At 40.7% G+C, this 72089-nt stretch overlaps 4 protein-coding genes across 4 annotated transcripts; 2 read left to right on the top strand and 2 right to left on the bottom strand.

Moving 5' to 3' along the window:
* Positions 1-22847: 22847 nt before the first annotated feature.
* LOC138900354 (uncharacterized) lies at positions 22848-23204 on the bottom strand. Its single transcript, XM_070187085.1, has one exon. It carries the CDS (start codon positions 23202-23204, stop codon positions 22848-22850), a length of 357 nt encoding a protein of 118 aa, XP_070043186.1.
* An 11306-nt stretch (positions 23205-34510) lies between these two features.
* Positions 34511-34981, top strand: LOC138900353 (secreted RxLR effector protein 78-like). Its single transcript, XM_070187084.1, has one exon. The coding sequence runs from the start codon at positions 34511-34513 to the stop codon at positions 34979-34981; it is 471 nt and encodes a 156-aa protein (XP_070043185.1).
* A 115-nt stretch (positions 34982-35096) lies between these two features.
* Positions 35097-36173, top strand: LOC138900352 (uncharacterized). The gene is made up of 2 exons (XM_070187083.1): positions 35097-35238; positions 35350-36173. Exons 1-2 carry the CDS (start codon positions 35097-35099, stop codon positions 36171-36173), a joined length of 966 nt encoding a protein of 321 aa, XP_070043184.1.
* A 13696-nt stretch (positions 36174-49869) lies between these two features.
* On the bottom strand, positions 49870-50593 carry LOC138900351 (uncharacterized). Its single transcript, XM_070187082.1, has 2 exons — positions 50269-50593; positions 49870-50120 (listed from the first exon to the last, which is right to left on the bottom strand). Exons 1-2 carry the CDS (start codon positions 50591-50593, stop codon positions 49870-49872), a joined length of 576 nt encoding a protein of 191 aa, XP_070043183.1.
* Between the last annotated feature and the right edge of the window lie 21496 nt (positions 50594-72089).

The raw sequence follows: 72089 nt of genomic DNA, 5'->3' as shown, positions 1-72089 counted from the left end.
GTGATTCAGACGTTGCGGGAACAAAAACTATATTCTAAGTTCTCCAAATATGAGTTCTGGCTAGAGTCTGTAGCATTTTTGGGGCATATTATATCGGGCGAATGTATTAAGGTTCATCCCAAAAAGATTGAGGCAGTTCAGAACTGGCATCGTCCCACTTCGTGACCGAGATCAGGAGTTTTCTGGGTTTAGCAGGTTATTATCGTCGGTTCGTGGAAGGTTTTTCATCTATTGCAGCACCTTTGACCAAATTAACCCAGAAGGGTGCTCCGTTCCAATGGTCCGATGTTTGTGAGGCAAGCTTTTAGAAGCTCAAGACAGCATTGACTACAACACCAGTGTTAGTGTTACCTTCCAGTTCAGGGATGTATACAGTGTATTGTGATGCTTCACACGTTGGTTTGGGTTGTGTAATAATGCAGGAAGGGCGAGTTATTGCATACGCTTCACGTCAGCTAAAGCCCCATGAGAAGAATTATCCGGTACATGATTTGGAGTTAGCTGTGATTGTTCACGCTCATAAGATTTAGAGGCATTATCTTTATGAGGTGTCTTGTGAAGTTTACACTAATCATCACAGTTTGCAGCATTTGTTTAAGTAGAGGGACCTAAATTTGAGGCAGCACAGATGGCTAGAATTACTGAAAGATTATGATATTACTATCCTATATCATCCGGGCAAAGCAAATGTTGTTGCAGACGCCTTGAGTAGAAAAGCGGAGAGTATGGGTAGTTTGGCTTTGATTTCAGCAGAAGAGAGGCCATTAGCTTTGGATATCCAGTCCTTGGCCAACAGACTTGTGTGACTGGATATTTCAGAGCCCAGCCGAGTTCTTGCATGTGTTGTAGCTTAGTATTCATTATTTGAACAGATCAAGGCTCTCCAGTATGATGATCCACACTTAATGGTTCTTCGAGAAATGGTACTACGGGGTGGTGCCAAGGAAGTTACTATTGGAGCGGATGGTGTTCTGTGACTCTAGGATCATCTATGTATTCCTAATGTGGATGGACAGAGGAACAAGATCCTAGAGGAAGCACACAGTTCTCGGTATTCTATTCATCTAGGTGCTACGAAAATGTATCCTGACTTGAGGCAGCATTATTGGTAGCGGTGAATAACAAAGGATATAGTTGAGTATGTAGCTAGGTGTCTGAATTGCCAGCAGGTTAAATATGAGCACCAGAGGCCAAGTGGCCTACTTCAGCAGATGACTGTACCAGAATGAAAATGGGAACGTATCACTATGGACTTTGTGGTTGGGTTGCCGCGGACCTTACGGAAGTTTTATGCAGTTTGGGTCATTGTTGACAGGTTGATCAAGTCGGCACATTTTATTCCTGTTGTGACTACGTATACTTCAGAGAGGTTGGCCCAGATTTATATTTAGGAGATAGTTTGGTTGCACGGTGTGATAACTTCCGTCATATCAGATAGAGGTCTTCAGTTTTACTTCACATTTCTGTAGAGCAGTACAGAGTGAGTTGGGGACCCGTGTAGAGCTTAGTACAACCTTTCATCCGCAGACCGACGAGCAGTCAGAGCGGACAATTCAAATTTTGGAGGATATGCTCAGGGCATGTGCTATTGACTTTAGAGGTCAGTGGGATTGTTTCTTTCCTTTAGCCAAGTTTTCTTATAATAACAGTTACCAATCTAGTATCGAGATGGCTCCATTTGAGGCTTTATATGTTCGGAGATGTCGTTCACCCATCGGATGGTATGAGCCTGGTAAGGCTAAGTTATATGGTACTGATTTGGGGAAGGATGCCTTGGAAAAGGTAAAGTTGATTCAGGAGCGACTTCGTACAACACAGTCTAGACAGAAGAGCTACGCACATCAGAAAGCACGTGATTTATCATTTATGGTAGGTGAAAAAGTTCTCTTGAAGGTTTTGCCGATGAAGCGAATTATGAGATTTGGGAAGAAGGGCAAGTTGAGCCCAAGATTTATAGGTCCATTTGAGATGCTGAGACGAGTTGGGGAGGTTGCTTAAGAGCTTGCATTGCCTCCTAGTCTATCGAGATTTCATCCGGTTTTCCATATATCTATGCTCTGGAAGTATCATGCCGACCTGTCACATGTATTGGACTTCAACACCGTTCACCTAGATAAGAGTTTGGGTTATGAAGAGCAGCCAGTTGCCATTGTTGATAAATAGGTTCGCCAGTTGAGATCCAAGAGGATTTTTGCAGTAAAAGTCAAGTTAAGGGGCCAACCAGTTGAGGAAGTGACTTGGGAGGCCGAGGAAGACATGCGGAGCAGATATCCACACTTATTCAGCACCCCAGGTACAAATCTAAACCCATTCGAGGACGAACATTTGTTTAAGAGGTGGAGAATGTAATGACCCAACCGATCATTTTAACTTTTAGAACCCCGTTCCCTAAAATAAAACTTCCCATATGTGATTTTAATGATTATTGACTTGCGGGGATGGTTGATTCTAAATTTGGAAGCGTTTGGGTTGAAATCGGAACACTTGGTTCCTTAACTTAGCGTTAAAAGGCTAAGTTTGACTTCGGTCAACATTTTGTGAAAACGACCCTGGAATCAGGATTTGTCGGTGCCAATAGCTCTGTATGGTGATTTTGGACTTAGGAGCGTGTTCGGAATTTTATTTGGAAGCCCGTAGTTAAATTAGGCTTGAAATGACTAAAATAAGAATTTAAGTTTGGAAATTTGACCGGGGAGTTGACTTTTTGATATCGGGGTCGGAATCCAGTTCCGAAAACTTTCAAGCTCCTTTATGTCATTTCTGACTTGTGTGCAAAATTTGATGTCAATAGGACTTGATTTAATAGATTTAGGTACCTAATGTGGAAGTTGGAAATCTTAAGTTTCATTAAGCTTGAATTGGAGGATGATTCGTAGTTTTAGCGTTGTTTGGTGTGATTTGAAGGTTCGATTAATTTCGTATGATGTACTGGGACTTATTGGTATATTTGGTTGAGGTCCCGAGGGGCTCAGGTGAGTTTCAGACGACTATCGGATCACTTTTGGCCTATAGGAGACTGATGATAACCGTTGGTATTTTTCTACTGATTTCCTTATACGCGATCGCGAAAGTTGGTCTGCGATCTCATAGAGTAATTTTGGCAGAGGTGAATTTGTTCTACGTGATCGCGTGAATGGGGTTGCGATTGTATAGGCTTAATTTGAGCAGCTGGAAATTTGTTCTATCCTATCGCGTGGTCATGTCCGCGATCGCATAGGTTAAGCCAGCTTGTGCATCGCGATTGCATGTCGTTGTTTGCGATCGCGTAAGGGAAACTGGGGAGGAGCCGGGCCACACACATAATGCTTCACGATCGCATGAGGAGGTTCGCGATCACGTAGGTTTGCAGAATCAGTGCTTCGCAATCGCATGGGACTGTATGCGATCGCGTAGGGTTATTTTCTGGGCAGAAAAATTTGTGCTACGCGATCGCATGAGGAAGTTCGCGATCGCGTAGAATGAATCACTGGGCAGAGAGTTTAAGTTCTAAAAATGAAACTTTGTCCCATTTTCCATTTTTAATGATTTGGAGCTCGGATTTGGACGATTTTGGGAGATTTTCAGAGAAATCAACGGGGTAAGTGTTCTTAACTCAATATTTGTTAAATTACCCGAATCCATCACTGTTATTATCATTTAATTGGTGAATAGATTTGGAAAAAGTTAAAAAAACCCTCTTGGATATATTTGAGGGTCAAATTGTTATCGGAATTTAGTAATTTTGGTATGGGTAGACTCGTGGTTGAGGGGGCATTCATATTTCATAACTTTTGCCGGATTCCGAGACGTAGGCCCCACATGCGATTTTAAAATTAATTTCAGACTTTTATTGAAAAATATAGTATTTTCTTATATAATTTACTTATATAATTTTTAGTGATTGTATCGAATTATTTTGGCTAGATTCGAGCCAGACATGGTTGGATAATCATGAAAAATGCCTTCTAGTGGATTAAATTGGAGCAAATTGAGGTAAGTCTCTTGTCTAATCTTGTGAGGGGGAAATTACCCCATAAGGAATTGAATTAATAATTGTTACTAATTGTGGGGGCTACGTACGCACGAGGTGACGAGAGTCCGTGTGTAGCAACTATTAATGCTAAAGTCGAGGTAGTTTAGGACACAAAGCATGAATTACTTATGCAAATTGTATTCTTTGTTTAATTAATATTATTTGATATATATATATATATATATATATATATAAATTGTGAATTGTTAGGTAAAAATATTAAAAGATGAAAATCTCATATGCTTAAATTTTCTGTTTAAATTAATTATTGTTAAGAGAAATTGTTCCTCCTCCCGAATTTATCTTATAATGAATATATTTTCCTTCCGGAGGTACATAAGAAAATGTCTTCCTTTCTTGTGAAGCGGGCCGAACGCTTCGGCAGGATAGATGCATCTATGGATCGTACCGCACGTCATTCGGCAGTGTACACGACACTCTGGATCGGGCCGTATGACCTCGGCAGAAATCGTACTTAATAATAATAATTACACAATAATTTAATAGTTTATTGCAGCTTGTGAAGCTAATTTATAAATTGAAAATCTTTGGAATTTAATGAATCAGTATCCCTACTTGTTAAGGAATTATTGTTATTCCTGTGAATGAAACTAATTGACAAATTAGAAATTTATTGGAATTGAAGGAATTTAATTATTTCTGTTAGTTAAATACATTATTGTTATATTCTGTGAATCATGCTGATTTAGATATTCTAGTTTTATTTCATTTTTTTATTATTGACCAGTAGTGAGTGTCAAAGTCGATCATCTCATCTCCACCACTTCGAGATTAGGCTTTATACTTATTGGGTACACATTGCTTACGTACTCATACTATACTTGCTGCACTTTTTGTACAAGACCTGAAGCAAGTACTTGTGGGGGACTTATCGTCTTACACCCACGTTATCCAAAATCATAGTGGTGAGCTGCCTTTCTGAGCCGTTCTGCAGCTACCAGTGTCTCTTCTTATATTTACATTCTGTCTATTTTATTTCAGACAATATTTGGTGATTTATAAAATCTAATAGATGCTCATACACTTGTGACACCAGGTCTTGGAACAAACACTAGTAAAAGATTTGGATTTAAATTTGCCTCTTGGTTGTTTTAATTTACTAAATTCCTGCAAGTAAGAAGAGTTTAATTACTCGGTTAATTTTAAAAGAATTGAATATGGGTTTAAATTACTAGTTGGCTTGCCTAGCTGTAGAGTTGGGTGCCATCACGACCTATAGGTGAGATTGGTTCATGACAATGTTGTAGGCGAGCTCGATTTTGACCGTCTACATATAGTCCCCTCATTTTTCGGAGAGTAGATGGCGAGAAACGACATGAGATCCCGATTCATACTTCGATATCTTGTGACAGAAATGATAAAATAAATGAAACGTCTCGCCAGTCAAGTCTTAATGGCATTAAATGCATGCCAGCCGTCGGTCGGCCATTACTGGGTGTGAACCGCCAGTGAAGAACTATAAATACCCCCTCATTTGTTTATTCAAACTTTACATTCAAACCTTATGTCCTCGTACTTCGAAATTTCAACACTTTCTAGCAGTTATACTTTGGTTATTTTGAGATCCCTTGGAAGAACCCATGTTCATTTCCATCTCAAGCCATCAAATGTCCTCCTTTAACTTCCTCTTTTTCCCTACATTTTCAAAGAAATGGCAAAGACCTTAAAAATCGTTTCCCAAAAAGAAACTCCATCTACTTCGCGGTCGACTACCGATGAGACCGTTCCACGTACTGCTGCCGAGGAACCAATACCGGAACCCCCCCACTAAAAATGTTCATTCCTGGAGGATGCTTGGTAACCGCTGATTTCATGTTTGAAAAACCCTCCCCCGTACAAGATCGGTGTAAGGAGGTCTCGAGATACGTATGCTCGATCACTAAAGACGTCCTCCCTATGGTAAAAAAAGGATTACCATTGGGTTGGAAAGTAGGTGGTGGTTCCCAGACCCGATGAAGACATCACCACCCACGTCGAGGGACACTTAAGTGCTTACACTTATCCATTTACACTGGACCCATCGGATCCGGTGATCATCAACTTCTACAAATGATACGAGGTATGCCTCGGTCAAATTCACCCTTAATTCTGGAGGATTGTGATCCTCCTTTGATTCTTCATGATCAATATCGAGGGATAATCGTTTACCGTCAACCACATCATGCGCCTATACAGTCCTCGAATCTTTTGGGGGGGGGGGGGGACTGATCAAGCTTGCGCGTCGGGCTAGTAAAGCCCCATTCTCGAGCATTGATGAAGATCGGGATCGAGGTTGACTAGGCCGTTTTGTCCGAGTGAGGACCTCGGACTTGATGCCAGCTGATCGTATGCCGTTCCCCGAGAAATGGATTATATCACGTAAGCAAAATCTTTCTTACAAAATTTTATGTCATGCTTTTTTCCTTCCTTCTTATTGGTGTTTTGTGGTTGTGCAGCTGCCACTCGAGTCCCGAATGCAGTCTCTCGACTCAAGGAGTGGGTAGAGGGTATCATGTTACAAAGGCCGTATTCTAAGTGTTCATGGCGCGAACTTTCAAAGGGTCGGTGGGACACCTATTCTCATGGTGGGATTCCTTTCCCGTGTAAGTAACATTTGAGTTCCTCTCATGTCGTTAAGTTTTCACTTGTTTCATTTCCTTTTGTAGGTTTATCTAAGGACGTCACACTGAGGCCTCCATCCGGTGGCAAGAACTTCCCCGTCGACTCCCCTGTTTCGAGACAGGGTGGTGAGAAGAAAAGAAAGAGGTCCCCGAGTTCTCCAAGCTCGGATAAAAAGAAACCAAGGCAAAAGTTGGTGCGCAAATCCAAAAAAAGCACGAGCGCTCGAGCTCCATCTTCGGATTCACTCTATTGGTTGAGCGATTAATATGAAGAAGAACAAGAAGAAGAAGCATTCAATCTGGTAGCCCGAGTGCCGTCACGACTCGAAGGGCAAGGGGCCTCCAAACCGGTGAGAGATGAGGCCGATCGGCCTAATGTTAGGGAGGTCATGACCGAATCTTCTCAGGATGTGGGTAACTCCCCGAAGGAGGCACTCGGTGTGATAGACATCACCGAGTTGCCTTCATTCACTGAGACCATGTACAATGAGGTTCATACGGTGAAAGAACGTCCCGACGAGGGGGCCCATAGAGTGGACGACCTCTTAGGCAACTTTTTTGATGGCGTGGATTCTACCGCCACGGAGGAAATCACCGGGTTGGGTGACTTGGAGGTACCGAAGAAGAGTCCATCTTCAGGAACAAGCGGTCCTTATTCAAGTCCTAAACTGGTCAAACGGTTCCTAGCTCTGAGTGTGGATCCCGACCAGAAGCGGTCAATCGTCTTCTTTGTTTAGGAGGATGCCAGGTTCCTTTCTGCCCCCATAGAAGTGGCCAGCCACCTTCAGCGTTTGGTGACTGAGGAATACCAAGCTAAGATGAACGAGGTGGACACTCCCTGCATGTTCAATGAAGCACAACAGGCGCTAAACTGGGTAACTTCAAATATCTCTTAATGACTTCACTTCATACTTAGACTAATTTATAGATAATCCTAACATTTTTCTTTGTGTCTGAAGACCTTGGTGCTTAATTATGAGACCTTTCTTGGATATCGGGATGAGCTGAACCAGCTTGAGGCCGAGGTCCGACGGCTCACTGAGAAGAGAAATACTTACAAACTTCTCAGTGAGCAACACAAAGGGGAGGCTAAAAACCTATGATCTGAGCTGGAGGTGGCTCGAAAGGAACATGCCAACCTGGTCGAGAAGGTAAAAATATTTGAGGTTAGTGACGACGATCTAGACACGGTGACTAATGGTTGCAAAGATCGATATACCTTAGCATGAACTAGTTAGGTTATGTTCGGCGGTTCGATCAGGCCTTGCCTTTGACATTAATTTTTTTAAGGCATCGTGGGGATTCGGTATGACCAGAACGTTTCTCCAAAGTACTTATAATTTTTTAGATTATAGTTTGCCGAGGGTAGCCTTTAGAACCGATTTAGTAATTTTTCAAGGCCTTGTTTTTTGTTACGGGTCTCGCACGTCTACGAGCCATTTTAATATGGCCATAGCCTTTTATTTGGGTATTGCCATGTGGTCTTAGCACCTTGAATTATCCGGACTTGCCTAAGATAATAGTCCCCGAATGGGGATGGCCGTAGCCTTTTAGTTCGGGCGCTGCCTAATAGGTCTTGTGCCTCCGGGCTTTGATAGCCCGGGTCGTCCGAGTTTATTTCTGTACGGCAGTCCCCAAGTGGGAGCGATCGTTTGAACCCGGATAAAGGCAGCCCTTGGGCTCGATACCTTTAGGGGATGGAATGTAGGAAATTCAGAAAGAATTTCTTTTTTAAGGGACAAGATATTTATCCGGAATGTAGAGACTTCCTTTTATTTCTGTGCGTAATATATACGATTACACATTCATACAAGCTTTATGTTAGGCCTCGAGTAGTCTATGTGGGCATGGTTCATTCTCATCCGAGTTGAGACCATTCAATCAAAAAGTTTCTTTCCTTGCTATAGTCGTTATCTGAGGGTGATGCCCCTAGTGTTCTGGACCGATCATAGAGAGGCCTCAAATACTATTGTCGAGATCTTCAATATTGGTTCTAAGTTTGCACAATTTACTGTTGCCTCGTTAAAAACCTTGCCGAAAAACCCATTTGGGACAAAACCGATTCAAGGGAAAAAGAGTGCAACATGTGCTTTCAGGCCTATAAATTGTGTCATTCTTTGATGGTCGCCTGCAAGTATTAGTTCAAAATGCAAATAAGTAAAATGAATGAATGGGGTTATACCTTAGCAATAATATCGCTTCAAGTGAATTACGTTCTAGTTGTTCGGTAGTTGCTCACCGTTCAATGTTTCGAGTTTGTACGATCCCTTACCGGTGATCTCGATTATTTGATTAGGACCCTCCCAGTTCGATCCTAACTTCCCTCCGTTCGGGTTCTGGGTACTTAGCATGACCTTCCTTAACACCACATCCTCGACATTAAAATATCGAAGGTTAGCTATTCGATTGTAATACCTCTCAATCCGCTGCTTTTGTGTGGCCAACCAAAAAAGGGCGGCTTCGCGCCTTTTATATAATAACTCCAGGCTTGTATTCATGGCCTCGTCATTCGATTCCTTAGTTGCATATCAGAACCTGAGACTTGGTTCTCTGACTTCAATCGGTATTAGAGCTTCAACGCCGTAAACCAGTAAGAATGGGGTAGACCCGGTACTGGACTTCAAGGTCATTCGATATGCCCATAGGACTTCGGGTAGGATTTCCTTCCATTTTCCTTTGGCGTCGGTAAACTCTTTTTGAGGTTTTGCAGTATGGTTTTGTTGGTTGATTCTGCTTATCCGTTCTCACTAGGGTGGTAGGGTGTTTATAGGATCCTTTTGATATTATAGTCTTTGAGAAACTTGCTCATAAACTGTTTCCCGTTGTCGCACACGATCTCGGTCGACATTCCGGGCCGACATATAATGTGATCCCAAATGAAGTCGAAGAGTTCTTTTTCTTTGACCTTTTCATATGCTTAGGAATCCACCTACATAGAAAATTAACCAGTCATAAATAATATAAATTGAGCCTTATCGGGTGCCCATGGAAGAGGGTTGACGATGTCCATTCCCCATTTTATGAATGGCCATGGCGACAAAATCGAATACAGCAGCTCCCCGGGTTGGTAAATCATCGGAGCATATCTTTGACATTCATCACATTTTTGTACAAACTCCTTTGCATCCTTTTCCATATCGATACAGTAGTAGCCGACTCTGATTATTTTTTAAACTAATGATTCGGCGCCCGAATGATTTCCACAGGTGCCTTTGTGTATTTCCCTCAGAACGTACTCGGTATGACCTAGTTTTAGACATATAGCGAGTGGGCTATCAAATGTTCTTCTGAACAGGGTTCTATTTCCGGACAAACTAAATCGGGCTGCCTTCGTACGTAGGGCCCTAAATTCCTTTGGATCCGAAGGCAGTTTTCAGGCTTTCAGATAATCTAAATATTTTTTTCTCTGGTCCCAAGTTAGGCTCGTTGAGTTAATCTCGACATGGCCTTCTTCCACTACCGATCTCATGAGTTGTACGACTGCCCCCAAGTTGAACTCGTCGTCGTCGACCGATGATCCTAAGTTAGCAAGAGCATCAGTCTCACTGTTTTGATCCCGAGATACGTTTTGCAAAGTTCACTCCCTGAACCAATGTAATGTTTCCTCCAACTTATCCAGGTACCTTTGCATTCATTCTTCTCTGACCTCGAATGTCTCATTAACTTGGTTAACCACTAGGAGGGAGTCGCATTTAGCTTCGATAACCTCCACCCCCAAGATTTTAACTAATTCGAGACCTGCAATCATGGCCTCATATTTGGCCTCGTTGTTAGTTAATTTCACAGTCCTAATAGATTGTCTAACTACATTGCCCGTTGGTGGCTTCAATACGATGCCAAGTTTGGACCCTTTTGCGTATAAGGCGACATCCGTAAAGAGGGTCCAGATCCCCGAGAACATCTCCGAGTTCACCAACAACTCACTTTTGACCTCGAGCATTAGGGCTAGCGTAAAGTCGGTCACAAAGTCCGCCAATATTTGAGATTTAATGACGGTCCGGGGTTGATATTCAATATTGTACCCACTGATCTCCACGGACCATTTGTCCAATCGTCCCGAGATCTCGAGTTTATGCATTATATTTGGCAATGGGTAAGTAGTCACAACACATATTGGATTACATTGAAAATATGGTTTCAGCTTCCTAGAGGCACTTAGCAAAGCGAGCGCCAATTTTTCTAGGTTAGGGTACCTAGTTTCGGGCTCACCTAGAGTCCTGATAACATAGTAAATTGGAAATTGCGTACCTTGCTCTTCCCGGACTTGGACTCCACTTACTGCTATCTTCGATACAGCCAAGTATATGTATAGTTGTTCATCTGTCTTCGGCGTGTGAAGCAACGGGGGGCTCGATAGATACCGATTGAGTTCCTCCAAGACCCATTAGTACTCTGAGGTCAATGAGAAGTTATTCTTCTTCTTTAATAATGCGAGGAATCGGTGGCTCTTATTGGAGGACGTCGAGATGAATCGCCCTAGGGCGGCTATGCGTCTGGTTAATCTTTGCACGTCCTTCACGTTGTCCACAACCGTGATATCTTCGATAGCTTTGATCTTGTTGGGGTTGATCTCGATTCCCCGGTTGGATACCATAAATCCGAGGAATTTACCTTATCCAACTCCAAACGCATATTTCTCCGGGTTCAGCTTCATATTGTATTTCTTCAATATTCAGAAGGTTTCCTGCAAATTTTTTAAATTGTCCTCTGTTCATAGAGACTTAACCATCATATCGTCAATGTAAACCTCCATTGATTTTTCTATTTGTTCCTCAAACATCCGGTTTACTAGGCGTTGGTAAGTGGCACCGGCATTTTTTAATCCGAATGGCATTAAGTTATAGTGGTATGTATCGTATTTAGTGATGAAGGAGGTTTTTTCTGATCACCCGGCTTTATCTGTATTTGATTGTACCTGGAGTAGGCATCGAGAAAACTAAGAATCTCGTGGTTTGTAGTGGTATCGATCATGCAATCGATGTTGGGCAAAGGGAAGAAGTCCTTAGGACATGCCTTATTCAGATCTTTATAGTCTACACACATTCTTAATTTATTCCTTTTTTTAGGGACTACCACTACGTTTGCTAACCAATTCGGGTATTAAACCTCCTAAATGAACCCTATTTTAAGGAGTTTAGATATCTTATCCTTGATGAAAGCATGTTTGACCTCGGACTAGGGCCTCTTCTTCTACTTGACCGGGTGGCACTACAGGTCCAAGTTTAGCTTGTGAGTGGTTACCTCTGGTGGGATCCCTATTATATCAAGGCGGGACCAAGATAAACAATCTTTGTTAGCTATAATAAATTGAATGACTTTTTTCCTAAGCTCGAGGCTTAACCCCGCGACCAGGTATAACTTTCGATCCGGCAAATGTTTGGTTAGCACGACTTGTTTCAGTTCCTCGACCGTTGATTTTGTAGCGTCGGAATCATCGGGGGCTATGAAAAATTTGGGGACTCCATAGTCGTCGTCCTCATCTACTCTTTGTTCCTCTAATTTCGTAGAGGCTGTTATCGGTGATTGCTATTTGGCCCCGTCTTTGACCATCCGATTTGGATCCTCTGATGTCGAGATCTTGGATGCCGGGATCACCTCATCGACCGCGAACAACTCCTTGGTGGTCGGTTATTCCCCATAAACTGTTTGGACTCCTCCGGGTGTTGGGAATTTCAGCACCTGGTGCAGTGTTGAGGGGACTTCTCTCATGTTGTGAATCCATGGCCTCCCGAACAAAGCGTTGTATCTCATATCCCCTTCGATTACATAAAACTTGGCTTCCTTCAAATTTCCAACGACATTCACCGATAATGTTATTTATCCTTTAGTGGTCTCGCATTCCATGTTGAACCCATTCAGGACTCGGACCGTAGGTACGATCTGATCTTTTAGGCCGAGTTGTTCTATGACCCTTGATCCGATGATGTTGGCTGAGCTACCTGGATCAATTAACAGACGCTTAATTCGAGATTTATTTACGAGTACTGATATTACCAATGCATTGTTGTGGGGCTGCACGATCTCTTCAGCATTTTCGTCATTGAAAGACAAGGTTCCTTCCAGTACATAATCCCGAGTCCGTTTTTCTCTTGTGATGGATACTTTGGTGCGTTTCAACATCGGACCCCGGGAAATGTCAACTCCACCGATGATAATGTTAATAACATGCTAAGGCTCTTCCTGCTCAGTCTGCTTATGAGAATCCATATTCCTGAAGTGGTTCTTGGCCCGATCACTCAAAAACTCTTGGAGATAGCCGTTGTTGAACAATCGGGCCACCTCTTCTCTTAATTTTCAGTAGTCTTCCGTTCTGTGGCCATGGGTGCCATGATATTTGCATATTAGGTTGGGATCCCTTTGGTATGGATCAGACTGTAAATTTCTGGGCTATTTGGTATCTTTGATACGTCCGATGGAAGATACAATTGCGGCGGCATCGATGTTGAAATTGTACTCCGATAATCTCGGTGCTTCTTTAAGCTCGACAAGCCTGTCGAAGTTGTTTTTCTCATGAGTCCCCAGTTGTTGTGACCTCAATCACTTCTCCTTTCATTTATCATAGAGTTTCGCCTGTACCACTGCTTCTTCGGGCTCAATTGTACGGCTGATACGATCCATGTTTAATCTCGGTTCACGATCGATGTCTCTCTTTACTCTGTCGATGGTTTTGACAGGATAAACGGACCCAGAAGGCCCCCTAAGCTGATCATCATCGACCCTGATTTTCGATTGATACTGGTTATGGACTGATATCGCCCAAACTCACACCACTAATTTAGGTTGTGAGGCGGTCGATGCAATAATAAAAATCCAATACGACTCGGGGTCGATTCCACAGAGAGCTTGATGTGGGATTAGTTATATACCTAGTGTGATGACATACCTAAGATTACACTTTCACATTTTCAATTGTTATTTCTACTTCTACTTTTACACTAATTCTTGTAATTGTAAAGCTAAGAGACAATGCTTTTGGTTTTGGTTATTTTTCAAGTTATAAAAGATCTAGGGTTGCGACTTCCACCTAGTTGGTTACCTAACAGATTTATAGCTTTAGGGCATGTTTGGTTGATCGGGATACAATATAGTAATCACACGTAATTACTCACTCTATACCTCTCTGTAGTTTGAGTGATTTTGCCCAAGTCGTCTTTCTCAAGTCCAAATGGGTATCTCATGAAACAAGTGATAAATGCTCAAGTCAGGACTTACTATCTCTAGATTCAACCCTTTAATTGGGGCTATCAATTTCTTGAGTTCACCCCAATTTCTTGTTAGCCAATTTTCCTAGAGTTAGTCTCACTTTCTCAAGTATAGACTAAGTCAATTAGGCATGAGCCAATGTTTGCAGCCATCAATTCTCAAATTCAAGCAAGAACTAAGCTAAAATGCATATACCCAATCACAAATAAGCCCTAAATCAATCACCCATTAAGTACCCATACTAGGGTTGGGCCACAACCCTAGCTAAGGGTTTAGCTACTCATGGAAAATGAAGAAATTAAAGAACACACTAAGATAAAATGCATAATAATTGATTAAGGAAAGAAAATCTAATGTTTAAATGCTAAACTAGTACAAAGTTACCTAATACAGTAAATAAAAAAGGCTCTAAGTGTTCAGGTGCACCTAACTTAACCTAAAAATGACAAAAAGATCTATTTATACCCAGTTGAAAATATCTGACAAAATTGCCCCTACAAAGGTTGTGCGGCCGCACAATTATGTGTGCGGTCCACACTTTGAGATTGACTGGTCAGGTTGGCTTTCTGCGGTCGCACTTCCTCTAATTGTGTGGACGGCACATTTCTGAGTGCGGCCACACTCTTGCTTTTGGATTGGATCTGGGCTTCATTCTGCGGACTGCACATTTATGAGTGCGGTCGCACAATAAAAGTGTGGTTCGCACATCTTCAAACTCCCAAACTACAAGTCTCTAAATCTAGTCTTCTGCGGCCGCACAATAATTGTGCGGTCCACACTTTGTGAAGAAATTCTGTCAGTGCATCTTTAGAGTTTGTTGCCGCACACAGTATTGTGTGGTCCCACCGTAGTCCTTTTTGCCTTGTTTTGGTTCTTGTCCAATTTTACTCCTTTTGAGTTGATTTTCACTTCTTTGGCTCATTTCCCAATATTCCTGCGAGAAAGCACATTTCATTAGTTCCCGGGAATACCTTTAAGCATTTTTGAGCTAAAATGTAAGTAAAATAGAGCAAATAAGCGGTAAAAATCCCTACTTATCAACACCCCCAAACTTAAGCTTTTTCTTGTCCTCAAGCAATTAAGGAAATTTCCCACCTCTACTAGAAATGGGCTATTTCAGCTGGCCTAAGTTGTATCAAACACAAATCAATTAGGATCAACAATTACCCACACGCTCATGAATCATTAACAAGCTTATGATTTGAAAAAGCACAAATGGCTCTAATGTGACGCTTGAGCATCAAGGGTTGACTTTATTCATCAAGGAAGCTCGCACTTTTATGCAGGTCACTGTGGATCCCAAACTCCTCCTCCTATACTCTCCGGAAGCTCATCTCACTCACGAATGAAGAATTCAATTTAATGAATCGAGAAATATTTGATCATCACTCTCAAAAGAATGTCACAAGCCTGGCTCTAAGTACCATATGCTTTCCCCTTATGTAGATCACCACTAATGTAAGCTCGCTCAACTTGAAATCATGTAGGGCTTTTTTTGCATGTAATGAAGGCTTTTGGACTAAGGAGGGAAATATCGGAACGGAATTGGTTCATCTTTCCTTTAGCACTTCATATTCTCTTTTTGGCTCTTACTTTGCCGACTCTTTGAGTCATTTTCTTTTCCCTTAAGGGGATTAGAGAGACTTGACATCACTCTTTCTTTGTCATGCTATTCATACTTTCCTTCTTTGTTATCTTCGTTCTTTGAACTTTTACTTTCTTTTGCATCTTTTCAACCCTTTCACATTATTCACTTTCTTTTTGTGTTTTTCTTTTGTTCTTCCTTTCTTTTTCTTTGCCTTTCCTCTTCTTCATTTCTTTTATCTTTTTGTTCCTTGAGACCATCTTTAAACTCCTCGTCTCTCCCCCAAACTTATATTTTTTTTCATTTGAATTATATGAGTGCTAAAGAAAGTTCGGGTGCCAAGAGAGAGTCACTATAAAACGGGTAAAGGCTTGTAATATGGTTATTGAATAAAAAGGGTTTAGGCTCAAAAGGGTTTACTAAGGATGATATCATTCGTGGGCTATGGAAGGTTTCCAAACGGGTCAAGGAAAGACTACAATTAGTTCTCAAACCAGGCTAACTTAGAATTTTGCCTAGAAATACATTCGGGGCAAATTCTAGACCATTCGCATGGGTACTTGGACTTGTAACAAAATACCTCACCTCTCACACAACCGGATTGTCAAAGAGAATAGAGTCAAGGACCCAAAACAACCGCATTCAAGATTGAAAATCGCTAATAGTTCAACTAAACCACCCGATGATTGCTTAAGTCAACACAAGAGTCACTAATTAGGGCTATATCTTTACAAAAACTTGTTTTTAACCATAAGCGCGTAGTTAAGTGTGTTGGTACCAAGTGAAGCATGCATGACCCTTATTTATTCATTATTACTACTTGTTTCTACCTAATCATCAAAAACTGACTCGATCCCTTAAGAAGGTTGTCACGCCATCCATCATTGGGAAGAGCCACCCGATTCACACAAGACCCACCTTTGGAAAGAACCGTAGCATTAAGAAAATCAAAGGCTTATTATCACTAAAACATAAAAAGAAGCTAATAAACTAACTAAGAAGCTATAATATTAATGAATTAAAATGAAGAAGCTATGAAATAAACTACTGAAAGTAAGGCTCATAAATATACAAACCGAGAGGAATATAATATATACAAGAGGGATGAATATATACATAATGAGGGAGAAAATAAAAATAAAAGAAAAAGAGTATTAAAGTTATTACAGGACCAAAGGTAATCAAATGTCATGAAAATGTCATCACAGTCATCCAAAATGAACCAAAATAGACCACCCCCCCAGAATAAGAACAAGAATTGTCCTCAATGCTTAGCAAAATCAAAACAAAAGACGATAGAGAGTAAAGAAAACTCCCTATGTGGCCTTAGGGTGACTGGAAACATCACCACCCTCACTGTATCTCATCATCACCGGGCTGAGGGACAATAGGGTTGGTGAGCATCTGAAGCATCTCCTCAGCAGTGGGGGTAGTGTGATCTGGCTCGTCAGACTGGCCAGCTGGTGCCCTTGCTGATGGTGCCTCAGCTGATGGTGCTGCTGGGTCAGCTGGTACTGATGGATTTGTCTCCATTAATAGGTCGAAAGGCAAATCACCTGCTGCTGCTATCTTCTGCACCTCCTTTATCAAACTCTCCACTACTTTCTTTGAAACCTGGGATTTCCTCATCTTCTTTACCTTCTAGGTCAACTCCTCAATAAACCCTCCCCCCCATGAGCCACTATTATATCCATAACAGTCTTCTGGTTGTCTAGAATCTTCTTCAATATTTCCTCCACTTACGGAGGGACCTGTGGTGCTGCTGGGGTAGAGGAATGTGTTGCAATAGTACTTGATATGTCAGACAGCTTAGAAGTGACAGTCTGTATCCAGTTGTTGAGGCTCGCCAAAGTCTGGGAGACTCGCAGCGCAGTGAGAGGTTAAGTGGATGAGGCTGGCACTGGTACTGCAACAGATGGCCTAAAATATGAAGATGGTGGCATTGCGGCTGTCTCGGTGGAAAGCCCAGCTGCTGTGGAAGGCATGTGAGTTGTAGATGGCTCAGCAGCAGCCTCAGAACCCACCACCGATAGCTCGTCAGACTGATCGACGGTGGTACTGACCTTACCCTTGAACTTTGGGTTGTCAGCACCCTATAGGTGGTACCATGAGAAAGGTCATATGGCCTCGGCTCCACCTTGGCATCATTGAAATACTCTGTGAGGGTGTTTGGATAAAGGTACGACTTTTCACTTTTTTGGACCGCCAATGTGATGTTGGTTGACATGATGGCACCCACATTGATCGGGTACCCCACCACCCCAAATAGAAGCCACAAGATCTTAGCGGGCGGCAAAAATCTCAGCTAGCCAAGGGCGAGCTGCATCACCCAGAGCCAACTTCTCTAGGTACTGGACTGCCTCCACTTCTTCGAATACCACATAAGTGTTCAAAGAGCAAGCGTCGAAGAAGACTTTCAAATATCTCACCTTAGTCACTTTTGTCCCCTTCTTGATGTGAGCCACATTGGTGTATAACTCCCTGACCAAGTGCTCATTTGCATCGATGACACTGTAGGTAAACCACTTCCACCCCTTTGCGCTCGTGAAACAATATAAGGACATTTGGATTATGAATATCCAAATCCTTCATTAAGAAATGTCGCTCAAGTATGAGCGATCTCTGGGGCCACAATTCCTAGAACCTGTTGAAGGCTGTCAAGCTCACGAATCGATCCTCCCATATTTCCTCCCTTTATTTTCCGCCCTTTACCATTATTTGGGAAATTATCATCATCGACATCAATAGCTACTGATGCCGGAGGAGTAGGTGTAGAGGAGGGCTCGGAACCCTGGCTTCCCTCATTAGAACACCAGAAGAACTACATATAGGTTCGTCGTGCAATTGATAACGCCCAGTGGGTTGGGATGGTTAGGACTAGGCCTCAGGTTGGACCTCCATTGAATGACCCTCGGAGGCTTCCCTGGATGGGGCATAGGAAGTGGATTCTGAGGGCTCTGTGGCCTTCCTGTCCTAGTGGTCGGCTGTTTAACAATATGCTTTGATTGAACTCGTAGAGGGCAAGTACTTTTTCCTCTGCCTCGAGAGGATTCACCTTTCCCTTTTGATGTATCGCCTCCACCACGTGATATAACCATTGTCTGGAATACATGTTGCATAGGTTAGTTGAGTTCAAATCAAGTCAAACATTTACAGAACAATTGCAGCACAACAGTCATCAAAGGAGATAGTGTGGACCACACAATTCTGAGTGCGGCCGCAGACTATCTAGTGCAGACCGCACAATTTTGAAGTGCGATCGCACCCCTTGAAGTGCGGACCGCATAATTATGAGTTTCGCCGCACATCCTGAAGTGTTTACTGCATAATTTTGTGTGCGGCCGCACAAGTCCAATCTTGAGATACTGATTCTCTGAAGTTCAAAAGTGCGGTCGCACATATTTTTATGCAGACCGCACAATTTTGAGTGTGGTCTGCACTTTTTAAGCACAATATGTGCCCTAATCAAGTGGTCTGCGGACCACACAAAGTTTTGTGCGGCCACACAATTTGAACATTTATGACATTAAGGTTAGGGTTCATGCAAATTTTCACAATTTAGACATGGCATGCACAAATTAACATGATCAATGGTCTACCCAATCCCTAATGAACATATATGAAACTACTCACATGATTTTAAACACCCATGACTAACAATTGACATTTTAGGTCTAACAATAACTCTACCACAAAAGACCAAAAACTAAAAGAAATTACAAAATCTAAATATATAATGAACATACCAGTTATGAAGGATGTAGGTAAGAATCTACACTGATGAAATGAATGAAGATTGTGAACTAATTGATCGTGCATTGTGTTTGCTTAGGGTTCAAGAACTCAGAGTGGTAATATTTTGAATAGTTCCTTGAGGTTTTATTTATAGGTTGACCAAGTCGCCCCAAACCTAAGGCGAGTGCGGTCACACAATTTTGAGTGCAGACCGCACAATTTTGAGTGCGAACCGCACTCTTTACCAAGACCTTGAAGCAACTCTGCGGTCCGCATAAAAGTGAGTGTGGCCGTAAAATTTGTGCGGACCGCACAATTTTGTGTTCGGCCGTAGATTGGCTATGAAATTTGGCAGGCCAACTTCAGAGAACTTGCAATTTCGGTCTTCCAGTTGTGCGACCGCACACAGAATTGTGCGGCAGCAGAGTGATTTTTGCCACTGCCTTTATAATTGCGCGGTCTGCATAATTAATGTGTGGTTCGCACTCTTTCAACACTAAGCCAAAAAAATATTATGACACAGTCCCTGCAATGCACATTCATTCCTGCATACATTTCAAAACTAGTTAGCACAAAACGAAGCCTATCTAATGAAAAAGAAAAAGAAAAAGACACATGGGTTGCCTCCCAAGAAGCGCCTGATTTAACGTTATGACACGACGCAGGTTACCATCAATCACTTGAAATGAATTAACGCCACAATGTGAACATCATCAATTTTGCCAATATAATATTTCACCCGGTGACCATTGACTCTAAACACTTCATCATTATTGTTATTCATGTCTAATGCACCAAAGGGTGTCACATGCACAACCTCAAATGGACCACTCCACTTGGATTTCAACTTTCCCGAATACATCCGCAACCGAGAATTGAACAATATCTCATGATCGCCTTTTTTGAACTCCTTGTTCCGAATGTACTTTTCATGGAGGTAATTCATCTTGTCCTTGTACAAGGACAAACTTGAATATGCATGAAACTGGAATTCATCAAGCTCATTCAATTGTGCCACCCTTAAGTTGGTGGCGACATCCCATTCAAGATTAAGCTTCTTCAATGCCCACATAGACTTGTGCTCAAGTCCCACCGGTAGGTAAAAAGCTTTCTCAAACACTAACCGATACGGAGACATATCAATCGGTGTTTTGTAAGCCGTCCTATAAGCCCAAAGAGAATCATCAAGTTTCTTTGACCAATCCGTCTGGTTGGCAATCACGGCCTTTGACAAAATACTCTTGATCTCCTGGTTGGAAACTTCAACTTGCCCCTTTGCTTGAGGATGACAGGGGTCGACACTTTGTGAGTAACACCATACTTTGTAAGTAAGGTATCAAAAGCTTTGTTGTAAAAGTGCGATCCCCTATCACTAATAATGGCCCTTGGAGTACCAAACCTCGTGAAGATGTTCTTTTTCAAAAATGCCACCACACTTCGAGCTTCATTGTTGGGTAAAGCCATGACTTCAACCCATTTTGACAGATAATCCACATATACCAATATGTAAGTGTTCCCATAAGAGCTCACAAACGGACCCATGAAATCAATGCCCCACACATCAAAAATGTCAATATCCAAGATGGTGGTGAGGGGCATCTCATTCTTCTTTGAAATCCCACCGTCCCTTTGACATTCATCACAACGCTTGACAAGATCGCTAGCGTCCTTGTAAAGAGTAGGCCAATAGAATCCACAACTCAACACTTTTATTGCCGTTCTATCTCCATCATGGTGACCACCATATGGAGAAGAGTGGCAAGCCTCAAGAATTTCTATTTGTTCCTCCTCCGGTACACATCGTCAAATCATACCATCGGTACAAATCTGAAAGAGATACGGCTCATCCTAATAATAGTCAAGGCAATCCCATTAGAGCTTCTTCCTTTGGTTTGAAGAGAACTCATTCGGTACAATGCCACTCACAAGATAATTGGCTATGTTGGCGAACCATGGCATCCCGGTCATAGAAATGGCTAGGAGTTGCTCGTCGGGAAATAAATTATTTATCTCAAGGCCATCACGTGGCCTCCCCTCCTCCGCCAAGTGAGACAAGTGGTCTGCCACTTGGTTTTCACTACCTTTGCAGTCTTGAGTCTCTAGATCAAACTCTTGCAAAAGAAGCACCCACCGCATTAGTATTGCTTTAGAATCTTTCTTGCTCATCAAATATCGAAGTGCCGTATGGTCGGTGTGAACAATCACCTTTGTACCCATCAAGTACGGGCGGAACTTCTCCATAGCAAAATAAATAGCAAGGAGATCTTTTTTGGTCACTGTGTAGTTGAATTGGGCATCATTCATGGTCTTACTAGCATAATAGACCAGATGGAAGATTTTGTTGATACGTTACCCCAACACTGCTCCGACCTCCACATCACTTGTGTCACACATGAGCTCAAAAGGTAAGCTCTAATCCGATGTGGTGATAATAGGAGTAGTAGTCAACTTGAACTTGAGCAATTCGAATGCCTTCATACAATCCTCGTTGAAATGGAACTTGTCATCCATCTCCAAAAGTTTACACAAGGGGTTCACCACCTTGGAAAAGTCCTTGATGAATCGGCGATAGAACCTCGCATGACCCAAGAAGATCCTCACTCCCTTCACGGATGTAGGGGGAGGAAGTTTGGAGATCACCTCAATTTTAGCCTTGTCGAACTCAATACCATGCTTTGAAATTTTGTGGCCGAGGACTATGCCTTCTTCGACCATGAAGTGACATTTCTCCCAATTCAAAACCAAGTTTGTCTCCTCATATCTTGGCAAGACCTTATCCAAGTTAGTCAATCAATCATTGAAGGAATTCCTAACCACAGAGAAATCATCCATAAAGACCTCAAGAAAATCCTCCACCATGTCGATGAAGATGGCCATCATACACCGTTGAAAAGTCGTTGGTGCATTGCATAACCCAAATGGCATCTGCGAGAATGCGAAAGCACCATAGGGACAAGTGAAAGTAGTCTTCTCTTGGTTCTCAGGAGCAATGATTATTTGATTGTAGCCAGAATATCCATCAAGGAAACAATAAAAAGCTCGTCCGGCCAACCTATCAAGCATTTGATCAAGAAATGGAAGCGGAAAATGATCTTTCTGAGTGACTTTGTTGAGCTTCTGATAGTCCATGCAGACTTTCCACCCAGTCACCGTTCTTGTAGGAATCAATTTGTTATTGTCATTGGTGACCATAGTCATGCCCCTTTCTTTGGGATGCATTGCACCAGAGAGGTCCACGAGCTATCGGAAATGGGGTAAAATACCCCGGCATCCAACCACTTTATGATCTCCTTCTTCACTACCTCTTGCATTTCTTCATTTAATCTTCTTTGATGTTCAATACAGGGTTTGGAATCTTCCTCCAAAATAATCTTGTGCATGCAAAAGGCGGGGCTTATACCCCGAATATCTGCCTGTGTTCATCCTATAGCTTTCTTCCTCTTTTGAAGCAACGCCGAAGTAGAATCTGCATGCACGTTAGTCAATCAAGAGGAAAGAATAATAGCTAAAGTAGAACATGGCCAAGAAACTCATACCTGAGATGTGAAGGCAATGGCTTTAACTCCAAAGTGGGAGGCTCCTCGATTGAGGGCTTTGTTGGAGGAGTCTTCCGGTTCTCAAGATCTAAGGACAATTTTAGGGGTTCATAAGTATACGACCCCATTCCTTGTAATGTATTTACATATTCCACCTATCCATCCTTCTCATCATCATCATGATTAAGAAATACAGCCTCCAAAGTATCATCAACAATCACCTCGGTCACTAAGTCCACAAACGAACAAACTTCGTTGCTATTCATTTTCCTCATAGATTTGCACACATGGAAAACTACCTTTTCATCGCCCATCCGAAAGGTGAGCTCATCGGCTTCCATATCAACAAAAGACTTCCCCGTAGCAAGGAAAGGTCTACCCAACATAATAGTCACCTCATAGTACACTTCGCAATCAAGAATCACAAAGTCCGCCGGAAGGATGAACTTATCAACACGAACCAACACATCATCAATAATACCCAATGGTCTCTTCATAGTACGATCCGCCATTTGTAACCTCATAGATGTGGGTCTTAGTTGCCCAATTCCTAAAGTTTTGAACACCGAGTAGGGTATAAAGTTGATACTCTCCCCTAGATCACATAGAGCTTTGGCAAAGTCAGCACTTCTAATAGTGCAAGGGATTGTGAAAGCATCGGGATCTTACAATTTCGAAGCCATTGAATGCACAATAGCACTCACTTAATGTTTCATCTTGATAGTCTCACAATTCATTGATGTTTTTTTTGTCACCAAATCTTTCATGAACTTTGCATAACCGGGCATTTGTTCGAACACCTCAACCAATGGCACATTAATGGATAAGTTCTTCATCATGTCAATAAACTTCTTGAATTGGTTCTTACTATTTTACTCGGCGAGCCTTTGAGGGTATGGAGGAGGAGGCCTTGGCATTGATTCCTTGACTTTTGGCACTATCGGTTCCTATATGTCAATCACGTGTTCCCTAGATGGGTTCACTTCTTCTTGGGTCTCCTCCACATTCTCATCAATATCAATTCTCACTTCTTCATTAGCTTGAACAACATTGCTTGGAATCTCATCTTCTTGAACCACTACATCATCATCCACAATTCTTTTTTGATTTGAGGTGGTTGCATCTCCACCTCTTCCACTCCTTGTTGTTATGGCCATGTCATGTCCCGTGTTTTTCCCACCCTTCGGGTTCACCACCGTATCACTAGGTAGTGCCCCCTTAGGACGAGTGTTTAAAGCTTGCGAGATTTGCCCCAATTGAACTTCCAAATTGCGGATTGAAGTGTTGTGAGAGGCTAATTGAGCATCAGAGTTGGCATGTTTATCCATCATTTGTTTGAACATATTTTCGATCCGTCCCATCTCATTGTTGGAAGAACTAGAACCTTAAGACAGATAAGGAGGCAGGTTGTTTGGTTGTTGATACATCGAGGGCCTTTGAGATCCCGGCCCCCGATTCCCTTGTTTACCGTTCCAACCCCCTTGGTTGTTGCCTCCCCAATATCCTTGATTGTTCCAATTGCCTTAATTATTGTTATTGTTCCAATTACCTTGATTGTTGGCACCACCACTCCACTTGCCTTGGTGGTTTTGATTGTTCCAATTTCCTTGATTTCCTTAAGATCGCCATTGTTGTTGATTATGGCCTTGAGAGTTGTTCATTTTCCCTTGGTAGTTATTCACATATTGAACTTCTTCCTCTTGCGCATTGTATGATTCGTCTTGGTCGAACCCAATATCATCTTGCGCAAATTGTTCCATATGGTTTTGCACTTGTTGACCCTTTTGCCTTCGCTTGTTCACCATTATATTGACACCTTCAATTGCATTTACTTGCTTAGGACCTTGAACCTGTTGAAGTTGAGCTTTGGCCAATTGATTCATTGTACTAGTCAACTCAGCAATTGCTTGCCCATGATCGTGCAATTCTTTGTGTAGGTGAATCACATTTGGATCACCTTGAGGAATATTTTCTCTACTTTGCCATGCCGATGAAGTATCCACCATTTCATCTAAGATTTCACAAGCTTCGGCATATGGTGTTGTCATGAAATTTCCATCGGCAAGTTGGTTGACCACGCATTAATTGGTAGTATTGATCCCCCTGTCGAAGGTTTGTTGAATCATAGCCTCGGTCATGTCATTATTTGGGCACTCATTCACCATAGTGCGATACCTCTCCCATATCTCGTGCAAAGGCTCATTGGATTCTTGTTTGAATTCTAGAATCTCATCTCTAAGAGTAGCCAAATGCCCGGGATAAAAGAACTTGGCAATGAATTTTTCCGCCAATTCATCCCATGTATGGATAGAATTTTTTGACAATCTTTCTAACCAGTCCAAGGCTTTCCCCCCGTAGAGAAAAGGGAAATAGTCTCAACCTTAAAGAATTCTCGTAAACGTTGGTCTGTTTACTCCACCAACAGGTGTCCACAAATCCTTTCAAGTGCTTGTACGCATTTTGATTCGGAGCCCCGATGAAGAATCCCTGTTGCTCAAGCAATATAAGCATATCATTTGTGATTTGAAAGTTGCCCGCCCTAATGCGGAGAAGGACTATGGCAATTGCGTACCCTTCATTCGGAAACACCCGGTGTGGAGCCGCTCTTGGTGGATTTGGGGGAGGAACGGGAATGTTGTCTTGAGGCGGTCGGCCTCGTCTATTTGCTTGAGGTTCAAGAGGAACCTCTTCAACTGGGTCATCTTCCACGTCCACATCTCCCAAAGGCATGTTTCCGAGAGGATCATTGTTGAGAACCATTTTTTTGTACCTACAATCGATTCATAAAAATGTTAGTAACCCAGAAGGAAAAGAACATAAGTCACACACAAAACCAAATATATAGCTAAATCTATTTTTAGCTCCCCGGCAATGGCACCAAAATATGATATTGCCCAAACTCACACCACTAATTTAGATTGCGAGGCGGTCGATACAATAATAAAAACCCAACGCGAGTCGGGGTCGATTCCACAGGGAGCTTGATGTAGGATAAGGTATATATCTAGTGTGAATGTATGTCGTGCCTAAGATTACACTTCCACATTTTCAATTGTTGTTTCTACTTCTACTTTTATGCTAATGCTTGTAATTGTAAAGCTAAGAGACAATGTTTTTGGTTTTGGCTGTTTTTCAAGTTATAAAAGATCTAGGACTACGAATTCTACCTAGTTGGTTACCTAAGGGATTAATAGCTTTAGGACATGTTTAGTTGATCGGGATACAATATAGCAATCACACGTAATTACTCACTCTATACCTCTCGGTAGTATGAGTGATTTTGCCCTATTCGGCTTTCTCAAGTCCAAATGGGTATCTCACGAAACAAGTGTTAAATGATCACGTCGGGTCTTACTATCTCTAAATTCGACCCTTTAATTGGGGCGATCAATTTCTTGAGTTCACCCCAATTTCTTGTTAGCCAAGTTTTCCTAGACTTTGTCTCACTTTCTCAAGTATAGACTAAGTCAATTAGGCATGAATCAATATTTGCAACCATCAATTCTCAAATTCAAGCAAGAACTAGGCTAAAATTTATATGCCTAATCACAAATAAGACCTAAATCAATCACCCATTAGTACCCATACCCAAATTAAATCCGTTCTGCCGATTTTCTCTCTAACAAATGTGATTGTCTTCTACAGTGTTATTACAGTACCTTTATGGCATCAGTTCCAATAACCGATGGCCTAAAACTACCGGACGTGTTACAAATCAATTCCATATATGCTGAGCATACTACCCAATTAATTTCAATACAAAACACCTCCCCAGTTGTGCTTATTCTCTAAAAAACCGATGCGGCTACTGTAGCACCTTCGCGACTGGGTTCAAGCGACAATCACCAGCACAAGTCCGGATCAATTCTGGCAATTCAAATCAATAGAGATGATACTCAAGTTCAAGAATCACGATTTAACTAAAAATTGACTGACAATAACACCGACATCATGGATATAGATGATATACACCACTCCACCGAACTCCAGATGGTCGGACATGGACTTTTGCCGGTTCAAATTTCTAAAAATCAATGCCAATCGATCCATGTCAATGAGAAGATAACATACAACCCACCACCTACCAATTCTATGCAGCCTACAGTCACAACTCTAAAGAAAACATCCCCTGCATATTTGAATGCCCCAACTGTACGACAAAATGCACAAACCAATTCCACTGGTCCAATTATTCGACAATCAACTGATAAACCATCCCATTTGCCTGAGCAAAAGAGTTGTCAAGTTACATGGTAAGAATCAAGTCAAAAAAACAATGTTGTTGCTTTGCACTCCACACAGAGCACCAAGTTAGTCCACCCTAATGTTGCTGATGGTCATACTTTGAAAGCACAAATGGAAAATGCCTCTGTTAATGAGATAAATGTAGTCCCATCCAATGCTACTAAGATTCAACTGAATAGCAACTCAGCCAATACTCTTGTCACTATGGGTGCTCGACCAACTACTGCCTTGGCTTCTTCCATGTTGAATGATTGTGGGTTTCCTACTTCGTCAGCTGGCCAAATTTCACTTAAGGATTCTCCTGCTGATAAGGAGATTACTGTCAAGCAACAACCAACCACTGCATCAACAGCTCTAGGCCAATTCAGGTAATACTTTTGCAGCTCACATGATTAACAATAATCAAGAATTATCTGCAAGTATAGACGCTCAACCACAGCCTAAAATTGCCCAAATAACACATTCACCAAACTTTCCTAAAATATCTACCAACTTTAACAAACCTCCTACTCATAACCAAAAGGCTGCTACAAGACAGCACCAGAACACCTCCCAATCGAGCTTACTACCAAAAGATACTACCTTCCAAGCAAATGCACAATATCAACCAACATTTACATCACCTACACACATAACCACAAATACCACAGCCAACTATGCTCATCCCAAACACCTTAACAGCTTCAAGCTCCCAGAAAATCGTAACCAGACTACCATACTACAACACACCAAACCAGATTTCCCTTCCAATCCTATAACTACGACTTCCCAGCAAAATAAACCTAATAACTACCCTGATCCTCCACTACCTACTATCACTCAATCCCTAACTATAAAGTTATGAGCTAGGCAAGCTGCAACAATGACACCAATAGAGTTTACGCCTCCCAAAATAACTACCAAACAGGGCCAACCATCTGTTATATTTACAAGGCAAGACTACATGATCACTCTCGCCAATAGATGCCGGTTCACAATAGTTGGAAAATTTCTCAACACCATGACTAGAATGGAACACATACGGAAAAGATTCATTGCTCGAGTGAACTAAGAGGAGGAGTTAAGATAGTCCATTTCAATGCTAGGATAGTGTATATTGACCTAGACAATGAATATGATCACACCACGGTCTGGACTAAAAAGTTCATGTACATTCAGGGGCAAAGGATAGATTTACAAGCTTGGACACCCACATTCAATCCTAATGAGGACAATCCAACTGTTCCATTTTGGATAGTCATACCTGAACTTCCATGGAATTTCTAATATAGCGAGCTTTTATAAGTTTTGTTATCACCAGTTGGAAAGGTTTTACACCTAGACCTAGCCTCAATGCAAAAAACAAGAGGGAGTGTTGAAAAAGTAAAACTACAGGTGGACTTAACTCAAGAACGACCCCATCATGTGTGGCTTGGCTTTAACGAAAATCAAGATGTCAATGGGGATGGGAAATGGTTGGTAGTGCTTTACGAAGATCTGCCCACATTCTGCTTATACTGCAGGCATCTAGGACATGAAGAATATCATTGTGTTATCAAGAAAAAAAACGAAGAGGAAAAAAGAAAAGCAACGGAAAATACACGAGACAAAGACGGCAACCAAATTACAACAAGGAATGCAAATGCACAGGGAACACAACAATAACACAACCAGATATTACAGGGACAACATAAGAATCAGAATTACAAGCAAAAGATGGGAACACAAGACCAAAGTGAGCAATAAGATGTAGAAGTCAACGATAATACATCAGCAAAGCAAAGTACTAATGATAACCACCCCAATGATCAATGGCATACTAAAAAAGAAGAAGAACTTCGGGGGAGTCAATAATAGAAACAAGCAACAACAACTGAAACACTCTTCTGAATAGGTACTTGGTGCACAGGTGAATAAGCCACAATAAAGCCCAGGTTCTAATCCAAATAAGTAAAATGCACCATTAGCTACTATAGAAATAATGAAGGATTCCATTCCAAGTCCCACACCAACTGCTGCTACAATCGAGGGAAACAATGTTCGACATCAGGAAATATCAACTACTCAGGCTATTGAGAATCCAAAAATGGTTGGTGGTACAATTCATGTGCATGAAATTAAGGTTGCAGATGATCACAAAAAGCTGGACCAGATGCCCAGCAATGTTCTCAGTGAAATCAACCTGCAAACAGGACAAGTTGTACAACTAGAAACATGTGTCGCAACTATGTCCAATTCCATACAGACATGAATGTCACTCAACATTACATACAACAACAAATGGAACCCAAGGCACTTGATAACAACTAGTAGGCCAAGAATAAAGGCAAAACAATCTCCAGCAGTAAAAATTATGGGGTTGTTAAGAGCCCCGCAATAGATGCTACAGTACAAATGCATTTGGCAACTCGTTCTAATACCAAACAAAGGGACAGGAATATACATGAACAACAGATGCAGCAAACAATGGAATCCACTGTGGTTGAGCACATCCAGGAAGTCAGGTATACTGATAATAGAAGCTCCAACTTTAAAGGTTCTGAAAGCAGTAAGAGCCCAACTGCAACTACTACTATAATAATGGGGATAGCTACAAATGTAAGGATAGTGGACTTGGTTTGGGAGACATTTGAGCCACAAAAGGAAACTTTAAATGTTACATTCAATCATTCATGTCAGGAAATACCCTCTCAGACTTTCACGGAATCTCTAAATTCAACAGGAGCCACTAGAGTTGATAATCATTTCTACAGTGATGAACTCCAGAATTATGTGTCCAGATGTGATACAAATACAAGTATAAGACTTGAAAAACAAGGGTGCAGTACACATACAGAAAAAGCTATCAATGTCTATAGTTCTAAGGCAGAGGTTTTACAAGATCAAAATTCTCTAGTGCTGAAGGAGGTAATTGGAGCAGAAGATCACCATGCTTTGATACCACACCAGGAAAGTGCCATAGATCTAATTCCTATGCCCTTTGCTTCTGATACTAGACAACCCCTACAGATAAAGCTCAATATTCCATTGAAAATACCTGCACAAATCCTTCATGATCTTGTTACTCATATTGTTGCACCAGTTAACAATCAGAAGGCAATGGTGGACTTTGAACAATTTCAGGATGAAGATGATGATAAATCCACAGCTGGCAACTTCAGGGCAGTAGCAATGGAAGAAAATGTATCTCCCAGGGCAGGGGAAAAGACTAGAATGAAATCAAGGAAACAAATTTAACAGAAAGAGACTCAACAACCAATGAGAATCTTGCCTAGAAGGGCAGCTTCACACAACAAATGATGTTAAAATATCTCATATTGAACATCAGGTCTGTGCACACACAACAGGCCTTTCAGAGATTGATCAATATGCAAAGAGAACACAGGTTTTGAATTGTTGCACTGATGGAACCTTTATAGAATTGCAGACACAATTCAAAGATACAGAAGGAGACTAGGAATGGAAACTGTTATGTCAAACGTCAATGGAAAAATTTGGTTCTTCTTTGAGGCTGCTGTAGAGTGGGAATTAATCATGGACACTGAGCATCAAGTTACTGTTAAGGTCTTCCATCCAGACATATGAAAGCATATCATAATGACCTTCGTGTATGTCAAATGTTCATCGCTTGAAAGACTTGAACTGTGGGACTATTATACTACTTAGCAGCTGATATGGATATGCCTTGGATAGATAGAGGTGATTTCAATGTGGTCTTACATGAAGATGAAAAGATAGTAGGTATTCTAGTATACCCACCTGAATACGAAGACTTTGCCTTCTGTGTAAATTCATGTGGTTTGTTTGACATTGGATACAATGGCAGCCCTTTCACCTAGTGGAATGGTCGACCTAATGACAAATGCATCTTCAAGCGGTTGGACAGGATCTTTGTCAACCTCCCTTACCAGAATCTATTCCCAAATCTCGAAGTCCAACATCTGCTAAGGACAGGCTCAAATCATGCCCTTTTTCTAATGAGTTGTGGACATGAATCTTTGCAGTTTGTTAAGCACTTTAAGTTCCTTAACTTCTAGACTACTCATGACACTTTTACAAAAGTGGTGATGAAAAACTGGGTGACTGATTTTATTGGTGATCCTTACTTGATGTTCAAAAAGAAATTAAAGATACTAAAATTATCACTTTCACAATAGAGTAAACTTACTTTTGGGGACATCTTCAAACAAATTTCTATTAGGGAAGATATTGTCAGGGTTAAGGAGATTCTATTTGAGGAGGAACCAACAATTCAAAACAGGATTGTCCTTCAAAAAGCACAAGCGGAACTAAAAAAATACCTCAGCATTGAAGAGCAATACTGGAATAAAAGGCAGGAATGAACTGTAATGACCCAACTTGTTGATTTGAGTTATTACTCTCCTTTCTACTATTTGAAGTCTTGAATAGTTTCATATGATTTATTATGACTTGTGTGCAAAATTTGAGGTAAACCGGACTTGATTAGCTATGTTTCGGCATCGAACCTAGGATATTTTGACATCGATTCTTCAAGAATACGTGGTATCACATAAATCAAATGAGATCCAAATTCAGTTTTTATTGCATGATTAGATATGTATTGAAATTTTGGAGCCATAGCAAAAAGAATCGTCGAATTCGGATATCGTATGAGAAAGTTATGTCCATTTTCGTGCCAGGAACAATTTTCCTTCACCGTCAACGCCCAGGGTAGCGTAGGGCGCTAGCCCTAGCGCTGGGATATTTAAAGGTACTGTAAATAGCGCCACATGCGGCACCACATGCTACCTGTGGCGCCCGAAACAGTTGAGGCCCTATAAACGGGGGTTTTCTACCATTTTTGACAAAAATAGAGTTGGGGAGTTCGGTATCACGTTATTGAAAATTTGGTATTGAATTATAAAAGTCATGAATCATATTGAGGCAAAGTGTCAAATTGTGAAATATTATTTGGTTGAGTTGTTTACTCCCGAATATTTTGTTAAGATGTTGTGCACATTATGATCGAGTCCTAGCTCCTTATTGTGGAAATATAATGTGTTGTTGATTTATGTGGCAAGTTGTAATATTTGAGCACTTGATGTGCAATTTGTGATATGTTGTAATATTTGAGCACTTGATGTGAAATTTGTAATATGTTGTAATATTTGAGCACTTGATGTGCAATTTATGATATGCTGTAAAATTTTAGCACTTGATATGCAATTTGTGATATGTTGTAATATTTGAGCACTTGATGTGCAATTTGTGATATGTTGTAAGATTTGAGCACACTTGATGTGCAATGTGTGATATGTTGTAATATTTGAGCATTTGATGTGCAATTTGTGATATGTTGTAATATTTGGGCACTTAAGGTGCAAGTTGTATTATGCTGTGATATTTGGGTATTTGAGGTACGATTTGTGAAATATTGTGATATTGATACGCATGCGGTGAGATAAGGGTGGCTTGAAACGCGTGGCTAGTAGGGAAACAACTAGAAGTCATGCGGTGATATAAGGGCAGGATGTTGAAATGCATGCGGTGAGATAAGAGTGGTTTGAAACGCGTGGCTAGTGGGGGAACTACTAGAAGTCATGCGGTGTGATAAGGGAGGCTAAAACGCGGGATGCTATTTCGGAAAAAAAATGATTTCTTTAAAATTTAATGTGAAGGCTCCCGCGGTGATATAAGGAAATGAAAGATTGTGAATTTATTTATGATTTGGGACTACAAGGCGGTACCTTGGGAGTGCTCTTTTGTTGATATTTCTCTATGGCTGTACTTGCCTTTAGTTATTTTATTTTTCCGTAAGTTATAATTTCTTGTGTTTTCCGTGATGTATTATTTCACTTAATATTAAGTGTTTTATATTTCTTGATGTATTGTGTTGACCTTGACTTTTTCGTACGAGACTTTGAAGATTTGTATTTTTGGGTTGTACTTATTTTTGATGATTAAGTTGTTTTAAATAAAAGAAAAATTTTAGTATGTTTTAATTTAATAAATTTTTTATCCAAATCAGTAGTTTATCTAATGTTCATTTTAATTGAATTGTTATTTTCTCCACCCAAATGATTTCTAAAATAAATTCATTCCTTTGTTGATTTCTTACTTGATTTAAAGATTTTAACCTTACTTTATTGAAAATAAATTGATCTTGCGGATCTTATATACATTGATATATTGGTACGTGAGTTGTCCGTGTAGTTATAAAAATAATATGAGCATGAGGTGCTGGGTAAAATATGATAATTTTATTATTGACACGTGAGTTGTCCATGTGATGGTGATAGAAATATTGGGCACGAGGTGCCGTAGAAAATATGAAAGTGGGTTGAGACCCGTAATTTTTATGATTTTGAAATGAGGTGTCACATGGTCACTTTTACTTGAAAATATATTTATTGGAAAGTATTATATCCTGACTATTATTATTTGAAAAACATATAGGCGAAAGAATTTATATTTGAACGACTTGATTAATTGGTTGTACTTGTGTTCCTTATTCGTCTGAGCAATAATTATGATGTTCTTGTTGCATTGCTATTATATCACTAATTGATTTTATTGTTATCATTGCTAGTTATTTTTCAGTATTATTTTGTATACTATATTGCACAGGTTATTAGACCAGTGAATGTCTTGACTGTACCTTGTCTCTATTCCACTGAGGTTAGTCTTGATACTTACTAGGTACCAACCACGGTGTACTCATACTATACTTCTGCACATTTTTGTGCAGAGCCAGGTATTGGAGGTATCAGACCCGGACAGAGTTAGAGTGTGATCGCAAGGATTCAAGGTAGAGCTGCTTGGTCGTCGCAGTCCCTTGGAGTCTGTTCATTTCATTGTACTGTTAATTTTTAGTCAAACAATATTGTATATTTGGTGCTTGTGATCATTCTATGTATTCAGTTAGAGTTCGTGACTCAGGATTACCAGTCTTGGGAAGGTGTTATAATTGTTTTCTCTGTTGGTTTCGTTTATTAAAAAAATAGCTTGAATTGTAATTAAAATCAACTTATTTAGTCTTAGAGATTAAGTGTCATCACAATGCCTGTGGTGAATTTTGGGTCGTGACATGAACTGGTTTGCAAAAGGAGATAAAAACACAAGATGTTTTCACAATCATGTCAATGGTAAGTGGCATAAACTAAAACTCAAAAGGATTCAGAACGAAGATGTGAATTAGCTTGAAAGCCAGGATCTTATGGCTACTGTTGTTGTAGATTTTTTCAAGAACCAATTTACACAAGAAAGTGATACTATATGCTTTGAACTTCTTAACAATGTACCTTCAATAGTGACAACTGATTAGAACTTAGAGCTATGCAGATATCCAACTATATAAGTAAAGAAAGTGATTTTCGCATTGTCTGGTGATAGTGCAAGTGGACCTGATGGTTTCACTGGATTGTTCTACCAAAAATTCTGGGATATTATGGGAGAAGACATCTTCATGATGGTTCAAGAGTTTTATAGAGGGGCGTCATTACCAAAATCCATAACACACACTAACCTGGTGTTATTGCCTAAGAAACCACAAGTACAAACCTTCTCAGATCTAAGACCCATCAGTCTTAGTAATTTCATCAGCATGGTCATATCTAGGGTATTACATTACAGAATGGAGAAGGTCTTACCATCCTTGATTTCTCCAAACCAATCTAGCTTTATGAAAGGAAGAAGTATATTTGAAAATATCCTGCTCACACAAGAAATCATCATTGATATAAGGATGAGAGGGAAACCGGCAAATGTGGTAATCATGCTTGATATGGCAAAGGCATATGACAGAGTTAATTGGAAATATTTACTACAAGTTTTGAGGAAAATGCGGTTTGCTAAGCATTCCATCAACATGATAGGAAACTTAGTGGTCAACAATTGGTACTCAGTTCTAATCAACGGGCAAACCTCAGGGTTTTTCAAATCCAGTAGAGGAGTGAAGCAAGGAGATCCTTTGTCTCCCGCATTGTTCATTCTATCAGCAGATGTCCTATCAAGATCATTGAATAATTTGTTCTCAGATAGGAAATTCATTATTTGGAATGCCAAAGTGGACAGATCCTCTAAACCACTTGTCTTATGCAGATGATACAATAATCTTTTCATCGGTGAACCCATACTCATTACATAAATTAATGGAAGTACTCACAAAGTACGAACAAATATCTGGGAAACTAATTAACAAATAAAAAAGCTCTTACTATATGCATACAAAGGTGGGAAGGAGCTTATCTGACTCTGTTGGCTCTATAACTGGTTTCCAAAAGGGGTCCTTCCTATTCACATACTTAGGATACCCAATGTTTTACACAAGGAGAAAGAAAGACTACTATAACGATCTCACAAGTAAGGTGAAGGCAACACTACACCCCTACAAAAAGAAACTATTGTCCGTTTAGAGTAAGGATACACTTATAACCAGTGTGCTTCAAAGTTTACCTACACACATTCTGTCAGTGTTGGATCCTCCTAACAATGTTCTAGAACACTTACACAAGATGTTCGCTAGATTCTTCTGGAGTACTAACGAAGAAAGTAGAAGTAGGCACTTGACAAAGTGGCTAAACTTGTGTCTACCAAAGAAAGAAAGTAGACTAGGTTTCAGGTCTCTATTTGATGTTTCAAAATCGTTGTTTCCAAAATTGTGGTGGAATTTCAAAACGACTAAGTCTTTGTGGTCCAATTTCATGTGGAATAAATACTGCAAGAAGGAAATTCCGGCATTAGTACAATTTAAAGATGGATCACATGTTTGGAGAAAAATGTTAAAAGCTAGGGAAGTGATAGAGCATGAAATACTCTGGCAGATGCATAGAGGCTCTACAAATGTCTGGCATAAAAATTGGACTAGTATTAGAGCTCTATACCATGTTGTACCCCCAGATTTCAACATCAATGAAGAACTTCATGATGTAGCACAGTTGAGAACAGAGAGTAGATGGGATGATCAGTTGTTGCATCATACATTTCCAGGAGAGATAGCAGACCACATAAATAATGAAATTTTCTTTGATAATATTGATGCCGATGCAAAATGGGATACACCTAAATGGATGCCAACGACTTCAGGTAAATATACAGTTAGTAGTGCATGGGATATTGTGAGGCATAGGGAACCTACTAATCATGAACAGAAAAACATTTGGACAAAGTGCTTACCATTCAAAATAAGTTTCTTTTTATGGAGAGGAAAGATTCCAACAGATGATTTGTGGAGAAAAATGGTTATCAAATTGCTTCAAAATGTTGGTGCTACTTTCCCACACAGGAAGAAACTCTGAACCATATTTTCCTCACAATTTCAACTGCATCACGAGTGTGGAAGGTCGTCTTACAGGCAGCTAGAATTGTGGTCAATTTGATACAGCCTCATCAAGTGATTAGAGAATGGTGGAATACTGAATATTGTCCAAAGTTAAAGCCACTATACCAGGCAACCCCGATAATTATTACATGGGAACTATGGAAAAGGCGGAACACAATTAAGCATGGATGAAAAGCTACAGCTTTCAACAGAGTAGTGCATGAGGTTAATAATACTCTATATTACCTAGCCAAAGTAAGATACAATTGGCTGCAAAATATACCTTTACAGTGGACATATAAGATTAAGTTTTTTGAAGCTTATAAACCAGTTATTATTACCGAAAGAGTTACCTGGAAGATGCCCAATACAAGATTGTTAAAATGCAATACGGATAGGGCTTCTCGAGGAAATCCAGGACCAAGCTCCTATGGTTTTTGCAATAGAGATTATACAGGGGATGTTATATTTGCGAAGGCAGAACAGATAAGGGAATTAACAAGTTTGGTCACTAAGGCAAAGGCACTAATGGAAGGCATATTGTACTGTTTTCAAAATCAACTACATCCTCTGATAATTGAAACAGACTCACTGGTCTTAAAGAACACTATTGAAGGTCAATGGGCAGTTCCATAAAGTATCAACAAAGAACTGAGGAAGATTAATGAAATAAAAGGGCAGTTCAATGTCATTCTTCAGCATGTCTTCAGGGAAGGCAATGCAGTGGCGGATTATCTGGCTAACTTAGTGTTCTCTTTTGTAGGTACACTAATATTCAAATCTTTCTACGACTTTCCTACTGCTGGTAGGTCACTAATCAATTACGACAAGAGCCAAATCCCAAATCTGAGGATTAGGGTGGCAAGAAACAGAGCATCTGTACTAAACATGAATATCTGTACCATGACATATACTATCCACATCTGTAACCACTGGATTCATAATTCAGACAACAAACAATTCTGTGCAGATTGTCCATGAAGAATAAATCACACACTTACTGGTTGGTTATAGCTGCTTATGAACAACCACATACCAATGTATTTCGGCTACAGCTTTTACGTTGGTACAATTATTACTTCCCTCTCATGTCCATCAAGATGTCAAGCAAGCTAAACTTCTACAAATAGAACGTTGTTGCTGTGGTTTGGGAGGTATTGCATGAGTGTGTGTTGTCTTATTACTTACTAGTGTTATTAGCAATACGTGATGCTCATTCGGGGAGTAGTTTGTGGGCATACAACAACAACATGCCAACCAGACAGATTCAACAACATTCCATCATCAGTCGTAACCAACTGTTCTTCTTCATTTCAAGAAGACAGAATTCATATGCTCTGCTTACACTAGGTTATTCCCTGAGGAATACAACAACCATCTTATGGTTCAATATAGCTGATTGTGCACAAACATATCCTTGCTGCTATGACTACACCAACTATAGCAACAACTTCACATGCAGTATCTTTTCCTTCAATAGGGCAACCATACAATACTTGTACTGCTTGCCTCTTTCAGTTGTGACTTGGGATGCTCTACATAGTTGGGTACAATATTATAGCTCCCTGGTGGTATTACCATTGCATCAGCCTCATTCTGGGGGTGGTTCATACATCAACAATATACCAAGAAAGCAGCATCCACAACACTTCTACCTCACTCACAGCCCAATTTTCTTCACTACCTCCACAACCCACAAGAACCTGGGAGTAGAGTGTTTTCTCCTAACATGTTTGCTACATTTTGCAGGAAATAGGAATACATTTGGATTATTAGAGCATATGCTTGGAATGGTAGTACCAATACTAACAATCCAGCAGCTGGATCCCTTTCTACCAAACCTCACCTGCTGTCTCCAGGCAGCATTTGCTACAAGTTATGGCTTCATCATCACTGATACAAAGGTTCTAGAGATATGATCAGCTTATTGAGTCACCTCCAATGTAACTGCAAATGTGCTACTACAACATAACAAAACATTATCATTCAACATATAATACCTAGTTGCACTGTCGTAACAGAACACCTTACTATGGCTATTGTGAAATGGAAAAAGACTATACTGAAGAGGCTTACTATAGTGGATTCCTTATCACTATATCCTTTTTGTGTGGAGATGTTTCAACACTCAGTGGTATTAGAATTACATAATGCTCAATCTGTGGTTGCTGCATCACAAGATGCAAAGATACAACGTTTCAGTAACTTTTGGTTTCTTTTGCTCCTATGTTGCTGCCACAACATCGGACATAAGGATCACCTATCAATGGGTCCGTATGCCAGCTTATGTCAGTTCAGCCACTGTCTGACGATGACTCATTTTCCAGTGATTCAATTACCATTGACTGGTGGTTGGTTAAAATTTACTACTACATGGTGGAACCCAACCAAAGAAATTTCAAATTCATGTTCACTGTATCAAAAATGATGCTGGAATTGTTCAGCCCCAATTTCACAATGTCCAAATTGCTTTGCTTTACAACTACTGGATTTAAATATACCTACTCCTTTGGATTGCAACAAATGGCGCCTGGTGGAGGCTTTGTAGATGCCACAACAAATTGTTGGCAACTGGTGTGTGATGGTTGACGACAATAATTGGACGTTTCAAATTACTAGCTTTGTATTTTTCATCTTTCATTACGCTAGTGCTACATTGAATTTGGTAGCAATAGCCATTGAATTTCTTTATCTTATTGTTTGTTTGTAGTTCACTTGAATATTTTGTAACTTTTACCCAATTTGGGATTTATTATATATAACAGATACTAGGTGAATAACCTAGTAGTATATTTTCTAAAAAGAAAATAATTAAGTACCCGTACTAGGGTTGGCTCACAACCCTAGCTAAGGGTTTAACTACTCATGAAAAATGAAGAAATTAAGAAGAAACTAAGATAAAATACATAATAATTGATTAAGGAAAGAAAAGCTAATGTTTAAATGCTAAACTAGTACAAAGTTACCCAATACAGTAAATAAAAATGGCTCTAAGTGTTCAGGTGCACCCAACTTAACCTAAAAATGACAAAAAGATCTATTTATACCCAGTTAAGGATATCTGACAAAATTTCCCCTGTGAAGGTTATGCGGTCGCACAATTATGTGTGTGGTCCGCACTTTGAGATTGACTGGTCAGATTGGCTTTCTGCGGTCGCATAAAAGTGAGATGCGACTGTACTTCCTCTAATTGTGCGGACCGCACATTTCTAAGTGTGGCCGCACTCTTGCTCTTGGACTGGATCTGGGCTTTATTTTGCGGACCACACATTTATGAGTGCGGTCGCACAATAATCGTGCGATCCGCACATCTTTAAGATCCCAAACTACAAGTCTCTTAAGCTAGTCTTCTGCGGCCGTACAATAATTGTGCGGTCCGCACTATGTGAAGAAATTCTATCAGTGCATCTTTAGAGTTTGCGGCCGCACACATTATTGTGTGATCCGCACTTTAGCCCTTTTTGCCTTGTTTTGGTTCTTATCCATTTTTTTTCCTTTTTGAGTTGATTTTCACTTCTTTGGCTCATTTCCCAATATTCCTGCAAGAAAGCACATTTTATTAGTTCTCGGGAATACCTTTAAGCATTTTTGAGCTAAAACGTAAGTAAAAAAGAGCAAATAAGTGATCAAAATCCCTACTTATCATGGACATCGCCCCAAGTGACATCTGTATGTTCCACCAAGTTTTGTTTCAATTGTTGTGAAGACAACGAGCTCTGAACATTGAGTCCTTGGGTGAAAGCCTAAATGGCCCAATTATCAGCGATTGGTGGTAGGTCCATCCGTTCCATTTGAAAACGGGACATGAACTCTCTGAGCATCTCATTATCTTTTTGTTTTACTTTGAAAAGGTCTGACTTCCTGGTCTAGACCTTGATAGCCCTGGTGTGTGCTTTCACAAAATAATCTACAAGCATAGCAAATGAGTCAATAGAATTAGGAGGTAAGTTGTGATACAATATCATAGATACTTTTGACAGGGTCTCTCCGAACGTTTTCAACAAGACAGATTCGATCTCATCATCTTCCAAGTCGTTCCCTTTGATGGCACACGTGTAGGAGGTAACATGCTCGTTTAGGTCGGTCGTTCTGTTGTACTTTTAGATCTCGGGCATGCAGAACTTCTTAGGGATCGGTATTGGAGCCGCGCTCGGAGAAAACATTTTTTGCACGAACTTCTTGGAATCAAGGCCTTTCTATATCGGTGGTGCGCCCGGGATTTGGCCGACCCTCGAATTGTAGGTTTCTATCTTTTTGTCATTAGCTTCAATTTTCTTTTCCCCTGATTCTATCCGTTTTGTCAGTTCCTCGAGCATCTTTATGATCTCGGGGTTAGTCCCCAATTCATTTTCATTGGACCTCTCTACGACCGGTTCATTCCTATGAGTGACTTCCAGGGATGGACCTGGTTCAACTTTGCTGCGCGACTTCGGTTTTGTAACTGAGTTATCGCCGCCTATTAAGCATGTAATATTTTGAAGATCATTCATTAATTGATCACGTCTCCTCAAATGTTTTGTGTATTTTGAGTTGCTGATCGGGATTCACTACGGACTCTATTCTCGGGGTCGGTAGGCAGATTTGTGTTGATAGCCACATGTAAGTTAGCGTCAATCGGGTCCGCGACCGGAATTTCGATGGGATCAACGGACGGTACCTCGTTACTAGGCACTATGTTGTTATTTTCGCCGTGATGGGCGGACTCATTGTCAATGTGTAGTGGTGCTGACTGAGTGTTTGACATTTTGAGCTTTAACGTGAAATTAGAGACACTTCAAAGAACAAGTGTAAAGTAGTGTGTGTTATGGAGATTTGTAGCAAATAAACACTATTATCCTTAGTCCCACGGTGGGCGCTAAACTGTTACCCTCAAAATCGGATAACAATTAAATTTGTAAATAATTTTAAGAATACGTGGATTAACTTGACACAAAATAATAAATTAGCGTGCAATTGAAATAAATAACGATAAAGTAAATGCAAACTACATGAATTGAACAATTTCAACCTTGGAAGGTTAGCCACCCTCTAGCCGAATGCATTTCGATCGGTATCAAGATTCAGAAGAATAAGAGCTTAAAGAGAATAATAATAACGTGTTGCTTTGGAATGTGTGTTACAATGTGTTAAATGAATTATCATATCCCCTTTATATCGTAGAGGAGTCCTACTTTAGGTACAATTCTATATAAGGTAAAAAATCTCTTGAATTGCCAATTGCCAGCTCATCATTGATAAGTGCCAAGATTTCCGCCGTAATATCTGACCGGTCACGAATATTTCGGTCTTCTGTTATGCTAACAATGTTTCTTCAAACTCGTTCGGGGTTGGGATCGATTCCGGGATCACAACCCCGATACTCTTGAAGGCAGGCGCTCCAACCTCAGGTTCTAGCCCGGTAGGACTTGGGGTCGATCTTCAGTCCTTTATTGTCATGTTCCGAACTTGACCTACTATGTCCTAGGCGAGCTCGATTTCGACCGTATACAAATATATTAGAACATTGTCTAAAATTTTGTAAGTTTTTGTATATGCTAGACAGCAGTCTAATATTTTTTGAGTAATTAAAAATTATATGAGAAAATATTATATCAGAGTCTAACGTCTTCCGGAAAGGGTAATTTCCCAATGGCTACATTTTAGAATAGAGACAAAACCTAACAATTGCTTAAAATGGAAATATTTACATAAATTAAATTATTATTATTATTATTATATTTAACCGTTTTCTACTTCTTTCATGAATGAAGCGCGGGGAGGAACAAATATTGAATAAAAGTGCCAAATTACAACATCCTTTTGGTGAGATTGAAGGTAAACCATTTATTTATGCATGGTTATTGTCTACACGTAAATAGGGGTGACATATTGCGGATTTACGACATATTAGTGACAATTTGTAGAAAGGAAGTTTTTTTTTTCCATAGAAAATTGTTATAAGAAATTATTTTTTTAACAAAATCACAAATACAACTATGACATATATATTAGTTGTTCCACTCCAGATTAGGTAAAGGAACAGATAAATAGTTCCACAATAGCCCTAACCCAACTAATTCAAGAATTTTCCATTTCTGTTGTCTATTTTTTTTAAAGAAAATCTATAATTAGTTGTACATTATGGACCTACTAACTATTAGAAATATAAAATACTATTAACCATTTAATTTTTGCATAGGTTCAATTCTAGCCACATCAGTCAACATCAACCAGTCTCCCTGAATCATGTGATGTCCATAGGTTTCACCGTAAAATATGTTTAAAAATTAAAGTTCTTTCCAACTTTTGAAAAGAGTATCTTTATGAAATTAGGGTTTCTACTGACTTATTGCCTGTTTGGCGAAGGTAAAAAAATTCTTTTGTTCCGTAGTTGATTTGTTTGGTCAAATTTTTGGAAGGAAAAAAAGTACTTTTGGATAGTAACAGAAAGTTTTTAAGAAAAAGAAAAAAGTAACTTCTTTTCAAAAATATTTTTTTTTAAAAAGCACTTATAAAAAAATACAGCACTTTTTAAAAGTTTGGTTACCGCTGAAAAGTATTTTTTAGATTTTTAGATTAACTAGTCAAACATAAACTGTTTCTCACAAATATTATTTTTTTTGAAAAGTACTTTTGAAAAAAAATATTATTCAAAATAAGTTAGATTTTAAAAACCTGACCAATCTATTACATATTAAAGAAACTGCCTTTGTCCATGTATTAGTTTTGTCCTTTTCCAACCTCTGCAAGCAATAGTTATCTTATACTATATGATATAAGTAGACTTCTTAAATAAAACAATAAACATCTGTTACGTTAATGTTTTACCGATGGACTTCTGATGATATTTGGTAATTGGTAGTTGTCTGAGTTTCGAGTTTTCACGGGTTCCCGAATCCAAATCCTCGTAGTGGGTTGGTCTGATTATTTGCTGATTTGTTGTTAAGAAATAAGGCATAACTAAGTACTTTTTAGATCAATTAGTCAAACACAAATTGTTTCTAACCAAATTATATTTTTTTTAAATACTTTTGAGAAAAATACCTTTCAAAATACGCTGATTTTAAAAACTTGGCCAAACAAGCTATTACATATTACATATTAGAAAAACTGCCTTTGTCCATATACTAGTTTTGTCCTTTTTCAACTCTGCAAGCAAGTTGGTACTTCATATTATTTCGGAAAATTCCTTTAATGTTTTTCGCAGAACATAGGCTGGAAATGGTTAAAAAAAATCAGAATTAACATTGAAAAAGTTATCTTATATGTGATATAAGTAGACTTCTTAAGTAAAACAATAAACATTTGTTACGTTAATGTTTTACCGATGGACGTCTTCTGATGATATTTGGTAATTGGTAGTTGTCCGAGTTTCGAGTTTTCACGGGTTCCCGAATCCAAATCCTCATAGTGGGTTGGTGTGATTATTTGCTGATTTGTTGTTAAGAAATAAGACATAACTAGGAACAGATAGATCACTTTGAAAAATGGTCACAAATCTGTCAGAGTTTGAGAGTAGTTTTTAAAAAAAGAACATATGTCATAATTTGACGCCCTAACGTGGGGCGGATCAAGAAAAAAGACTAACACCGGGGCGGATCTATCTTATGAGGTAGGGGTGTCACGTCACCCGCTCGCCTCGCTAAAATTCTTATTATGTATATAATATCTCTATGAAAAAAAAAATAATATATATATATAGATAGATAGAGTGACATCCATAAATCACAAAGTGGAAGCGGGTGTCATTGTTTCAGCCTTCCCTTTCAAGGCTTTCCTTGACCTCATGAATGCAAGTTCGATTCCCTTTATTTTATTTTCAGTTGAGCCCTAGGGCCTAACCTCTTTTCCTTCTTTTTCAGTTCTTTCCCTCCATTTATTATTTGCTAAGTCTCTCTTCTTCATTTTTTAAACTTTCAGTTCTCATTTTATTTCTATCATTATACCTTACTTTATGAACAATTATTTTCTATAGGTAATTTGAATTGATTTTAATTAGCATATAATTTCTTTATTTTTAATGAAACGATATTAATTTATATAGTGGAATATAAGTTGAGCAATATCTTCTATTGGGTTTTGAAAAAAATATTAAATGGCTTGATTGATAGTCGTTTTGAGTCGAACATCATAGGTTGAATATTGAAGGTTTTTCTTTGAACATAATTGTCATATAACTCAACAATTAAGATGGAAAAATAAACAAAGAACAATACAAGTAAATTAATCTAGTCAAACAAAGAATATATAGTGTAGTTAAGCTACTCTTTAAGCATATATTTATATTGGAGGCGCTCTTTCATGAAATGTTATTTTTCTTTTGCATTTTTATTTAGAATGTGTTTAAATTAAGCGTTAAAAATTTGAACTAAAATCGAACTTATTTGCTTTGTGAATGAAAGGACTATTCAAATTGTCACGACCCAATTTCACCTATTGGTCGTGATGGCGCCCAATACTATAGCTAGGCAAGCCAACTAATAAATTAAACGTATATCGATAAAATTTAAATCCAACAAAAATAATAAGACACCAAATTCTACCAATGTGTGTGCCAAGACCTGGTGTCATAAGTGTATGAGCATCTAGTAGATTATATAAAACTCGAAAATACTGTCTGAAATAAAAATAGACAAAATGAAAATACAAGGAGAGACACTGGTAGCTGCAGAACGACTCAGAAAGGTAGCTCACCACTACGCCCCTGGATAACGAGGATGTGCGATGATAGGTCCTCCACTAGTATCTATATCAGATCTTGCACAAAATGTGCAGCAAGTGTAGCATGAGTACATAAACAACGTATACCCAGTAAGTATCAAGCCTAATCTCGAAGTGGTAGAGACGAGATGGCCGACTTTGACACTCACTAAGGGTAAACAATAATAAATGGAATAAATTATAATTATTCAAATCAACATGATTGAGAGAGTTAACAATAATTTTATTCAATTAGCAGAAATAATAGAAATCCTTCAAATGTAACAATTTCCAATCTATTAATTAAATCCTTCAATTTCAATAAAATTTCTAATTTATCAAATTGCTTTACAAGCTGCAATTTAATTTTAATAAATTTCTAATTTATCAAATAGCTTTATAAGTTGCAATAAACTGTCCAAGTATCGTGTAATTATTATTATTATTAAGCACGATTTCTGTCGAGGTCGTACGGCCCGATCCAGAGTATCGTGTACACTGCCGAGTGACGTGCGACATGATCCATAGATGCATCTATCTTGCCGAGGCGTTCGGTCCGCTCCACAAGAAAGGAAGATATTTTCTTATGTACCTCCGGAAGGAGGGTATATTTATTATGAGATCAATTCAAGAGGATGAACAATTTCTCTTAACAATTAATTAAAATAGAAAATCAAGCATATGAGATTTCCATCCTTTAATATTTTTATCGAACAAATTAATATATATATATATATATATATATATATATATATATATATATAAATATATATAAAATTAAATAAAGAATACACTTTACACAAGTAATTCATGCTTTGAGTCCTAAACTACCCGGACTTTAGCATTAATAATAGCTACGCACGGACTCTCGTCACCTCGTGCGTACGTAGCCTCCATAATTAGCAACAATTATTTAATTTAATCACCTATGGGGTAATTTCCCCCTCACAAGATTAGACAAGAGACTTACCTCATCTTACTCCAATTTAATCCACTAGTAGCCCTTTTCCTCAATTATTTTACTTTGATTGGCTCGAATCTAACCAAAAATAATTCGATACAATCACTAAAATTTATAGGAATCAATTCTATAAGAAAACACTATTTTTAATAAAAAATCCCGAAATTAATTAAAAATTCGTCTTTGGGGCTCACGTCTCGGAATCTGGCAAAAGTTACGAAATACGACAACCCATTCAATTACGAGTCCAACCATACCTGTTTCACTTAAATCCGACTCTGAATCTATACCGAAATCTAAAAAATTCGTTTCTATGAGATTTCTAAAAAATTCCCAAATTTCAATTTCAAAACACTAATTAAATGGTGAAAACAATGATATATTTGTGTATATTGACCAAATCCGAGTTAGAATCACTTACCCCCAATGTTTTTCTTTGAAAACATATCAAAATCACCTCTCCTCAAGCTCCAATTCGTCAAAAATGATAAATGGGACGAAGTCCCTTGTTTTTATAACTTACAGATCTGTCCAGTCCGTTCATGAACCTCGATCATGGAGTCCGATCATGGACCTCGATCATGGAGTCTGATCATGGATGTCGATCAGGGAGCTCGGTCCTCGGCCTCGGTCATGGAGTCCGATTTTGACAGATAAAGGAAAAAAATCAGATCACCCAAAAACTAGCAAAACTCACTTTAGTAGTCTCCCAACTTCAATTCTTGATCATTTAACCATTCAAAACTCACCTGAGGCCCTCGGAACCTCAACCAAATACACCAACAATTCCTAAAACATCATACGAACTTATTTGAAACCTCAAATCACATCAAACGACGTTAAAATCACGAATTATGCTCCAATTCAAGCTTAATGAAACTAAAAATTCCTAACTTCTACATTCGATGTCGAAACCTATCAAATCAACTCCGATTGACCTCAAATTTTTCACACAAGTCATAAATGACATAACGGAGCTATGAAAATTTTCAGAACTGGATTCCAACTCTGGTATCAAAAAGTCAAATCTCTGGTCAAACTTCCCCACTTAAATTCCTATTTTAGCCATTTCAAGCCTAATTTAACTACAGACTTCCAAATAAAATTCCAAACACGCTCTTAAGTCCAAAATTACCATAAAGAGCTGTTGGAATCATCAAAATTCTATTTCGGGGGTCGTTTTCTCAAAATATTGATCAAAGTCAAACTTGGCCTTTTAAAGCCAACTTAAGGAACCAAGTGTTCCAATTTTAACCTAAACACTTCCAAATCTCGAATCAACCATCCCCGCAAGTCATAAATCATTAAAAGCTCATACGGAAAGTTTTATTTTAGGGAACGGGATTCTAAAAGTCAAAATGACCGGTTGGGTCATTACACAAATTAACCAAACTGAACCGACCCATTATTCCTAATATATCTTTGTAGCTACTGATACATGAAAAACCAGATGAATTATCGATAGACTGGGTGTCAATGCAAGCTCATAAGCAACCTCCCCAACTCGTCTCAACACCTCAAATGGTCCTATAAAACTTGGGCTCAATTTCCCCTTTTTCCCAAATCTCATGATTTCCTTCATTGGCGAAACTTTCAAAAGAACTTTTTCACCTACCATAAATGATAAATCACGCGCTTTCTGATCCGCGTAACTCTTCTGTCTGGACTGTGTTGTACGAAGTCGCTCCTGAATCAACCTTACCTTTTCCAAGGCATCTTTCACCAAATCAGTACCATATAATTTAGCCTCACCGGGCTCAAACCATCCAATGGGCGAACGACATCGCCGACCATACAAAGCCTCAAATGGAGCTATCTCGATGCTAGATTGGTAACTATTATTATAAGCAAACTTAGCCAAAGGAAAGAAACGATCCCACTAACCTCCAAAGTCAATCACATGTGCCCTGAGCATATCCTCCAAAATTTGAATTGTCCGCTCTAACTCCCCGTCAGTTTGCAGATGAACGGTTGTGATGAGCTCTACACGGGTCCCCAATTCACTCTGTACTGCTCTCCATAAATGTGATGTAAACTGAGGGCCTTTATATGATATGATAGAAATTGGCACGCCATGCAACCGAACTATCTCCTGAATATATATATCTAGGCCAACCTCTCTGAAGTATACGTAGTCACAACAGGAATAAAGTGTGCCGACTTGCTCAACCTGTCGACAATGACCTAAACTGCATCAAACTAATGCAAGGTCTGCGGCACCCAACTACAAAGTCCATAGTGATGTGTTCCCATTTCCACTCTGGTATAATCATCTGCTGAAGTAGGCCATATGGCATCTGGTGCTCATATTTAACTTGCTGACAATGTAGACACCTAGCTACATACTCAACTATGTCCCTTTTCATTCGTCACCACCAATAATGGTGCCTCATGTCACGATACATCTCCGTAGCACCTGGATGAATAGAATACCGAGAACAGTGTGCTTCCTCAAAGATCGTTTTCCTCAGTCCATCCACATTAGGAACATATAGACGATCATGGAGTCGCAGAACACCATCCGCTCCAATAGTAACTTCCTTGGCACCACCCCGTAGTACCGTTTCTCGAAGAACCATTAAGTGTGGATCATCATATTGGCGAGCCTTGATCTGTTCAAATAGTGAAGACTGGGCTACAGCACATGCTAGAACTCGGTTGGGCTCTGAAATTCCCAATCTCATAGGTCGGTTAGCCAAGATTGAATATCCAAAGCTAATGGACTCTCCTCTGCTGTAATGAAAGCCAAACTACCCATACTCTCTGCCTTTCTAGTCAAGGCGTCTACAACCACATTTTCTTTACCCGGATGATATAGGATAGTAATATCATAATCTTTCAGTAATTCCAACCATCTGCGCTGCCTCAAATTTAGGTCCCTCTGCTTGAACAAATGCTACAAACTGCGATGATCAGTGTAAACTTCATAAGACACCCCATAAAAATAATTCCTCCAAATCTTAAGAGCGTGAACAATCGCAGCTAATTCCAAATCACGTACTGGATAATTCTTTCCGTTGGGCTTCAGCTGACGTGAAGTACAATAACTCGTCCTCCCTGCATCAATACATAACCCAAGCCAGTGCGTGAAGCGTCGCAATACACTGTATATATTCCCGAACCGGAAGGCAATACTAACACTGCTGATGTAGTCAATGCTGTCTTGAGCTTCTGAAAGCTCACTTCACAATCATCAGACCATCAGAACGAAGCACCCTTCTGGGTTAATTTGGTCAAAGGTGCTGCAATAGATGAAAACCCTTCCACAAACCGATGATAATAACCTGTTAAACCCAAAAAACTTCTGATCTCAGTCGTCGAAGTAGGACGATGCCAATTCTGAACTACCTCAATCTTTTTAGGATCAACCTTAATACCCTCACCCGATACAATATGCCCCAAAAATGCTACAGACTCTAGCTAAAACTCACATTTAGAGAACTTAGCATATAGCTTTTGTTTCCGCAATGTCTGAAGCACTACTCTTATTTGCTGCTCATGCTCCTCCTTACTACGCGAGTAGATCAAGATGTCATCAATGAAGACAACGACAAACAAATCAATATATGGCCTGAATACCCTGTTCATCAAATCCATAAATGATGTCGGGGCATTAGTTAAACCGAAAGACATCACCAGAAACTCATAATGACCATATCTAGTCCGAAAAGCAGTCTTCGGAACATTCGAATCCTGAATCTTCAACTGATGGTACCCTGACGTCAATTCGATCTTAGAGAACATCCTAGCACCCTGTAACTGGTCAAATAGATCATTAATACGCGACAACAGGTACTTGTTCTTAATAGTGACTCTGTTCAATTGGCGATAATCAATACACATCCGCATTGTTCCATCCTTAGTTTTCACAAATAATATCGGTGCACCCCAAGTTGATACACTCAGTCTGACAAACCCTTTGGATAGTAACTCTTCAAGTTGTTCTTTCAATTCTTTGGGAGCCATGTGATACGGTGGGATAGATATAGACTGGGTATCTGGAACTAAGTCAATACAGAAATTAATATCACGATCAGGTGGCATACCTAGAAGATCTGAAAGAAAATATATCGGAGAACTCCCGAACTACAAGCACTAAATCAAAAGCCAGAGTCTCTGCAGTAGTATCCCGAACATAGGCTAGATAAGCCAAACAACCCTTCTCAACCATGTGTTGAGCCTTTATATAAGAAATAACTCGATTAAATGAACTAACAGACAAACCCTTCCATTCCAGCCTAGGTAATGCTAGAATAGCCAAAGTAACAGTCTTGGCATGACAATCTAGAATAACATGAAATGGAGATAACCAGTCCATGCCCAGATAATTTCAAAATCGGTCATCTCAAGCAATAGGAGATCTGATCTAGTTTCATAACTACAGAATATAATAATACAGGACCGGTAGATCTAGTTCAAAACATAGAATTGCCTATATGAGTGGACACATAAACAGGACTACTCGAGGACTCATGAGAAACACCTAGGAATGGAGAAAATAGAGATGACACATCTGAATACGAAGATCCTGGATCAAATAATACTGAGGCATCTTTGCCGCAAATAGAAATAATACCTATAATCACTACATCTGAGGCCTCTACATCTGGTCTGGCCGGAAAAGCATAGAACCAAGCTGGAGTGCCAACTGGCTGGTCTCTGCCTTGCTGACCTCCACCTCTAGGACGACCCCTACCTACCTGTCCTCCATCTCTTGGTGGTCGGACTACTGGTGGAGCAACTGGTCTGGTAAGCATAGGTTGCTGACCTTGCTGCACGAGTCTACCCCACAACCTAGGTTAGAATCTCCATATGAGATTGGGGTCCCCGCACTCGTAATAACTCTTTGGTGAGATGGGTTGCTGACTAAGAGTCTGGCCTTGGAGAACTGAATACCCACTGGGAGGACCCTGAATAGCTGGTGGGTGATAAGAACTCTATGGTATAGTACTGAGATAAGGTCGCACTGGAGCACCTCGAGGAGGCGCTGGTGCTGGATATGGGGGCCTGCTAGACTGCTGTCTCACAAACTGACCTCTGCCCCCCAGATGGAGCACCTCTAAACTCTCCAAAATACCTGAACCGCTTATATCTCATAACATGCTCTCGGCTCCGCTGACGTACACCCTCAATCCTGCGGGCTATCTCCACGACTAGCTCATAAGAAGTACCCATCTCAACCTCTCTAGACATAGTGGCCCGAATGCCAGTATGCAAACCCGTAACAAACCTCCACACTCTCTCCGCCTCAGTAGGGAGTATCATAAGTGCATGGAGATATAACTCGGAAAACCTTGCCTCATAATCGGTCATTGACATCTGACCCTGTTGGAGCTGCTCAATTTGAAATCTCAACTCTTCCCTCTGGGAGGGTGGAATATACCTGTCTAGGAAGATATGGGTGAACTTGTCCCAAGTCATGGGAGGAGAATCTGCTGGTCTGCCAAGAACATAAGACTGCCACCATCTACGGGCTCTGCCCTCTAGCTAAAAAGTAGCAAAGTCTACCCCATGAGACTCCAATATTTTCATGTTATACAGTCTATCCTTGCACCGATCAATGAACTCCCAGGGATCCTCATGTCACTCCCCCCCAAAGATAGGAGGATGTAGTCTAGTCTATCTGTCCAATAGTTCGTGCGGATCAGCGGCTACAGCTAGCCTGGGCTCAGGTGTAGCTGCTTCCACTGGCTGGGCTCCACCCATGGGTAGTGCACCCTGGGTATGATATACAGTAGTTGCCTATCCATGAGCCTGTACGATCGGAGTCTGTGCTCCCCCACCCCCCTGAGATGTAGCTGGGTCTGCTGGAAATAAACCGTCCTGAGTCATATTGTCCATGAACAGCAGCATACGACCCATAACATCCTGGAATCCCCGTGTAGATATGAAATCCACCGGAGCTGGCTCTGCCACATGCACCTCACCTTGTTCTTCAATAATGGGATTCTCTGCTGGACCTACTGGCGGCATAACTGGAACAGTCCTGAGACGTCCTCTCCCTCTACCACGGGCTGGAGCCCTCCCTCTGCCTCTTCCTCTGCCTCGTCCTCTAGCAACTGGGGGAGTAGCTCTTCCCTTGTCTGGAACCTCATTAGAGCGCGTTCTCACCATCTATAAGAGAATAAGAGAAGGATATTTAGAACTACATCAATTGCACGATGGAATATGAAGATAGATAGTTTTCTAACACCCTATAGCCTCTCGAAGATAAGTACAGACGTCTCTGTACTGATCCACAAGACTCTATTAGGTCTTCTCATAACTTGTGAGACCTACATGAACCTAGTTCTCTGATACCATGTTGTCACGACCCAATTTTACCTATAGGTCGTGATGGCAACCAACACTACAGCTAGGCAAGCCAAATAATAAATTAAACATATACCGATAAAATGTAAACCAAAAAATATAATAAGATACCAAATTCTACCAATGTTTGTGCCAAGACCTGGTGTCACAAGTGTATGAGCATCTAGTAGATTATATAAAACTCAAAAATACTGTTTGAAATAAAAATAGACAGAATGAAAATACAAGGAGAGACACTGGTAGCTGCAGAACGGCTCAGAAAATCTGCTCACCACTACGCCCCTGGATAACGAGGATATGCGATGATAGGTCCTCTACTAGTATCTGTCTCAGATCCTGTACAAAAAGTACAGCAAGTGTAGTATGAGTACGTAAACAACGTGTACCTAGTAAGTATCAAGCCTAATCTCGAAGTGGTAGAGACGAGATGGCCGACTTTGACACAAACTAAGGGTCAACAATAATAAATGGAATAAATTATAATTATTCAAATCAGCATGATTCACCGAGTTAACAATAATTTTATTCAATTAGCATAAATAATAAAAATCCTTCAAATGCAACAATTTCCTATCTATTAATTAAATCTTTCAATTTCAATAAAATTTCTAATTTTTCAAATTGCTTTACAAGCTGTAATTCAATTTTAATAAATTTTCAATTTATCAAATACCTTTACAAGTTTCAATAAACTGTCCAAGTATCGTGTAATTATTATTATTATTAAGCACGATTTCTGCCGAGGTCGTACGACCCAATCCAGAGTGTCGTGTACACTACCGAGGGACGTGCGGGATGATCCATTGATTCATCTATCCTGCCGAGGCGTTCGGCTTGTTCCACAAGAAAGGGTGACATTTTCTTATGTACCTTCGGAAGGAGAGTATATTTATTATGAGATCAATTCGAAAGGATGAACAATTTCTCTTAACAATTAATTAATTTAAACAGAAAATCAAGCATATGAGATTTCTATCCTTTAATGTTTTTATCTAACAATTCAATATATATATATATATATATATATATATATATATAAATTAAATAAAGAATACACTTTACACAAGTAATTCATGCTTTGATTCCTAAACTACCCGGACTTTAGCATTAATAGTAGCTACGCACGGACTCTCGTCACCTCGTGTGTACGTAGCCCCCGCAATTAGCAATAATTATTTAAGTTAATCACCTATGGGGTAATTTTCTCCTCACAAGATTAGATAAGAGACTTACCTCGTCTTTCTCCAATTTAATCCACTAGTAGGCCTTTTCCTCGATTATCCAACTTCGATTGACTCGAATCTAACCAAAAATAATTCGATACAATCACTAAAATTTATAGGAATCAATTCAATAAGAAAATACTACATTTTCAATAAAAATTCCAAAATTAATTAAAAATTCGTCACTGGGGCCCATGTCTCGGAATCTAGAGAAAGATACGAAATCTGATAACTTATTCAATTACGAGTCCAACCATACCTGTTTCACTCAAATCCGACTCTGAATCGATACCGAAATCTCAAAAATTTGTTTCTATGAGATTTCTAAAAATTTCCCAAATTTCAATCTCAAAACACTAATTAAATGGTGAAAACAATGATATATTTGTGTATATTGACCAAATCCGAGTTAGAATCACTTACCCCAATATTTTTTCTTGAAAATATATATCAAAATCGCCTCTCCTCAAGCTCCAATTCGTCAAGAATGGCAAATGGGACGAAGTCCCCTATTTTTATAACTTACAGATCTGTCGAGTCCGATCATGGACCTCAATCTTGGAGTCTGATTATGGACCTCGATCATGGAGTCTGATCATAGACCTCGATCATGAAGTCTGATCATGGACGTCGATCAGGGAGCTCGGTCCTGGACCTCGGTCACGGAGTCCACTTTTGACACATAAAGGAAAAAACCAGATCAACCAAAAACTAGCAAAGCTCACTTCAGCAGTCTCCCAGCTTCAATTCTTGATCATTTAACCATCTGAAATTCACCCGAGGCCCTTGGGACCTCAACCAAATACACCAACAAGTCGTAAAATATCATACGGACCTATGTAAAACCTCAAATCACATCAAACGACGCTAAAACCACGAATTATGCTCCAATTCAAGCTTAATGAAACTTCAAATTTCCAACTTCTACATTCGATGTCGAAACCTATCAAACAAACTCCGATTGACCTAAAATTTTGCACACAAGTAATAAATGACATAACGGAGCTATGAAAATTTTCAGAACTGGATTCCGACTCTGGTATCAACAAATCAATACCCCGGTCAAATTTCCAAACTTAAATTCCTATTTTAGCCATTTCAAGCCTGATTTAACTACGGACTTCCAAATAAAATTCCAAAATGCTCCTAAGTACAAAATCACCATACGTAGCTGTTGGAATTGTCAAAATTCTATTCCGGGGTCATTTTCCTAAAATGTTGACCGAAGTCAAACTTTGCTTTTTAAAGCCAACTTAAGGAATCAAGTATTCTGATTTCAACCCAAACACTTCCAAATCCCGATCCAACCATCCCCGCAAGGCATAAATCATTAAAAGTATATACGGGAAGTTTTATTTTAGGGAACGGAATTCTAAAAGTTAAAATGATCGGTTGGGTCATTACACAAATTAACCAAAAACTAACTGAACCGATCCATTATTCCTAATCTGTCTTTGTAGCTAGTGACATGTATATTGTATGCATAACATGGTGGCGCCCGCAACCTTCGAATCCTGGATCCGCCTCTGACTAACACACTTCTATGATTTTATGGATTATTCACTATATTAAGGACTTTACTTTCGCAATTGTTCTTTGTTATTAATAAATTTAAAAATGGATTATTATTCTAACGTTGGCTTGCCTAGCAAGTGAAAACAACAGGTTCTTTGCAGAACCTGGTGTAATCGCACCTGCGAAATGGTGATCGCAGGTGCGCAGTCGCATCTGCGAGAAAAATCTCGCATTTGCGAAGTGAGGCTTCCAGGTGAAATTCCGTATCTGCGGACATCAATGTCGCACTTGCGACGTCGCAGAAGTGACCAAACGACCGAATAAGCGATCTCTTCAGAAGCGACGCACTGGCCAGTGCCCAGTTCGCAGAAGCGACTAGCTTCTCGCAGATGCGGTTGTGCACCTGCGATCACCATTTAGCAGGTGCGATTACCCCAGGTTCTGCCAAGAACCTGCTGCTTTCAACATGCTATTAACAATCCGAATTTTGTCTGAAACTCACCTGAGCCCCTCAAGACCTTATCCAAATATCCCAACAAGTCCCGTAACATAATACAGACTTACTCAGGATCTCAAATCACATCAAATAATATCGAAATTGCAATTCACACCTCGATTAAGACTTTGAGTTTTAAACTTTTCAATTTGTAAATCTTGTACCAAAATATATTAAATGAATCCGATATGACTTCAAATTTGACACACAAGTCATAAATAACATAACGAAGCTATTCAAATTTTTAGAATCGGATTCCGGCTCCGATATCAAAAAGTCAATACCGTGGTCAAACTTGGAAATCTTTAGCCTTTAAAGTACTAGTTTCTGTTAAATGGTCATAACTTTAGCTAAGGACCTCCAAATTAAATTTCAGGCATACGCCCAAGTTCCAAATCACGATACGGACCTACTAAAACTGTCAGAACACTGATCCGAGTCTGTTTGCTCAAAATATTGACCAAAGTCAACTCAATTGAGTTTTAAGGCTCTATTTCACATATTAATCCATTTTCACATAAAAACTTTCCTGAATAATTTACGGATTGTGCACGCAAGTCGAGGAATGATAAATAGTGCTTTTCGAGGTCTTAGAGTGTAACGGCCCGACCGGTCGTTTTGAGAATTAGAGCCCTGATCCCCTAATATCTGTTTTCCCCACATTTTTTTCTTCTTATGGGAATTTCCGGAGTGATTGGTTATGCAATTTGGGGAGTCTTTGGACACTTAGTCCCTAGTTGCGAGTTTAAGCCTTAGAAATTAGACCGTAATCGGAACTGTATGAAGACGAATCCGGAATAGAATTATATTGACTTTGTTAGCTCCGTTGAGTGATTTTAAGCTTAGGAGCACGTCCGGAATGTGTTTTGGAGGTCTGTAGTAGATTTAGGCTTGAATTGGCGAAAGTTAGATTTTTCGGCGATTTCGGGCGATAGTGGAAATTTTGATATCGAGCTCGGAATGGATTTCCAAAACTAGATGTAGGTTCATAGTGTCATTTGTGACCTGTGTATAAAATTTGAGGTAATTCAGACTAGATTTGAGGTGGTTCGGCGTCGTTTGTATAATTTGGAAAATTCTAAGTTCTTAGGCTTGAATGTGTGCTTAATTCATGATTTTTTTGTTGTTCGATGTGGTTTGAAGGCTCGACTAAGTTCATATGGTGTTATAAGATTGGTTGGTGGGTCTGGTTGAGGTCCCGGGGGCGTCGGGTGTGTTTCAGATGCTTAACGGAATGAAATTGGACTTAGGAAAATCTGGTGCTTTTGCTGGTTCTGCTATAATCGTACCTGCGCAAAGCTGCCCGCAGAAGCAGGAAAATGAAGGAGTGCCAGGGGTTGCAGGTGCGAGGTGTTTTCTGCATGCGATGCCCGCAGATGCGTTAGCGGTCTTCGCAGGTGCGCAAGCTCAGTAGAAGCGGAAGGGAATTCCACAGGCGCGCATGTGCAGATGCATCCCTTTCATTGCAGGTGCGAAGGCAGAGGGGGAAAGTGAATTACGTAGATGCGCACAATTTCCGCACAAGCGCACTCGCAGGTGCGAGCCCAGGCTCCGCAGGTGCGGAAATACCTGGGAAGTGGTTAAAACCAAAGGGCTTCGCGATTTTTGTCATTTTTGGACTTTGCAACTCGGTTTAGGGCTATGTTTGAGAGCATTTTCGAGAAATTTCTTGAGGTACGTCCCTTGTGCTTATTTTTTATCAATAATCTTACTTCCCCATGTATTTTCCCACCTAGTTAGTGTGTATTTATAGTGGAAATTGGAAATTGGAGGCTAGGGATTTGGAAGTTTGATTTGTGGATTTGGAGGACCATTTGGTGTCGGATATTAGTAAATTTGATATGATTAGACTCGTGAGTGAACGGGCTTTCGTATTTTATGACTTTTACCTGATTCCGAGACATGGTCCCCATAGGCGATTTTTGAGTTAATTTCGGAATTTTCGTTAAAATGTTGATTTCGTTAATTAGATGAGTCTATTATTGTTGTATTTATGATATGTAATTGCTTTTGGCTAGATTTGGGCCTTTCGGAGCCGGATATTCGTGGGAAAGGCATTGTGACCGATTGATTGAGCTTGGTTCGAGGTAAGTGGCTTGCCTAACTTTGTGTGGGGGAAATCCCCTTAAGATTTGGAACTATTGTGATATGTGAGCACCGTGTACGTGAGGTGACGAGTACGTACATGGGCTAGTTGTGGTAAAACCCTATTTTCTTACTAAGCAGCAACATGTTTTCCTGTTAGTTTGAGTTATACCATTTTAGTGAGTGCTAGTCTACTTTCATTCTTAATTGAGTTATTCGAATATGTGTAGCTATCATGTTTAGTCTAATACAACATGTCTACGTGTCTTAATTATTTATGTGAAACATGCTTAGTGAATTTCCTGCTTCTTCCCCAACTGGTACTTAGTCTAAATTGTAAGAACTTCGTGAATTTCTATCATTCGCGGTGCATATTTACTTTGGGACTATGGAACGGTATTCCGGGAGATCCCCCTGCACATTTTCTTTGGGAATACGGAACGGTATTCCGGGAGATCCCCCTGCACATTTACTTTGGGACTACGGAATGGTATTTCGGGAGATCCCCCTTACACATTTACTTTGGGACTACGGAACGGTATTCCGAGAGATCCCTCTGCACATTTACTTTGGAACTACATAATGGTATTTCGGGAGATCCCCCTACTCATTTACGTTTTGGACTACAAGACGGTATCTCGGGAGATCCCCTATTGTGTTTCTGTGTACTGAGCTATTACCTTCTATGATTCCATTGTTATTAAATTTCAACCTTTATTTTATTGCGGTATTACACTCTATATTATTTTATTATATTTTTACCAGTAGGGCCCTGACCTGACCTCGTCACTACTCGTCCGAGGTTAGGCTTGGCACTTATTGGTTACCGATTGTGGTGTACTCATGCTACTCTCTGCACATGTTTTTCGTATGCAGATCCAGGTGCACCTTATGAGCCGCACTACCAGTGAGCCGGGACCACTTTGGAGACTTCAAGGTATATCTGCCGCATCCGCAGAGCTCAGAGTCCCCTTCTACTCTTTCTCATGTCCATCATCTTCTATATTTTTCCTTGTTAGACTCTGACATATAGAGACACTATATTTTTCCTTTTGTATTTTGTGATTCACGATGTTTCGGGTTTTGGGATTTGTTGTGTATTTTTGAATAGTTGGTTAAATTTATATTTCTAATTCTTTTTTCCGCAAAATATTAGGCTTACCTAATTGTAGAGACTAGGTACCGTCACGACGTCACACAGAGGGAAAATTGGGTCATGACAAGTTGGTATCAGAGCTCTAGGATCGTAGGTGTCGTGAGTCACAAGCCAGTTTATTAGAGTCTCTTGGATCGGTACGGAGATGTCTGTACTTATCTTCAGAAGGCTATGAAACTGTTAGAAAAATTTCACTACTTTTATTCCTTGTCGTGAGAAAATTGTTGACTTCAGAGATTCTAAATTTCTGTATTGTATTCTCTAACAGATGGTAAGGACGCGTACAAGAGGATAAGATGAATAGGTACCCGCGTCCCCTGCTAGAGCCGCAAGAGGCTGGGGCCTGGGTGGAGTCCGAGGACGTCCACGTGGCGCAGCCAGAACACCCGCACGAGCTGCTACAGAGGAGTCCCCAGTAGCTCAAGCTGGAGGGCAGACACCTGAGATACCTGTTCCTGCACCAGCCCTCCAGGAGACTCTAGCCCAGTTTCTGAGCATGTTCAGCACCTTAGCTCAGGCTGGATTGATTCCACTTGCTCCTGCCACATCTCAGGCCGGGGGAGGAGCACAGTCTCCCATCGCCGGTACTCCAGATCAGCGGGCTCAGGTCGACCAAGTTCCAGAGATTGTACCAATACAGCTGGTAGCTCCTGCGCAGCCCAAGGTTAGGGCAGCTTCTTCTGAGGCGGAGCAACTCAGACTTGAGAGGTACAAGAAGTACCACCCACCTACTTTCAGAGGATTGGCAACAGATGATGCTCAGGGTTTTCTGGAGGAGTGTCATCGTATTCTCCGTACTATGGGCGTAGCGGAGACCAGCGGGGTTTCTTTTACCACATTCTAGCTTAGAGGAGCAGCCTATCAGTGGTGGCGTGCTTATGAGTTGAGTAGTTTGGCTGAGGCAGCTTCACTTACATGGACTCAGTTCTCGGACATATTTTTGAGAGAGTATGTCCCTCAGAGCCTCATGGACTCATGACGTGCGGAGTTTGAACAGCTGTGTCAGGGTGCTATGACTGTGTCAGAGTATGCAGTTCGCTTCAGTGATTTTGCCCGACATGCACCGGCCTTAGTTGCCACAGTTTGAGAGAGGGTTCGACAGTTAATTGAGGGTCTCCATCCTAGCATCTGGAGTAGTATGGCCAGGGAATTGGAGATGGATATTTCTTATCAACAGGTTGTGGGTATTTCCAGGAGATTCGATGGCATGTTTGCCCGGGATAGAGAGGATAGAGAGGCCAAGAGGTCTCAAGAGACTAGTTATTATTCGGGAGCTCGTGCCCCAGCAGCTCGCCATGGTAGGGGTTATGTGAGCCGCCCCGTTCATTCAGCTCTTCCAGCTTCCAGCGGTGTTCCAGATCCTTCTAGACCACAGGAGCCTTATTAGGTACTGCCAGTATCTAGTGTGCCTCTTGCAGGAGGTGTTCCTAGCGGCCAGTCCAGCAGACCTAGCCCGAGCCAATCACAGCAGCCACACCCTCCCAAATCTTATTTTGAGTGTGGCGACACTCGCCACAGGGTGAGGGATTGCCCTAGGATTAGGAGGGGTGCACCTCCACAGACTTTTCAGCCACAACGTGCTCCACTGGGTCCTCAAGCTATGATTACAGCACCAGCTGCCACCCCACCTGCTCAACCAGCTCGAGGTGGAGGTCGAAGAGGTAGAGGTCTCCCTAGAGGGGGAGGCCAAAACAGATATTATGCACTTCCTGCTCATACAGAGGTAGTTGCTTCTAATTTTGTCATTACAGGTATTGTTCCAGTCTGTCATAGAGATGCGTCAGTATTATTTGACCCAGGCTCTACATATTTTTTGTGTTCTCTTACTTTGCCCCGTATTTAGGCGTATCTCAGAATTCTTTGACTTTCCCTATTTATGTATCTACTCCTGTGGGAGATTCTCTTATTGTGGACCACGTGTATCGACCGTGTTTGAGACCAGAGCCAATTTATTATTGCTCAGCATGGTGGACTTTGATATTATTTTGGGCATGGACTGGTTGTCTCCCCATTATGCTATTCTTGATTATCACACTAAAATTGTGACGCTGGCTATGCTAGGTTTACCGCGATTAGAGTGGAGAGGTACCTTAGAGTATACTCCCAGTAGAGTTATTTCTTTTCTTAAACCTTAACGAATAGTTGAGAAGGGGTGTGACGCGTATCTAGCTTATGTGAGAGATGTCAGTATTCATACCCCTACAGTGGAGTCAGTTCTAGTAGTGAGGGACTTTCCAGATGTATTTCCAGCTGATCTTCCGGGCATGCCGCCCGATAGAGATATTGATTTTGGCATTGATTTGTTGTCGGGCACTCAACCCATCTCTATTCCTCTATATCGTATGGCTCCTCCTGAATTGAGGGAGTTGAAAGAGCAGTTACAAGAATTGCTTGATAAAGGCTTCATTCAGCCTAGTGTGTCACCTTGGGGTGCTCCTGTCTCATTTGTGAAGAAGAAGGATGGTTCTACGCAGATGTGTATTGATTACCGCCAGTTGAACAAAGTCACAGTGAAGAACATATATCCATTACCTCGTATTGATGACTTATTTGATCAGTTACAGGGTGCCAGAGTGTTTTTCAAGATTGACTTACATTCAGGTTATCATCAGTTGAAGATTCGGGAGCCGGATATCCCGAAGACTACTTTCAGGACCAGATATAGTCACTATAAGTTTCTTGTTATGTCTTTTGGATTGACCAATGCCCCCAACAACTTTTATGCACTTGATGCACAGTGTGTTCCGGCATTATCTTGACTCATTCGCCATTGTGTTTATTGACAACATTCTGGTATACTCCCGGAGTTGGGAGGATCATGAGCATCACCTGAGGAATGCACTTCAGACCTTGAGAGAAAAGAAGTTATATGCAAAAATTTTCAAAGTGTGACTTTTGTCTAGACTCGGTGGCATTCTTGGGTCATATAGTATCGAGTGAGGGGATCCAGGTGGATCCGAAGAAGATTGAAGCAATGCAGAGTTGGCCTAGGCCGTCCTCAGCTACAAATATTCGGAGTTTTCTTAGTTTGGCGGGGTATTACCGTCGCTTTGTAGAGGGGGTTATCATCTATTACAGCACCTATGACCAGGTTGACCCAGAAGGGTGCTCCGTTCAGGTGGACAGAGGAATATGAGGAGAGCTTTCAGAAGCTCAAGACATCTTTGACTACATCCCCAGTATTGATATTACCTACAGGTTTGGGGTCTTATATTGTATAATATGATGCATCGCAGATTGGTCTCGGCGCGGTGTTGATGCAGGACAGTAGGGTGATTGCCTACGCATCCAGACAGGTGAAGGTGCACGAAAAGAACTATCCTATCTACGACCTTGAGTTAGCAGCTATTGTTCATGCCATGAAGATATGGTGGCATTATTTGTACGGTGTTCCTTGTGAGATGTACACCGATCATCGGAGTTTGTAGCATCTGTTTAAGCAGAAAGATCTTAACTTACGTCAACGAAGGTGGTTGGAGCTACTGAAGGATTATGATATCACTATTTTTTACCACCCTGGGAAGGCAAATGTGGTTGACGGTGCTTTGAGTTACCGGGTAGAGAGTTTGGGGAGTTTAGCATATCTACCAGCAGCAGAGAGGCCATTGGCGTTGGATGTTCAGGCCTTAGCCAGCCAATTTGTGAGATTGGATATTTCTAAGCTGAGTTGAGTATTGGCTTGTGTGGTCTCTAGGTCTTCCCTTTATGATCGTATCAGGGAGCGTCAGTATGATGACCCTCATCTGCTTGTCCTTAAGGACACAGTCCAGCATGGTGATGACAAGGAGGTTACTATTGGAGATAATGGTGCATTAAGGATGCAGGGCAGGCTATGTGTGCCCAATGTAGATGGTTTGCATGAGTTGATTCTTCAGGAGGCTCACAACGCGCAGTACTCCATTCATCCGGGTGCCACGAAGATGTATCAGGACCTGAGGCAACACTATTGGTGGAGGAGGATGAAGAAAGACATAGTAAAGTATGTGGCTAGATGTCTAAATTGCCAGCAGGTGAAGTATGAGCATCAGCGACCAGGTGGGTTGTTTCAGAAGATAGAGAATTCGGAGTGGAAATGGGAGCGGATCACTATGGACTTCGTTGTTGGTCTCCCACGGACTCAACGGAACTTTGATGCAGTTCGGGTGATTATGGATAGGTTGACCAAGTCGGCTCATTTTATTCCTGTGATGACTACCTATTCTTCCTAGAAGCTAGCTCGAATTTACATCCATGAGATCGTCAGGCTTCATGGAGTACCGGTATCTATTATCTCTGACCGGGGTACACAGTTTACATCACGGTTCTGGAGAGCTGTACAACATGAGTTGGGTACTAGGGTTGAGTTGAGCACAACATTTCACCCTCAGATGAACGGACAGTCCGAGCGTACTATTCAGATATTAGAGGATATGCTTCGTGCGTGTGTGATAGATTTTGGGGGTGCTTGGGACCAGTTCTTTCCACTTGCAGAGTTTGCTTACAATAACAGTTATCAGTCCAGCATTCAGATGGCACCGTATGAGACTCTGTACTGTAGGAGGTTTCGGTCCCCAGTGGGTTGGTTCTGTTACACCCTATATTTTTGTACGTAAAAAGGCGTTGTAAGCAAACTAATGTAGGACCAAAAATGAGATAATATTTAAAAGTATATAAAGTAAGTTAATCATGTTACCTATGAAGTTACAAATATTGAAGATCATGAACAACAAGTACAAAGAGGGTTCGACAGTTCAGAAGCTAAAGCAATTGAATAAAACAATGTTTTGTCGAAAGTCGACAAGTTGGGAATATTATAACATGTACCTTTGGGGTGAGACTAGGGTAATTAACATGATAAGGAGATTATGTTATGATTTATATTAGTCGTATGACATCCATGTGTTATGTTTTAATGTCAAGCGAGTTGTGGAACAAAAGTCGATGAAAGTCATCACAAGTCACACTCATAAGTTTTACTGAAACTTTAGGTCAAATCTAACTGCAAGTTTCTCCCAATATACTTAGATTTATGGGGTGTTCCACGCATCAAATTAAGGATCTATGAGTCTATTTTCCAATTTATTAAACCGTTTGTCAATACGACATCGGAGTATTGAGATATGGGCATTTTTGCGATACTGCGCAAGCTGCTAGGTGACAAGTAGGTGTGTCACCTACTTGCTTAAATGAAAGCCCAAAAATGGGCCATTTTGGGTCGTCCAAAGAGGCCTTTTAAAGGCTTATTTTCTTCATATATTAGACTTAAAATAGAGTATAATAACCAGACATAAGCTCTATAAAGAATCCTCCCAAAAATTTCCCACAAACCCTAATTGATTTTCTCTCCCTTTCAAGTTCTAATTGGAGGTAAAACCTAGAGTTTGAAGAACCAAGATAGGAGCTGAGTTATCCAACAAATAAGGTGAGTTTACTGCTCTCTTTCATCCAGTTTTTCTTCTATAAATTCATGGTAAGTCGTTCTATACTTGTGAGAACTCACGGGACGGTGATGGGAAGCCGTGAGTTCGAGTTATTCACTTGTAGCAGACTGTTTTGTGGACTGTTTTGTGTTGCTGTTGAGCTACGTGTTTTACTACTGTTTTGTGGAGTTTTGGAAGAGGAAGGGGGTGCAGAAACACCATATAAATGTAGGGTGGTTTGCTGGTCGTTCGTCATAACATTTTCGGGTCGGTTTACACTACTACGGTACTCGTTTTGTGTATGAAGAGATTGGGGTGTGTTGGGCTGTTTTGTAGTATTTGATGGTGTATATAGGGCTGGAAAATGATGTATATATGTTTTCATTGTTCTGTTCTTGTATTGTTGGTGTTATCTTGAATTTGGAGGAAGTAAGGATTATAGGTGAGATGCTGCCCGTTTTAATACAAAATAAGTTTGTCATTCGTTGTGCGATAGTTGTAACTTTCGTAACTTAACGATAGTATTATTATCATTCTTGTAGATTAAGGTGCGAAGAGGTGAGTTCAACTTGGTGATTGGAAAGATTGTGATAAGGTATGTTAAGGCTAAGCCTTCCTTCATTTTGGCATGATCTCGTAGCTACATGTGTTAGTAATGAGACAAAAAGAGAAGTTCATATTCATGAATTTATTCACACTATTCTAGTCTCATAAGTTACAATATTATTCCTTATCGAGATTCTATATTCAATATAGTATTGTCTTCTTCCAGTCAAGAGAGCAGCAAGCCTATATATACAGTATTACAGTATTTTCATTACCATCGAGCTATAATCGATGGGCAGGCCCCTATTGGGCAACCTCTGATCAGATGGAAAGTTATATACCGAGCCTACTGTGGCCGAGCGCCTATGAGCGAGCCCAGCATGGTCGAGATACATAGCCTAGTATGGCCGAGCGCCTATGAGCGAGCCTACTATGGCAGAGCAGTTATATATACCGAGCCTTATAAGGCCGTACAATTATTTTACTTACTATATTGAAGGAGTTGAGTCAGTATCAACAGGTAAGTATATCTCCAGATCATCTTTGACTCCCAATTATTTTTAGTTATTATATTATCAGTTCAGTTTCAACTTTCAGTTATGTTATCGCCTTATATACTCGGTACATTATTTCGAACTGACGTCCCTTTTCCGGGGACGCTGCATTTCATGCATGCAGGTTCAGATAGACAGACGAGTAGACCTCCTGAGTAGGTGTTTCCAGAGTTTAAAGCTCCACATCCTTCGGAGTTATCGGGTTTAAGTTTTTGTGTGCATCTTATGTATGTAATTATATATATAATATGGGTAGGTCGGGTCCCTGTTCCGATCACAATATATCTATCAGTAGAGGCTTGTAGACATATCCTATTGGTTAGTGCAGTATGTTGGGTTTGTAGGCCTGGTATGTATTATTTGGTGGTTTGTCAACTGTGAAAGCTATGACGGCCTTTTCAGCCTAGTTTTATATTAATGTTTAGTTATCGCTAGTTTCCATTCAGTTTTATATTTTGCTTCGCAAATTGTCTTGCAAGGTGGCCCCGTGGCCAAAGTATGACATTATATGTTCAGAGTCCCTTAGTCGCAATTTGGTACGCCAGGTTAGGTGAGGCACCGGGTGCTTGTCTCGCTCCTAGGTTCGGGGCGTGACAAACTTGGTATCAGAGCAGTTCTGTCCTAGGAAGTCTACAAGCCGTGTCTAGTAGGGTCTTGTTTATAGATGTGTTGTGCACCACATTATATAAACAGGGAACTACAGGGCATTTAGGAGTTGGTTACCCTTCTTTGAAATCTAAATCGTGCCATAGAACTGAGTTATAGGAATTTTGAATTAAACTTATGTGTTGGTGTTTGCATGCACAAATGACGGTGACTAGGAAGACTACGGCTAACCAGAGGAGAGATACATCAGTAAGTGAGGGGACCAGCAGGGTACCCCCAGTAGATGTGGCCCAGTCTGAGGCTCAAGGCGAGACCCCTACTCAGCCATTACCGGCTCCTCCACCAACTACGGAGATTCCTAGGGAAACTGCACATGCAGTTCCCCCTCCACTTCCATCAGATCAGGACTTGAGGAGTGCGGTGCATTTGTTGACACAGTTGGTAGCTACCCAGCAACAAGTTAGGGCATCAGCTAGTGCAGGAACTTCTGAGGGGTCTGGGAGTTCAAGGGTCCAAGAGTTTATTGCTTTGAGTCCCCTAGAGTTCACGGGGATAGATCAGAGGGAGGACCCGCAGGATTTCATAGATCAGCTTCACAGGATCTTTCGTGTTATGCATTCCACGGAGAAAGAGGCAGTTGAGCTAGCAGCTTTTCGACTCTGAGATATAGCCATCCTTTGGTACGAGGGATGGGAGAGGTCCAGGGGACGTGATGCACCTCCAGTTATTTGGGAGAATTTTTTAGATGCCTTCCTTGACCAGTACTTACCGCGGGAGATCCGACAGGCTCGATTCGATCAGTTTCTAGCCCTCAAGCAGGGTAATATGAGTGTTCGAGAGTATAGTCTCCATTTTGACTCATTGGCCAGATATGCACCATCCATAGTTGCTACTATGCAGGACAGGATTCACAGGTTTATAGCAGGGTTAGCCCTAGAGTTAACCGAGGCATGTGCCACCGCTGCATTGTAGGATAGTATGTATATCTCCCGGATTCAGGCATTCGCCCAGAATATAGAAAGGGGTAGGCGTCGACAGCAGGGTACAGAGAGGGCTGAGCAAGGGCAACGTAAGAGGATGAGATTTCCTAGGTCTCAGGAGCAATCTCAGGGTAGTTATAGGACCCAGTACTTCGGACATCCACCTAGGCCTCCGCCACCTCAGTTACAGGGTTACAGGTATAACAGCTATACTCAGTCAGGACCAGGTGAGAGCTTACGGGCGTCGGGTTTACAGCGACAACGAGGTTCTGCGCAGACATGGTCATTTCCTCCACGGTGTGACATATGTGGTAGAGGACACTTGGGCCAATGCCGAGCAGGTTCTAATGCTTGTTATACATGTGGGCGTCCGGGGCATATGATGCGAGATTGCCCAAATAGAGATTCTGGGGGAATGGCACAACCAGCGAGTTCAGCAATAGGATCATCTATGTTCGTGCATCCTTCAGGGCGTGAGTCTCAGTCTTCGGCTAGTAGAGGTCGAGGCAGAGGTAGAGGTTCCAGTTCAGGTGGTAATCAAAACCGTATCTATGCTTTAGCGGGTCGACAGGACCAGGAGTCTTCACCAGACGTTGTGACAGGTATATTAACCATTTGCTCTCACGATGCTTATGCTTTGATAGACCCAGGATCAACTTTATCATATATTACCCCATTTGTTGCAAGGAAGTTTGGTATAGTGCCTGAAATACTAAGTGATCCTTTTGCGGTATCTACACCGGTCGGAGAATTGATTATTGCTAGACGGGTTTACCGAGGTTGTACGGTGACAATTTGTAGTCGTCAGACCTCAGCTGACCTAGTTGAGCTAGAGATGATGGATTTTTATGCTATCGTGGGCATGGACTGGTTGGCAGCTTGCTATGCCACAGTTGATTGCCGAGCAAAGGCAGTCAGATTTCATTTTTTGGGTGAGCCAGTCCTTGAATGGGTAGGTAATACAGCAACACCCAGAGGTAGGTGCATTTATCATATTGTGCAAGTTAGAGATGCAGATGCTGAGATACCTACACTTCAGTCTATTCCCGTAGTCAAAGAGTATGCATATGTCTTTCCAAATGAGCTTCCAGGTATTCCTCCAGAGCGAGAGATTGATTTTAGCATCGATTTGCTTCCAGGAACTCAACCAATATCCATCCCTCCGTATAGAATAGCACCTGCCGAATTGAAGGAGTTGAAGGAGCAGTCAAAAGATTTGCTAGAGAAAGGTTACATCAGGCCTAGTACCTCACCTTGGCGTGCACCGGTACTATTTTTGCGAAAGAAAGACGGCTCGCTGAGGATGTGTATCGATTATAGGCAGCTAAACAAGGTAATTATTAAGAATAAGTATCCACTTCCAAGGATCGATGACTTGTTTGATCAGTTGCAGGGGGCTAGATGCTTTTCAAAGATAGATTTGAGGTCGGGGTACCACCAGGTCAGAGTTCGGGAAAAAGATATTCCAAAGACAGCCTTCAGGACCCGATATGGCCACTTCGAGTTCCTTGTCATGTCCTTCGGGTTGACTAATGAACCCGCCATATTTATGGACTTGATGAATAGCCTATTCCGGCCATTTTTAGATCTGTTCGTGATAGTATTTATTGATGATATTCTGATTTTTTCCCATTCAGAGGATGAGCATGCGGACCACCTGCGAGCGGTACTCCAAACCCTCCGTGATCATAAGTTGTATGCTAAGTTTTCTAAATGTGAGTTCTGGTTGAAGTTTGTAGCATTCTTGGGGCATATTGTATCAGATGAAGGGATAAAGGTAGACACTCAGTAGATTGAGGCCGTGAAATCTTGGCCTAGACCTACCACTCCGACAGAGGTTCGTAGCTTTCTAGGCTTAGCAGGATACTATCGGAGGTTCGTGGAGGGTTTTTCTTCTCTTTCGGCACCATTGACGAAGTTGATACAGAAAGAAACTAAGTTTCAATGGACAGAGGCTTGCAAGCAGAGTGTCCAAGAGCTTAAGAACAAGTTGACCTCAGCTCCAGTTCTAACACTTCCAGAGGGTCTAGAGGGTTATGCCGTGTATTGTGATGCATCAGGTGTCGGGTTAGGATGTGTCCTGATGCAACATGGGAAGGTAATTGCGTATGCTTCAAGGCAGTTGAGGAAGCACGAGAGGAATTATCCGACCCACGACCTCGAGTTAGCTGCGGTTGTCCATGCACTTAAGATATGGCGGCATTATTTATATGGTGTTCATGTTGATGTATTTACTGATCATAAAAGCCTACAATATATCTTCAAGCAGAAAGAGTTGAATTTGCGACAGAGGCGATGGCTTGAGTTATTGAAAGATTACGATGTTAACATTCTCTACCATCCAGGGAAAGCTAATGTTGTAGCAGATGCCTTAAGTCGCCGATCTATGGGTAGCTTAGCACATGTAGAGCCCGAGAAAAGACAATTAGCTAGAGAGATTCATCAATAGGCTTCGTTGGGGGTTTGGTTAGTAGATTCTGAGGATGGTGGAGTTGTACTCCAAAACATTGCAAAATCATCCCTCATAGCTGAAGTCAAGGAAAGGCAGTACGAGGACCCAGAGTTGGTCGAGTTGAGAGAGCGAGTTCCGCAGCAGAAGAAGCCATTGTTAGAGCTCAAGGGAGATGGGGTTCTCAGATACAGGGGTCGTTCGTGTGTTCTAGATGTAGCAGGGCTACGAGACAGGATTATGTCAGAGGCACATTATTCATGGTATTCCATCCATCCTGGATCGACGAAGATGTATCATGACATTAAGGATGTGTACTGGTGGAACGATATGAAGAAGAACATTGCTGAGTTTGTCGCCCAATGTACTAGTTGCTAGCAAGTGAAGGTAGAGCACCAGAAGCCCGGAGGGCTAATGCAGACTATAGAGATCCCGACATGGAAATGGGAGGCGATAAACATGGACTTTATCACGACTTTACCTCGTTCTAATCGTAAGTTCGATTCCATATGGGTGATAGTCGATAGGCTCACGAAATCAGCTCACTTCCAACCGGTCAGATCTACATATACAGCAGAAGATTATGCAAAGTTATATATTAAGGAGATAGTGCGGCTACACAGAGTACCGGTTTGTATTATATCTGACCGTGAGGCTCAGTTTATAGCACATTTTTGGAGGTCATTTCAGAGAGGTCTAGGGACTCAGGTGAATCTCAGCACAGCTTTTCATCCACAGACTGATGGACAAGCCGAGCGCACAATTCAGACGCTCGAGGATATGTTACGAGTATGTGTGTTGGATTTTAAAAGAAGTTGGGATGAACATCTACCTCTTATCGAGTTTGCATATAATAACAGTTACCACTCCAGTATCCAGATGGCTCCGTACGAGGCTTTGTATGGGCGTAAGTGCAGATCTCCTATAGGGTGGTTTGATGTTGGAGAATCTGGGTTACATGGGCCAGACCTGGTTCAGCAGGCCATAGAGAAAGTAAAGCTTATCCGGGAGCGACTGTTGACAGCTCAGAGTCGTCAGAAGTCATATTCTGATGTGCGGCGACGAGACTTAGAGTTCAGGATTAATGACTGGGTATTCTTAAAGGTATCACCTATGAAGGGCGTGATGAGGTTTGGCAAGAAAGGCAAGCTTAGCCCACGGTATATTGGGCCTTATAGGATCATTCGGAGAGTGGGCCAAGTAGCTTATGAGTTAGAGTTGCCCTTAGAATTGGAGTCTGTCCATCCGTTTTTTCACGTATCTATGCTACGGAAGTGCATTGGCGATCCTACCCGAGTGGTGCCCACAGATGATGTACAGATTACAGAGGACTTGTCATACGAGGAAATTCCAGTTGCCATCCTAGATCGACAAATCCGCAAGCTACGAAATAAGGAGGTAGCTTCCGTGAAGGTTTTATGGAGGAGCAAGAATGTAGAAGAGATGACGTGGGAATCGAAGGAAGAAATGAAGTCTAAATACCCCCACCTATTTCAAACTGAAGACAAATTGCTGCTATTTATAAAGATTGGCCATGTGTGGCATGCATAGTATGTTTTCTGGCTGCGTGTAGGTTGGTTTTAACCTAGTGTGCGAAGGATACTCAGGCAAAATTTTCCAAAGTCTCTAAGATTAAACATTCGAGGACGAATGTTCCCAAGGGGGAGTGATGTTACACCCTATATTTTTGTACGTAAAAATGCGTCGTAAGCAAACTAATGTAGGACCAAAAATGAGATAATATTTAAAAGTATATAAAGTAAGTTAACCATGTTACCTATGAGGTTACAAATATTGAAGATCATGAACAACAAGTACAAAGAGGGTTGGACAGTTCAGAAGCTAAAGCAATTGAATAAAACAATATTTCGTCGAAAGTCGACAAGTTGGGAATGTTATAACATGTACCTTTGGGGTGAGACTAGGGTGATTAACATGATAAGGAGATTATGTTATGATTTATATTAGTCGTATGACATCCGTGTGTTATGTTTTAATGTCAAGCGAGTTGTGGAACAAAAGTCGATGAAAGTCATCACAAGTTACACTCATAAGTTTTACTGAAACTTTGGGTCAAATGTAACTGCAATTTTCTCCCAATATACTTAGAGTTATGGGGTGTTCCACCCATCAAATTAAATATCTATGAGTCTATTTTCCAATTCATTAAACCGTTTGTCAATACGACATCGGAGTATTGAGATATGGGCATTTTTGCGATACTGCGCAAGCTGCTAGGTGACAAGTAGGTGTGTCACCTACTTGCTTAAATGAAAGCCCAAAAATGGGCCATTTCGGGTCGTCCAAAGAGGCCTTTTAAAGGCCTATTTTCTTCATATATTAGACTTAAAATAGAGCATAATAACCAGACATAAGCTCTGCAAAGAATCCTCCCAAAAATTTCCCACAAACCCTAATTGATTTTCTCTCCCTTTCAAGTTCTAATTGGAGGTAAAACCTAGAGTTTGAAGAACCAAGATAGGAGCTGAGTTATCCAACAAATAAGGTGAGTTTACTGCTCTCTTTCATCCAGTTTTTCTTCTATAAATTCATGGTAAGTCGTTCTATACTTGTGAGAACTCACGGGACGGTGATCGGAAGCCGTGAGTTCGAGTTATTCACTTGTAGCGGACTGTTTTGTGGACTGTTTTGTGTTGCTGTTGAGCTGCGTGTTTTACTACTATTTTGTGGAGTTTTGGAGGAGGAAGGGGGTGTATAAACACCATATAAATGTAGGGTGGTTTGCTGGTCGTTCGTCATAACATTTTCGGGTCGTTTGACACTACTACGGTGCTCGTTTTGTGTATGAAGAGATTGGGGGGTGTTGGGCTGTTTTGTAGTATTTGATGGTGTATATAGGGCTGGAAAATGATGTATATATGTTGTCATTGTTCTGTTCTTGTATTGTTTGTGTTATCTTGAATTTGGAGGA

This window comes from Nicotiana tomentosiformis, chromosome 10 (assembly GCF_000390325.3).
Source record: "Nicotiana tomentosiformis chromosome 10, ASM39032v3, whole genome shotgun sequence".
Taxonomy (NCBI): Eukaryota; Viridiplantae; Streptophyta; class Magnoliopsida; order Solanales; family Solanaceae; genus Nicotiana; species Nicotiana tomentosiformis.
Note: the sequence above shows the minus strand (reverse complement) of the source record. Positions and strands in the feature narration are given on the sequence as shown.

Excerpts from the sequence above, each read along its gene's own strand:
- LOC138900354 (XM_070187085.1), bottom strand. The coding sequence starts at position 23,204 with ATGGCGGATCGTACTATGAAGAGACCATTGGGTATTATTGATGATGTG.
- LOC138900352 (XM_070187083.1), top strand. The coding sequence starts at position 35,097 with ATGCATACAAAGGTGGGAAGGAGCTTATCTGACTCTGTTGGCTCTATA. Across the intron at positions 35,239-35,349 it reads CTACTATAACGATCTCACAA|TGTTGGATCCTCCTAACAAT; the intron begins GTAAGGTGAAGG and ends ACATTCTGTCAG.
- LOC138900353 (XM_070187084.1), top strand. The coding sequence starts at position 34,511 with ATGGAGAAGGTCTTACCATCCTTGATTTCTCCAAACCAATCTAGCTTT.
- LOC138900351 (XM_070187082.1), bottom strand. The coding sequence starts at position 50,593 with ATGCTTACCAGACCAGTTGCTCCACCAGTAGTCCGACCACCAAGAGAT. Across the intron at positions 50,121-50,268 it reads TTATGTGTCCACTCATATAG|ATTGTCATGCCAAGACTGTT; the intron begins GCAATTCTATGT and ends ATGTTATTCTAG.